The sequence below is a fragment of the Solanum dulcamara genome, chromosome 3 (assembly GCF_947179165.1).
Source record: "Solanum dulcamara chromosome 3, daSolDulc1.2, whole genome shotgun sequence".
Lineage (NCBI taxonomy): Eukaryota > Viridiplantae > Streptophyta > Magnoliopsida > Solanales > Solanaceae > Solanum > Solanum dulcamara.
In genome coordinates, this window is record NC_077239.1 from 39,121,866 (window position 1) to 39,193,954 (window position 72,089).

The following is a 72,089-nucleotide window of genomic DNA, read 5'->3' on the forward strand; positions in this document are numbered from 1 at the left end:
TATCTATTATCCTAGAATGGTTAGTTTAAAGCTTTCATTTGATGAATGATGACTTTTTTGTGAGATTTGAAGAGTTAACAATTGTTGCTTGAAGACTTGCAAGAGTGTTTTCAAGGGCATTACATCCACATGAAGGTATCTTATAGTGCAGATGTTGCTTAATTGCTTGTTTAGGGTATTTAATCTCTATCAAATGTTCTAGATTTTGCGAATCTTAGCAAACTGAAAATGGAGTTCATTTTTCTTATGACCAAGAAATTTGTCTAGAACCAACCTTTTGGGCCAACTGCATCCTTCAAAATTCAGAACAATGGGCTGCGCAAGCTCGAATTTATGACCTAGGACACAATTCCCTCAGCATTTGTATTAAGCTCAATCATAACCTCTCTAACAGAACGGGAAAAAAATTCCAACCATCAATGTATCGATAACCCAGCAATCTTATCAAACACGCTTTGGCCTTAGTTTTCACCATTCAACATAGCCACGGGTGACAAGTGGTATGTAGCTTCAAACCCATATCGCCTCCGATGAGAACTAAACAATGAAATATACACTATTGTTATATTTCACCTTCACACCAACCAACACTCTTCATGTTGCACATCAATCTCTCAATTTCACCTCTTGTTGGAATTTCCGATCTTAGAATTTTGGACCTACCAGCCTTGGATTTGTTCAAGACATTCAATTGTGATTTTGTCGATCTTTAACAATTATTTTATACTCTGCACATTCGACGTTGTGACAAATTTTGTATCATCGATGGGTATTCTTCCATCTTTACTTACTCCCTTACTCAATAACCTTTAAGATCTTATTTCCATTGTTTGACTACTCTGCATGCTGTATCTGGACATTTACATTTATACTAATTCATAAGAGCTAAGCACTTCTATCTAAAATTCTGAACGATATATACCTGAGACATTTTTGGACATAACAGCAAGCTTCTCTTCCAAATCCTGCTTTTGAGAACTTAGTGCAGATACATGCGCTTTCTCCTCCACTAACTGCTGTCTTTCTTGTTGCCTCAACAGGGTCACTTGCTGTAACTTAAAAAATGGTATAGCAAATAAATAAAGCTTAAAGGGATAATCATGACAACATAAACAAACAATGTAACCTCTAATTGAGACTTTAAATTTGCTAGCTCCTTCTCCATAGCATGCATATGATCTGGCGGAAAATTCATTGAAGTTAAACCACTAAGAGGACCAGTCATAGCTTGCTGCTGTAATGAGTTAATTTCTGCTCTTAGAGATGCTGCGTCCTCTTCAGCCTAATTCCAAAATGATTCAAATGTATTAAGGTATACTATTCCACTTCAACTCATTTTAGTGAAATAAAATATTTGCATACCCGATATTGTTCCTCTTCTACTTCCTTCAAACGTTTCTTGATTGTACGAAGCAGAGCTGAAAGATCCTCCTATATTTGAATAACAGGGCTCATATGAGAAAGGAAGATAGAGCATATATAAGGTTTAAAAAACAATAGAATGGTAGTAGACATGATATGTACTCGCGCAACAACTGCTGCATCCTTTTCCATGGCAACATCCTTGAGTGCTTTTCTTAATGAAGGTATTGTGTTTTGCTCCTACAGTTCCAAAGAAAAGAAAGTGAAGCCACCTATCTACTGAAAAGAGGTCCCAACATCTTACTTAAATTCTTTTTTGTTCCTCCTTTCAGCAAAGTGAAGACAAATTCAGAATGGTTTATCATCTAAGGAAAAGGATCCAATTGTGCAGAATAATCTATTCTATAGTGAAATCACAACCAAATATATTGTTGTACAAAGATTTAAAATTTAAAGTAAATTTGCGGCATCATGACCTCATCCACGAATGAACACAATAGTGCTAGGATATGAGCAGATAAAGACCATATCAATAAGGTAATGATATTTGTTTCATATTACAATGCCTAGAAATAATAATCCCTCCAACCCATAAATGTGAAGGTGTTATAATAGGCACTGAGTAGAATGAAGGAACTACTTTTGAAATTTGTGGTCTAAAACAAGTCATAGATAAATGTGTGGCGGTAAATCGTTTCATTAAGGGTAAACGGGAAGTTTAATGTAAAATTGTTACTCTATATAGAAAGGTGTCGTTCTTTTTGGGACTGACTAAAATGGAAAGAGTGTCACATAAATTGGGACAAAGGGAGTAGGAACAAAGTCCACTACCTTATTCATACTTTATCAAAGTCCTTCTATTCCTTTTCTCTTTGAGAATGAACTTTATCAAAGTCTTTATATTCACTCCCAATACTTTTTGATTGTTAAAAGTTACACTCATTAAAGGGACATTATCGAGCTGTTATTGTGGTGCAACTGAGATGTGGAAATGAGTGGTGTTTGAGCTTTATAAGGGGTTGTTTGATTCGGAAATTGAAGGATGACTACCAAATATGCAGAATAACATATTCTATAATGAAAGTACAACCAAATATATTGTTGTACTAAGATCTTAAATTTAAAGTAAATTTGCAGCATCATGACCCCATCCATGAATGAACACAATAGTGCTAGGATATGAGCAGATAAAGACCATATTAACAATGTAATGATATTTGTTTCATATTACAATATCTGTAAATAATACTCCCTCCATAAATGTGAATAAAACTCCCTCCATAAATGTGAAGGTGTTTGACTAGGAACAGAGTAGAATGAAATAAATACTTTTGAAACTTGGGGTCTAAAAGAAGTCATAGATAAATGTGTGCCGGTAAATTGTCCCATTAAGGGTAAATGGGAAGTTTAATGTAAAATTGTTATTATATATAGAAAGGTGCCATTCTTTTTGAGACGGACTACAAAGGAAAGAGTGTCACATAAATTAGGACAAAGAGAGTAGGAACAACATCCACTACCAAAGTCATACGTTATCAAAGTCCTTGTATTCCTTGTTCTTTTTTGAGAATGAATTTAATCAAAGCCCTGATATTCACTCCCAAAAGTTGCTGATTGTTAAAAGTTACAACCATTCACGGGACATTATCGAGCTGTTACTGTGGCGCAACAGAGATGTGAAAATGAGTGGTGTTTGAGCTTTATAAGGGGTTGTTTGATTGGGAAAATGAAGGATGACAATCTTGCTGCAAGAATTAAGTCTGGTACCACTAGATGCTGAAAATGAGGATACTTTGCTATGGACTGGACAGAGCAATGGCGTGTACAATCCTGCTATAAATTTTACTAGCAGCAGAAAGTTTTCCTTCATGGCCTTTAAAGATCATTTGGGGAGCCAAAATTCCAATATAATGTGTGGTATGTTTCAGCTGCATATTGGTCATGATAAATGTTTGACACGGACAAATATACAGAAAACAGGTCTGCAGTCATGCAGCAGATGCTTCCTCTGTGGAAAGGGAATTGAGGATAATAGGCATTCCAGCATTGTGAGGTCGTTGGTTACCTTTTGTATCCCTTTTTCAGTATCTTTGGGCTGGAACATGTTTTTAATGATCGAATTTTCTGGAGCCAAACACAGCCTTAGAAACTCAAGGATGACTAGTCTACCTCTCTACCCTTCTCCACTAAAAAAGTTAGTTTTGCCTTGGCACAGAGCTTGAATCTTTTATTTTTTTGAGATAAGTAACAGTTCTATTATATAAAAACTTAGCCACCCTAGAAAAATGTGCTAAGTTGGAAGCTTACAAGCCCCTGCCCAGAACCCTATACAATTATACATTGTCAATTCAATATACTAACTCTCCTACTTCCCCCAACATATTCTGTTTACACAAAAAAAGAACAAGCTGAGACAATTCATCCTAATTTTCTCGATAGAACCGCTAGTGCCTTCAAAATGTCTACCATTTATTTCTTTCCACACTATCCACCAAACGCAAGAACGAATTATCTTCCAGCAGTCCTCCTCCCCACCTCTATTCTCAATACTCTACCAACTGTTCAACAGCGCCAAAGTAGAACTAGGTATTACCCAAGTTATTCCCAAAATACAAAAGAACATGTGCCACAGATTTATAGTTGTCCTGCAGTGTAGGAATAAGTGTTCATTGTTTTCACCTCCTGTTCACACAAAAGATATCTTGAACAAATCTGAAGACCTCTTCTTTGTAGCTTATCTTGAGTTAGGCAAGCATTCCTAATCACCAACCAGACAAAGAATGACACCTTCATAGCGATATTTACTTTCCAGAGCTTGAATCTTAGTGCTGGAAGTTTATATGAATGAAACATTTACCTTATAAATAAAAAGGGACATTATCGATTTCAATCCCATAAATTCTTTAACTACATTCAGAGAATTGATGACTTTCAAATAACTGATCATATAACTTTTTCCAGAACGAACCCATTCTATGTGGACCATTTACATGACTGGTCTCCATCCAAGAAACTATAATTAAAATAACAACATCCTTTTCCTTGGACAAAAGAGTATAAATATAACATTCGGAAGCTGCATTACCAGATCATTAAGACGATTTTGCAACATGTTGTTCTCAACTTCTTTTGTCTGAAGCTGAATAAGAAAATTTAAGAAAAGACATGAACAGGAGACATTCATTAGTACATTCACAAAGTACTTAAAAAAACATCTAACGTACTCCAGCTCAAAAAAGACAGTTGATAAAGCTGGCAATTTGGGAGCAAAGAAGCAAATACCTTTGAGGCCAGTGCTCTATTTTCTTCATCTAGTTCTGCGTTTTTTCTTTGCACAACTTTCAATTGAGAAACTAAGCCAGTGATATCATTCTGCAGATGGATGTTTAGATATTTAACTCAAAGGCCAGAGTACACAATAAAACTAAATTAAAAAAAATACTATATATAGGCTTCTTAAAGGAAGAATTTTTCGTCGTTATGAAATTAACCTAATCGTATACAGAGGAATGTAAACTTTGATTCCTGTGCAGTTTGTCAATTAAGCATTCACAATAAAGGGAAAAAATATACTGAATAGAAATGCAAATTGAGACCTCTGATAGCCGAGTTGCACTCTCAGATTTTTTAATCCCCAAAACCTCTGGCAAAAAAGATGGTAAAAATATTAAGATGAGAAGAATGGAGAAAAAGATTGCTGATTAAATTTTGTTAGTACAGAGAGGAGACGTACCATTAGTGTTTGAACGTTTAGTAAGATCTAGTCCAGAAGACGTTTTACTTATTCTCTCTGCTGCTCTTTTTTGACGAATTTCTTCCAACTGCATACATACAAACAAGATATGGAAAAGTTTGGAAATGAGAAACGACGATTGCGGAGGAATAAAATTGATACCGTTCGACGACCAAGAGAAGCGTGACGAGACTCCATAGCGGAAATCAAATCCAATGCTCACAGAAAGGACCTGTCTCGGCTGCTCCAATGCTCACAGAAATGACCTAATCTCCGCTGTTTGCCTAACCCAAATTTCACCTACCACTTCCAACTTCCCTCAAGAGTCCGGAACCTAAATAATACAAAAAGTCAAACGGACCAAATAAACGTGTAAAAAGAATTTTGCATTTTCTATAACTAGGAAATAAGTCCGCGCTTCACGCGGTCATAAATGACACCATTGAACTTGTGACTAATCCTTTTCTGAGATTCTTGTGAATATGAGAAATGTTGGGAATTAAAATATTAAAGGCAGATTATAAAAATTTGAAATTAAAAATGTTGAGAATATTCTAATTTAAACTTTAAATAAGTAGCATAATCGCATACTCGGGTACTTCTAATGAATGATATACAAAAAAATATTATTCTTTGATCAATTTTTAATACTTTTGTATGTTCTCTATAGTAAAAAAAATATGACTTGCTATAAAGGTGGTTATTGAAACAACTATATATATATATGCATGAACTTAAAATAACACTTTCTAAGAAATAATGTAAAAATAATAAAAAGATGATCATAAAGATAGGAATATACAATATACAATCTATTTACAGTAAAAGATATATTTTAACCTTGAAAACATACCCTCTCCAATTTTCCTCCTCTAATTTGATCTTTAACAAAATTCTCATGCTTCTGTAAAATCAAGAAATTATGAAAATCAATTTCATTTTTTCTTGATTAGTTCCTCTTATCTTTCAGATTAATAATTAAAAGAATTGAAGAGAAAAAGAAAATATTAGAATGGAAGAGAAAAAGGAAATACATGCACAATGCTCGTTTCTTGGTCAGAGATACTTTTCTATTGTGGGGAAGATGTGTGAATGTATAAGCTACTATAGCATTATTTTTAAAGTAAAGAAACGTTTGTTTGATTAAGGGATAATGGTCTGAAAAATATTCGAATTTTAACGAACATTATTGTAACAATCACAAACTTTGGACGGACCCTATTACTCCCTGCACTATTTAATAGTGCATTTTAAAAGTATATTCGTGGTTGAGATAAGTTTGAAAGTATTGTTGTTTGGATCAAAATAGCTAGTTGAAGCATTTCCTTGGGTTGATGTAAGTTTGAAAGTGTTTATGTTTGCTAGTTTGTATGGTTGAAGTCAATGAACTTGATTTTGTGTTGAATGTAATATCCTTGAAGTTAATGAACTTGATTGTGTGTTGAATGTAATAATTGGGTGCATTAAATTGATTAAACCTAATTAGTGGAAATCTATTGGTGGCTTTAAAGTCATTGTAGATGGGAATAAGCTGACGCTATGTCAATGCAAGTCAGATGACTCTCATAAAATAACCTGTCATTATAAAAAAAATCTATAAACTTTCAAGTCCTATTTCATATTAAAATAAGCATTGAAAGATTTATTAGATCATAAGAAAAACGTTAACAGATTTTTCACATTATAGTTTGATTCTTAAGGATAGGTGTTGCACTTAAGGAATTTCAAAATATTGATTTAAGAATCTTGATTAGATTTTCTGGATATAACAAACAATGAAACGTAGATGAAGATTACAATTTGATAAAAAAAAAAAAGAGGAAAAAAGCATTTGATGCAAAGAATGAAAATATTATTAGTGTCAGCATTTCTCATATTATTTAACAACCCAAAAAAATAAACAATAACAAACCATAGATAGATATCAGTAATACATAACAAATGTAATTTTAACACTTAATTGATAGGGAAGTTACTTCAACTCTTGATGGACAAGTAGACACATTTGATCAAAGTGAAACTCGTGAAGAGACCCCCTCAAGCATATAGCTTCTAAATGTCACAAATATATTTATGTTTCACCATAAAAAAATCTTCAAAAAGTTGTATACTTTTAAATTAGTCTTCAAAGATTAAAAGTAAAGGAACCAGCACAAAGAAGAAGAAAGGAAGTTCGCGTTGCACCTTTGCATTTTTATTGTTGGGAACCAAGAAAATATTAAATTATGTCCACTATCCATAAAATCTGCATAGTTACCGAATGAATTAACTTTTGAGAAGGCAGAATGATGTTAAAAATACATCACCAAGCTCCATATAAAAAGGACAACTCAGCGACTCACTTCTCGAGATAAGCAGCAAGCATACTTATCTATTTTTGCAGTTTTACAACCTCGAATTGATTGAGGGCAAAACTCATTATCCTTGTAGAAATTAAATTTTTTGCTTTCCTTTGTAAAAGCTTTTTCATCTTCATGTAATAAAAAGGGAAGGTTAACAACTTTAAACATTTTTAGTGTTTCTTATAAGATTACCTTTAACTTTCTTATTCTACTCATGATTTCATAATAATGCAACTTTGTATGGAGATCTATATTAAAGAAAGCTATTTTGATACCAAACATCTATTACTTGTATAGTGTAGTTCTTTAGAAAGCAAACTGAATACAGTCTCACCTTCTCTAGCTTACTATATGAGGCCTCCAAAAGAAACTAATAAAGCTAGTGTGCATACAAGGGCGGATCTATGTACAAGCTTGGAGGTGTTGTGGCATCCGATGGTCTCAATTGAAACTCTGTGTATATAGGTGTAAATATATATAAATTGTATAGATATATCACATGCCACCCAGAGAAATAATTGATTTTGTAGCTCCACTGGTAAGTAGTCAAATTACATTTGTTATAGTTGTGAGTTCGAATCTGTTCTTAGGGATGTTTTTATGAAAAATAGTTAACAAGGCTTTCAAGGCATTTTATTGTTTAAAAATAAAGTGTAGTACAATTGGATTAAACCCTAGACCTCTAATTAATGAATCAAGAAAACCAACTAGCCAAAGCTGTTGTTGTTGTCAAAACTTGATCGTAAATCTTTTTTACTTGACTAACGTGAACATTGGAACCATACTACTATTACAAGTGTATGTCATGCGACACCCAAACCCTTAAAATCCTGGATCCGCCTCTGTGTGCATATCTTTGTTGTTGACTCTTCAAAAAGGTCAATGGGTGTGTGTCAGATTCTTCCAAAATAGTATATTTTTGAAAAATTCGACACAGGGCCACATCAAAAATGAAAAGTCCGCACAACTTAGGTGCATATGAAATCGATTAACCTAGATGTAGCGAAGTTACTTCAAATAGCTCAAACAATGGGAGAATAAATTAGTCTCTTAACAATTGTATTTTTTCCTTCAGTCACATCCCAAAACCACAATTGAAGCACCTAAAGGAGAATTTGGTGTCTTTCTAGTCAGTAATGGAAGCAATCGTCCCTACCGTAATTATTTATTAGTAATCCTATGCATAATCAGTTAAGCAAATTATTTCAGATATTGCATAAGCATGTTGTATTATAATTACAAACAATGTTTTCCAAAAGCACTAACATTTCCAATGAGGGAATAGCTTGACCCTCAGTAACTACAACATGGAAAAAATTAAAATAAAAAAAGGACATCCAACCTAGCTCGATACCATATATAATTTTTCATATATATGAAAATCACACCAGAATAACCACTATGTATATATATGATTTATTATATATGATTAACTCTCGAATATAACATTAAAGTTGAACCACTTAATAAAATAGAGATTAGTATTAAAAATCAAAACTAATTTTGTTAAGATCATTTAAAATTATTATCATGTAATCTACAACTCATCAAAAAGGAATAAAGACATGTACATGCAAAGATTAATCGACATCAGGGGAAACATAATCCCAATTTCTTCAATAGAAAAAGTTCATGCTAGAAAATGGTGTGATAGTAGTAATACATCTATGGTTAAAGTGTATAAGTAGTTGTTTTCATCAAATTTCATTGGCTTCCTTCCTCCTAACTTCCACGAAAATATTGTTAATTCTCATAATTATAAGCATACCCACGCAAAGAAGGACTTTAAATTTCTCTCAAAGGAGATGAAGAAGCAATGGTTTCTCACAAAAGAGAAGAAGAGCAATGGTTGGGGTTTGTCCGATTTTTATCGGCCATCACCAAAGGGACGCGTTAGCTAAAAGCTGCGAGTTTAATGATATTTTGGATTTTTTTAATTAAAAAATGAATAGAAAAATAACAGAAAACCCGTAAAAAGGAGGAAAAAAGAAAAGTGAATTCCTGATTTCTAAGGTTACCACGTAACCAGCCTTAGGATTCTCTTTTATATATATAAGTGTCACAATCCAAGCCTAGGACCTACACGTGACATGGCGAATGAGAAACTCTAAAGTACCTCAAACAAGCCTCTTAACATTCTTTAAGCCTTTCATAGGTAATGATAATAAATAAACAAGTGGAAATCATAATAGTAAATCTTCAACTTACATATTTCCAACAATACCTAACTTTTAGAGTTAACGGGGCTAAGATAAGTCCCTAGCTCACCCTTAATCATAAATAGAAAGAAATGCCATAGTAAGTGTCTAAAGATCTCAACATATCATAAGCTAGAAAGATAAAGAAGTATTATTCCCGGAACATAGGAACTCATCAAAAGTAGTCTTCAAACAAAATCTCAACTAGCACGTGGAGGAGAACGAGGAGGAGCACCGGTCCCTACAATGGTGATATCATGTAGGCAAAAGAATATGCGTTAGTACTTTGAATATACTAAGTATGTAAGCATGCATGAACATTGAGGAAATATTAAAATATTTATGTAATATGAAACATAATGCAATGCATGAATAATCAATCATATAGATATCCTTTAAAACATTCATTTTGTGGGAAAATGACCATAACCAACATTTAAGACCATGTGAGCTATTACATGGAATCCAACATAACCCCCTACGTTGGCCGGGGAGACTACTTGCCGGGTAGAACTCCATCAATTTCATTTATTTCTTTAACTTTAACTTGAAGGGCTATTTGTGGATCCATTAGCCTAAGCCTACAAGGGCTCCTATGTTGGCACATAGTTAATGTGACAAAGGGTTGCTACCAAGATTCCCTTACTGAATCTCACCTCAATGACTCATTCAGTGCTAAGTCAATCCTACAGAATAGTTTAATACTTCAAAATAGTCATAGCATATAGCTTGAGAATTCAAAACATCATATTCGATAGAATAGCTCATTAAAACCTTTGGTAATTCAAATATGCAAGAATTGTCCTTATTGCATAAAGAATCCATTATTCATATCATTTCATCATTCTTTCATTTAATAAGACTCCCTTTTGATCATAGATATTGCTTTCATAAACATTTATTTGGAGTCAAAGCTTTCAAGTCAAACTTCATTGAAAATATAGTAAAACTAGGTGGGTTCAAATCACTTCAACTTTTAAACATGAATGTAAATAAAATTATACATAAATACTTTAAAATCCATTAATTAAAAATCATGTTTTAAATAACTCACCATGAATTTCAAGAATCTTTAAAGAGCTAAATAGAGAAAATACTTGCAAACCATCAATTCATACATATGAAATCATTTTGCATCAAAATAGATCAATAATCATTAGTTTAACAATGATTCATACTATTAAGTAGAAATAAGAATTACCCATAAGAAAATCTTACTTGAAATCAAGAGATTTAGTTGAAAGAGTTTTGAACTACATGGGTGGAAGAACTCATGGATAAATACCACATAACTTAGAGTAAAGCATAAAGAAAATAAACATAATTTATCATATAATCAAAATACTTTAGGCATGAGAGTGGAAGAAATACTCTCATTGAAGCCTTACATACGCTAATATAAGATAGATAATTAAACTTCAAATACTTAATAATCTATGCATTTGGAATCATGATATAAAAACAAATAAAGTTTCATACTTGAATTAAATAGAAGACTTTGATAATTCATTTGGGCTTCATTGTGAAATAATTCATTAATGAATACTCATATACCTTAGAGTAAAGCATAAAGAAAATAAACATAATTTATCATATAATAAAAATGTTTTAGGCATGAGAGTGGAAGAAATACTCTCATTAAAGCCTTACATACCTGAAATTCAAAGCGTTACTAAGAATCGAAAGACTTAATAAACACTCTTGAATTCTAGCATTTTCTCCTGTCGAAGTATTTTGTGTACTACACGGAGTATATAATCACCGGAATAGTATTCATGTAAAAGTGTCCAACCATCATAAGTTGGTATAATTTATGTTGTGGTATAAAGCATGACTCGTATTCACTTCTTTAAGCGAGAACTCTTTCAATAATTGTTCTATGGCTTCTCAAGTTTTTCTATACCTTGGGAAGTAGTAAGTAGGTAAAGTTAATCTTCTTTTTTTGGCATGAACTTTATGAGATAAATAGACGAAGTATATGTGATCCCAAGGAATCCCCCATTCTCAAAGCCACTAAGATGGTCATTTTCTTGACTTCCAAATGATATTTTATTACGCCTTGATACGAGTAGATGATTCCAAAAGTGCTACTTTGATGCAAACCATAATGACACTCCAAAGGTACTTGTTATGGCTATTGTCTTAATTTTTGAACGATAGTTCATTTTGATTATTTCAACAAGTCTCCAATGATGGTTTAAATTTCATATGGTTACTCACTACTCTACTTGTGTATACCGTAACCCTTCTATCACCGATTCCAAGGTGGGGTATGAAATTGTGCGTAGTTTACTGCGTTATCCACCGAGTTCCTCATTAAAGGGCCAGGTACGTATATAAAGACATGGTAATGCAATGACATAATCCACTCACCGAGTCCCTCACTAGAGGGCCGGATACGTATGTATATATGCGAGGATGTGATGTGATAAGATGGAAATAGCGCCAGGCCTATGATGGTCCTACAATTATGATTCATCGAGCCCCTAAAAGGGCCGACTACATTATATATGTGAGCATGCATGTTTGCTTATAATTTACAAGTACAAGTACAGTGCCTTCTTAAGTATCACTTTTATTCCCCTGACTCTCTCTATTTCAGATATGTTTTCAGTTATGCTTTATATACTCAGTACATATGTCATACTAACCCTCCTCTCTCGGGAGAGGGAGGGTCTACATTCATGTCCACAGGTACAGACTCACACCTTAAGGATCCGCTAGCATAGGTGTCCCGATCAGCAGTTTGAAAGCGCTCCATCATGCCGGGGCCTAATTTTGGTACTAACCCTCGATGTATGTATTTATTTATTCACGGGTACGGTAGGGGTCCTGTCCACATTATGTTATTATTATACTCTTAGAGGTCTGTAGATATGTGTGTGGGTTGTATATGGGTTATATAGGTATGTACGTATAGTCGTGCGGATATGGTTTATATTTTGGGGGACGTTTTCCCCTATCATGATTGCCGTGCCGACTGAGGTTTTATTTAATATATTTATAAACTGTAACTCAAATAGGGGACAAGTTTTCTTATAGCTAGCAAGGGGTATACGTGAGTATCCAGTTCGGGCAGCTGTCACGGCCTACGAGGTTGGGTCATGACACCTACGGTCCGTAGTTCAACTCGTAGACAGCCCAAAGTCAGTTTTAATAAAGGTTAGTTTGGTCCTTTTCCACCCTTTCCAAATAAAAACCCTGGCATGTTGGGACTAAGTTAGGTCCCTTATCCATACCCTATAACACTTTTTCCCTCATTAACACTTAGAGAAATTAGAGAAAGGATTGGAGAAGAGAAAAAGCTATAGTTCAAGCGTATTCATAGAGTTCTTGGATTTTCCCAAGAACGTCGTTCTTCCAGGTATGTAAGGCTAATCATAGCATTAGACTGAGTTCATCCCCACGTCCTACATATAAATTTCGTTGTCATGAGTTCTAGATTGGGTTGTAATCCTATTGTATTGAGTTTTCGAGTGGGTTATGATATCTATCATTGAGTTCTTTGTATATCTATTTCTATTGATATTATTCCCTTAGTTCAACTTCTTGAATTTGTTGTTCATGCTTAAGTTCACATGAACCCTAGTTAAGCATTTACATTTCTTCTACTATGGATTATTTTGAGTTGAAGAATGATGTATTTTCATGTCTTGATTGAGAAAAGAATTTGAGTACATTATTTTACCGTGAGTTATGGAGCTTTTCATTATTGATTTTATGCATGTTTTTTCCCAGTATAAATGATTTAGAGTATTATGAATTATTTTGAGAATGGGTTTTGAGAGAACATGAGTAGTCTCAAAATGCATACTTGTTTTAAAAGATTATTTAATGAGTTTGAGCTTATCAAAGTAAAGTCCAATGAGACTAAATAAGATATATTTTGAGTAGTTTCACTCACTTGAGTATATGAGCAATATTTCATATTTTTGGGTGTAGTATCGAGCATCAATTTATGTAAGAGTTTAGATAACTCAAATTCATAAACTACGTAGCCAGGGTTGGATAGGATCGTGTTGTTGGTTAGGGTGACTCCTCACTTCTGTCCCTGCTATAGACTTTTAAATAGATCCATGAGTTCAGTTTGCGTCCCTTATCCTGGTAAGGTAATTGATAGGTCTGGCAACGTGAACAGTACGCTGTATCATCACAAGGTTTATAGTGATGATTGTCGGTTAGAGAAACTCCCTAATAAGAGAAAATACTATATTATTTTGAGTTGCATTTATTACTATATTTAATTGTAAAGTTATGAAGTATTATTACATTTACATGCATTACTTTTAGTAAGATATTTTCAATATCCATTCCAGTTTAGTATTCAGTGAGTATGATATCTTTCACCTATTTTACATAACGTACATTCCATGTGCTGATGTTTTTAATGCTGCATCATTTTAATGATGTAGATACATGTGTTAGAGATCCTCAACAGGCACATCGTTGAAGCTCACTTTTCCTCCAGCTTTTGGTAAGACCTCCTTTCTTTTGGTAGTTTAATTATTTCAACATTATTAGTCCCTTTGAAATAGTTGTGGGCCTGTCTCGGTACCTATATTTGGTACTTAGAGACTTCATAGATAGAGTATAAAGTTATTTAACTTTTTTCAGATATTATGTTTTAAAAGTTCCTTTATATATATTTCAAAGTATTTAGACTTATATTTTGAGAATCAATATCCTATTCTTTTTCATGCCCATCTTGTTAAACTGTTGTATTTGAGTCGATTCTTTAACTTAGTAGTAAGCCAGACCAAGGGTTCGCTTGGAACAATAATAGTTTCTGAGTGCCTGCTATCCCTAGTGTGTAGACTCTAAGTGTGAAAAAAGCTAATGTTGTTGCTGATTCTCTTAGAAGATTATCCATAAGGAGTACTACTATTGTGAAGGAGGACAAAAAGGAGTTGGATAAGGAAGGGCATAGACTTGCACGATTGGGAGTTTGTCTTATGGACTCAAATAAAGGTGGTTTCATTGTTCAGAATGAGGCCGAGTCTTCACTAATGATGGAAGTAAAGGAAAATCAAGACCAAGACCCCATCTTACTTCAGTTAAAGGAAGATATTCACAAACAAAAAGTAATGGCTTTTGCACAAGGGGGAGATGGTGTGTTGAGATACCAAAGTAAACTGCGTATCCCGAAGTGGATAGTCTTAGAGACATAATAATGTCATAGGCCCATAGTTCCTGATATTCGATTCATCCGAGTTCTACTAAGATTTATCATGACTTAAGAGAATTCTACTAGTGGAATGGTATGAAGAGAGATATTGCAGACTTTATTTCCAAGTGCTCAAATTGTCAACAAGTCAAAGTTGAGCATCAAAAGCCTTGTGGTGTGACTCAAAATATAAAGCTTCCAAAGTGGAAATGAGAGATGATTAGTTGATTTTGTTACAGGCTTACTGTGATGTTGTTGACAATATGATTCGATTTGGATGATTGTAGACAAGATGATCAAATCAGCCCACTTCTTACTGATTAAGCCTATAGATTAGACCGAGGACTATACCAGATTGTACATCATGAGATAGTTAGACTTCATGGAGTTACTTTGTCTATCATCTCAGATAGAGGTGTTCAATTCACTACCCAATTTTGGAAGTCATTTCAGAAAGGTTTAGGCTTGAAGGTAAACCTTAGTACCACTCTCCATCCTTAGGTAGATAGTCAGACATAGTATATGATTCAGTAAATTAAGAACGTGTTGAGAGATTGCTTCATTATTTTTATAGGTAACTGGGATGATCACTTACCTCGTATAGAGTTTAAATATAAGAACATTTATCACTCAAGTATTCAAATGTCTCCTTATGAGGGATTTTATGGGAGGAGATTTAGATCACCATTTAGTTGGTTTGAGTTAGTGAAGCTTAGTTGATTGGGCTAGACTTTATTCATCAGACTATGAAAAGGATGAAGATCATTCAAGAGAGATTGAAAACCATGCAAAGTCGTCAAAAATCCTACACTGATGTTAGGAGGAGAGACTTGGAGTTTATGGTGAATGATTGGGTATATTTGAAGGTTTCACTTATGAAGGGTGTTATGGGATTCAGGAAGTAATGGAAGCTTATCAGATTACTAAGAGAGTTGGTAATGTAACTTAAGAGTTAGAGCTACCATCATAATGATCATCTGTTCATCCAATGATTCACATTTCTATGCTTAGGAAGTGTTTGGGAGACCCTTCAATCATTGTCCCTACAGAAAACATCGATGTGAAAGATAGATTATCTTATAAGGAGATTCAAAGTCAAATTCTTTATCATCAAGTTTGCAAGTTGAGGACCAAAGAGATCACTTCAGTCAAAGTTTTATGGAGGAACCCATTTGTTGAAAAGGCTACATTAGAAGTCGAAGAGGTTACGAAAGCTAAATACCCTCATCTATTTGGTTTTCCACCTAGTGTTGATGATGAAGGTAACACTACTTTACTTACCTTAGAGTTAGTACCTTTTTAAGTTTTTGAGTATTTCAATTCTTGCATTGCATTTATGCTTTGTATAAATTCTTAGCTTGGTCATCATTCGAGGACGAATGATCTCAAGGGGGAGATATTGTAACATCTCTAAAATATTCTAACTTAGATAAGTCCAAAGAACCTTGATAATAAGATGAGATTTTGCATCAGAAGACTATTACAAGTGCTATTTGCAGTCCGTAGAAGCTTTTACGGACTGTAGGAGGGACTCGTAGGTCACTTCCATACTTAGTGAAAATTTGAGTTTATTGAGACCCTTATATGGATAGCTTCTATGGCCTATCGAAGATTCTATGGACTGTAGAAAGTGTCCGTAGAGGAGATTTGACCTAGTATTAAACCCATCCCTTGAGTTATTCCTATGACTGGTAGAAGGGTCTATAACCCATAGAAGGGACTCATAGACCTAAGCCACAATTCTAGTAGCCATTGTTAAGTGTGCAAAGTCTTATGATTAGGGTGTATGACCTATAGCAAGGTCTACGACCCATAGACACCAAACCTCAGATCCCTTAGCATGAGTTTACAACTAGTCTTTACGGCCCGTAGAATGGTCTACGACCCGTTGAAGGGGTCTATAGACCCAACCTTGCAATTTCTAAAGAGCCCAATTTCATGCACCAGTTTCCATGAGAGGTCTTTTACAACTCCTAGGAAGTCCTATGGTCCATAGGTCAACCTGTAGATGGCCTAGAATCAATTTTAATGAGGGTTAGTTTTGTATTTTCCCACCCTTTTCAAATAAAAACCCTATATTTTGGGACTAAGTTAGGTCCCTTATCCGTACCCTACAACACTGTTTTCCTCATTAATGCTTAGAGGAATTAGTAAAAGGATTGGAGAAGAGAAAAAACTAGGGTTCAAGCATATTCATAGAGTTCTTTGATTTTCGCCAAGAACATCGTTCTTCTAGGTATGTAAGGCTAATCATAGTATTGGACTGAGTTCGTCCTCGCATCCTACATTTAAATTCCGTTATCATGGGTTCTAGTTTGGGTTGTAACCTTTTGTATTGAGTTTTCGAGTGAGTTATGATGTATATCCTTGAGTTCTTTGTATATCTATTTCTATTGATATTCCCATAGTTTGACTTCTTGAATTCGTTGTTCATGCTTACTTTCACATGACCCCTTGTTGAGTTTTTACATTTCTTCTACTATGCATTATTTTGAGTTGAAGAATGATGTACTTTCATATATTGATTGAGAAAAGAGTTTGAGTACATTATATTACGTGAGATATGGAGCTTTTCATTACTGATTTTATGCATAATTTTTCATAGTATAAATGAGTTAGAGTATTCTGCATTGTTTTGAGAATGAGTTTTGAGAGAACATGAGTAGTCCCAAAATGCATACTTGTTTTAATAGAGTATTTAATGAGTTTGAGAAACTATTTTGAGCTTATTAAAGTAAAGTCTAATGAAATTAAATGAGATATATTTTGAGTATTTTCACTCATCTGAGTATATGAGCAATATTGCATATTTTTGGGAGTAGTATTGAACACCGATTTTGGTAAGAGTTTAGATAATTGAAACCCCATAAACAACACAGACAACATAGGATACGATTGTGCCATTGGTTCGAGCGACTCATCACTTCAGTAACTTTTATATAGATTTATAAGTTGAGTTTGTGTACCTTATCCTGGAATGGTAATGGAAAACTCTAGAAATATGAGGTTTATATGGATGATTGTCGGTTAGAGAAACTCCGCAATAAGAGAAAATACTATATTATTTAGAGTTGCATTTATTGATTTATTTTATTGTAAATTTATGATGTTTTATTACATTTACATGCATTAATTTTAGTTAGATATTTTCATATCCATTCTAGTTTAGTATTCATTGAGTATGTTTCCTTTCAATTATTTGGCATACCGTACAGTCCATGTACTGATTCGATGCTGCATCATTTTTATGATAAAAATATAGGTGTTAGAGATCCTCAATAGGCGCATTGTTGAAGATCACTTTCCTCTAGCTTTTAATGAGACCTTCCTTCTTTTGGACGAACACCTTTTAGTTTTATTATTTCAACATTATTAGTCCCTTTGAAATAACCGTGGGTCTGTCTCGCTACCTATTTTTAGTACTTCTTGGCTTCATAGATAGAGCATAGAGTTATTCAGTTTTTTCCAGAGATTATGTTTTAAACATTTGTTTATATACATTTCAAAGTATTTAGATTATATTTTGAGAAGCAATATCCTTATTCTTTTGCATGCCCATCTTTTTAAACTGTTGTATTTGAGTTGAGTCTTCCGCTGAGTAGTTAGCTAGGACAAAGGGTTTTCTTGGGACCAACAATAATTTTTGTGTGCAGGGTATAGACTCGGCGCATGACACATAGCATGCAAAATAATAAGTTTGGTACGTTTAAATGTTGTTCAATCTTATCTAGATGAGTATCACTCTAAATACCTTCCAGTCATTAAGTGTATGAATTCAGACCCTTAGCTATATTGGATTAACTTTACCTTTCACAAGTTAAGTTATTAGACGAGGGTTGGTAGCCTCGAATATCCGTTGTTAATTTCTTTTCATATTTTATAGCTCTTTTCTTAATCAAGTTAAGAATTAAAATAAGTTATAATGTTTGCAACCATTACAAAGCAATCATGACAAAGAGAATAATAATGCACATGTATGCACACCGTTCAAGAATTACTTTTTACATTAACTCACTTCTATTTATTATGATTCTCACAACCCTAATTATGGGATATAAATCTTCATATTCGTAAGAACACAATAAGAATTTTTGATCAAACACATAATTATAAACTTATAAAAAGAATAATCGAAATCTAGACACTTGAATTATCAAATCAAAAACAATAATGGAGAATCAATGCATTGAATTGCTTGAAAATTCAACTAAAGTCTGCTACAAGCAATTGCAAAAATCGAGTTCTCCAATAACAGTGTGTAACATAATAAAAAAACCTTGAAAAAGTATTTATAGACAATACAAATCCTGTCCTAAATGAGTTAGGAAATTAGACCTGCAACATAACATGACTCGTAGTAAGTCAGTACGGTTCATGGTCAACTCAAGACAACTCGTGGTCTTCAGTCGTCAAAGTTCTACTTCAGTACCTACAAATTGCTTTAAAACTCATGACTTGGAAATACGACTCCAAGTATGAGTCATGGTAAGTTTTGCCTTTACTAAGTCTCCTTCCTACGCCTTGCGAGTATGACTCATACTAAGAGAGTACGACTCATACTCTATTCCTGACCTTGGGTGCCCATATTGCATAACCTCAGAATTTTTCCATGATTCACTTAGTACAGCTCGTATAATGTCCCATAACACCTGAGTTGAAAATCATCAAGCTGTAAAAGTTTTCCACGGCTTACTTCTTATGGCTCGTACTGTGAAAGAACGGCTCATACACTGTTTCGTACCATCTGAGCAATAACTTGACACTCTATGATCTTTTTCACTACCTTGTACGACTCGTGTAATGGAACCATTACTCATACAATAGCCTTCCTATGGGGTACTTGGCTCATTTGTTTTTTTACTGTTTTTGCTCATTTACTTCTGAACTTGTTTTCCTATACAAACACACCAAAACACATCCTATGTACATAAACATACTTAAGAACACATAAAGTTTCTATGATTTAAGCGTCTTAAGTGTCAAAAAACCCTGACACATCAACACCCTCAACTTAAAATGCTTGATTTTCCACAAGCAAACAAAATGATATCTGGATAGATGCTTAAGTAGAAAAAACCCAAAATAGTTACGATAGTAAATTCCATGAAAATTCAAATTTACCCTCATTTTCAACACAAGACAAGTAATTGTACTTAAAACATTCTCAACCTGACCCTAAAGGATCTATGAATGGCATTATGTAATTAATGGGCAAACATGCTGTTACACCCCGTACTTTTGTACCTTAGAACACGTTCTTAAGTCGCTTGAAAGGCTCTTGAGTTTCATGCAAGGATTGTAAGCCTCTTAAGTTTCTTAAAGCTTCTTAAGATTTCTTAAGAACTCTTAAGCTCTTAAGAGTTACCATGTGAGCCGGATTATCTATAACGCTATCAAACAACTTTAAGGAAAGGAGAATGCGATACGCCATAGTAGAGAAGATTGGAAATAGAGTTATAAGAATCTGGGAGAAGTTGGAGACCAAATAATGAGTCATAGGACTCGACTTATTAGTGTAAGCTACCAATTTGGAAATCTTACATACTTAACCTACTTGAGCACATACCAAGGTTACGTAGTAGGGATTACATAGGTTCGTAAAGCAAGACGAGATTACAAACCCACAAGGAGGAAAAGAAAGCGACACGTGGCAGCCCATGAGAGAGTGCCACATGGCAGTATGAGGGAGTGACACATGGAAGCATCTGTAGCAAGGGAGTGGGCCCCACATGCCCGTGGCATCCCCTAAGTGGAGGAGGGGGTGCGTTGGCCCTATGAGGGCTTGACATGTGTCACCACTTGGAGCTTGACATGTGTCATCCCCTAAGGTGGTACATATATATATATTTTATGACTTTTCAACTCATTCTTATCCCTTAAGTTCATCTTTATCAAAAACAAAACTACAAGAAAATTCTTGAGAAAAGTAAGGAGAGAAACTTGAAGCTAAAGAAAGAGAGCTCAAATTTGGGAGAAAAAAAAGGGTGAGTCTCCAATTTCATTCTATAAATTAATTATCTCTGGTATACCATGAAGGTATGAAGGTTTTATTAATGTAAATTTATGTTTGGAGCAGCCCCAAAACGTTAGCAAACAACCACGAATTTCAGTCGCGCTAGAAGAACTTTCGAGGCAAGTTTCGATGAGTTTGATGAGTTCCGAGCAAGGTAAGGGTTTTTCTTTCAAATTGGAAATTATTATGTGGTTTTGAGGTATATTAAATATCTTAAATAAGGTTGGAAGTGGAAAATTGCATAAGGATGCTAGACGCTAGAAACAAATTAGATTAAAGTCATAGTAATTAAACCGAAGTCACGTAGTGTGTCGTGCTTGTGGTGCTGCAGTTGCAGCTGGTTGGATTGTATTTTTTAGGGATGGAAAGTATTCTAAAAGGGGTGTGGGTGCTTCTGGTTTCAAACACATGACCCTCCATTTGGTATGGTTAAAAATTTTGTGAGATAAAGATTAAAAACTCTGTTTTGGTATTGTAGTGTGGAACAAGTTGTTTGGAGCTTGTATTGGGTAATGTTGAAGTGATTTACTTGTAAATATGCTGATGTTTTTTTTTTTAATATAGTTGTTGATATTTTGGCCGAGTCAAAATCTCAGGAATGTTGAAGTTACAGGGGAAATGCTGCCCAATTTTCGATAGCATCGGAACTAGTAACAAACTAGTTGAGGGTAATGGATAAGGAAATAACTCCTATTAGTTATTGGTTGTAGAGTGGGATATTGTAAAGTGAAAGGCTATTAATCTTAGTATTACTTTCATGTCAAATAGGTTAAGGCGGTATCAAGGCAAGCCGAATTTCAATTAATCCCGAGAAAGGTATGTGAAACCCATCTTTCTCTTGGCATATTTTGGCCTAAGTATGTAAAGCTACCCTTCTTCCCTCTTAATATGTCTTTGGAATAAGTACGATGTTATAATGCTATGATTACTCATCGAGTTCCATCATGGGCCGGGTACGTTATATGATGGTAAGGTGAAGCAATGAGAAAGTTATGATACTGAGCTCATGATGGGACGGGTATGGTATATGTATATAATGATTCTATGAGGGAAAGTAGAGGGTATGTAAAACATATCTTCTTTCTTCTTTTGGCATGGCCCATAGAAAGCCAATGGATGAAGAATGCACAAAATCTACAAAAAGCTCTTATTCGTAAGTACACTAGGATGGCTAACATTTTAATTTCCTAGAACTTATGTCCTTTTGCCTCGATTCATGTGAAAGTGTCCAACCATCCTAAGTTGGTATAATTTATGTTGTGGTATAAAGCATGACTCTTATTCACTCCTTTAAGCTAGAACTCTTCCAATAATAGAACTATGGCTTCTCAAGTTTTTCTATACCTTGGGAAGTAGTAAGTTTTTTTTTATGAGAAATTAAAAAAAAGACCCTACACGAGGCTCCCACCTCTCGTGCACAGTCAGGGGTTGAGCATCACCCCCAAGCCTTAATATAAAAATAAAACAGAAAAATACAAGGAGGGGGACATAAACCTTACCTCCGATCTTATGTTGGTTCATAAGTCGGCTAACCTATTAAGGTCAGGTAACTCATCCCCATAGCAAAAGGAGCTATCTATAACTAGAAAACAGTAAACCTATGAGAGGACTCCTCCCGATACAAGTCGACTAAGAAAGCATAAATGAGGGAGACTCTCTCCTTCCATGAGAAGACAAGAAAGTAACCTACACTAGTCCTATTCAACTATGCTACGTACCATACATAGCTAAATTGAAGAAGAACAAGTATATGAACCTTGTATCTCGCATGGGGTGAAGAAGCTCTTTTTATCTTTGCCCTTTCTCATCTTGTCGTACCAAGTGAGTCCAGATGGAAGGATGCATCAACTTCAAGATCATGATTATAGCAGCTATGGAGGATGAAAAATGGAAAGAAGTGTAACAGTCTGCAGCTTTGAAGCTGTATCAGTCAGTATCTTTGGAGTTGTTGTTGAGGATGATATGGTCCTGAGTTGCTGTATGTAGCGGATGTAAGTGGTGCAGCTGTGGCTGAACTGCATCTTGGAGATCCAACTGCAATCAAAAACTAATGAGGCACAAATGCTGAAGCAGTGCATCCACAATGTTGGAGATGCAGCTGGGATGTCCAAGTGCTTGGCTGCATTTTGTGTCCCTAGATTGCATCTTAGTAAGTAAGTAGCATCTTACAGTAGCAGTGTGCATGATCTTGAGGGCTTCTAGGTTGTTGTACTCCAGTGTTGCTGTGATTGTAATAGCCAGCAGAAGACAGTTTGTAATGGAGCTCTAGTTGGTTTCTTTATTACTTGCATGCATTGTAGGAGGTATCCTGCAATAGAGAGCCCCATTAAGAGTTGTAATTCTGCTGATTCCTATAAGTCTGCAATCTCCTTGGGTGCTACATGTTGTTGGAGGTGTTGTGTATTGTGTCTTGTATCCACAAATGTTACTTGATTTAATGTATCTCCAGCTACCTGCAAATGCATAAAACCAAGCCAACCAAACAAAAAACCAATAGGCACAAACAGAAATGGAAATCCCCAAGTTGCTGTGGTTAAGGTATAGTTGCTGTGGATGGACCAATTGTTGAGACTGTAGCTCCTCATGTTCTTACTGGTGTTGAAGCAGTTGTACCTGCACAAAGAGACACACAACAGGGAATAAAAATGTAGTACTGCTGTTGCTTCTGCTGTAGCCCATTTGTTGCAGGTATGTGTTGATGTTGCTTTATGTTCTAGTGAGTTGTTGTATGCTGGAGACCTTGTTATTGGAGATTTCAAGTGTGTATTGTACCTGCACAAGTAAAAGAACCAGAGGAAAAGTACCTCCAAGACTTCTGCACAGCAAAAACTGTGCTATAGTTCTGAATGTCCATTGTGGGCATGTAGTTTCTCCTTGTATGCTGCATGTTGTTGGAGTTGTTGTGTGTTGTGGCTTGTGAACATGTCTCCAAGTGTTACATGCTTTAGTGTACCTCCAGCTATCTGCAAATGCATAGAACCAAGCCAGCAAGACCAAAAACAAACATGCACAAACCTTAAATCGGCTAACTTTTTCAAGGTCGCTCGACTAACGTCTTCGATTGTTCGTTGGAGTTGAAACTTCTTGGGCTTTGCAATTACTGTATTTTCTGTTGTCCTGCAACTTTTGGAGGACTTTTCCACAAGTTGGAATTTCCAAATTAAGACTTGCTCCATCATGAGACTTAAGTCGGCCAACTTTTTCAAGGTCGCTCGACTAACGTCTCTACTTATCCATTTGAGTTGAAACTTCTTGGTCTCTACAGGAAGTGTATTTGCTGTAATCTTGCCCAATTTGGAGTTCTTTTGGTGTTGCATGATGTATTTGTTGAGTGTTGGTGGTTGCCTCTGGCTTCTGCTGTTGCTGTTAGGTTGCTGCTGATGATGATTAGTGGCATTCACTTCTGCTGATGTAATGGAGATTTTGCAATTGATGTTGTTGAGTTGATGCAGGTCTATGGTGGGTTGTTGGTCCTTAAACATTGTTCCTGCAAAATTAAAACCAACAAGAAGGGAACTCCTAGAGTTGAATGAGCCTCTACCTGCTGTTGATGTACTGTAGTTGCTCCATGTGCTGTTGTGGAGTTGTTGTATGTATGTAGATGGTAGGTGTTGCATGAATTCCAGGCTCAGCTTCTGCAACACCACCACATGGCTCAAAGTTGCATGATACCTGAACAATGAGACACCCAACAGTAAACAGAATTGGAACTTAAGCTTCCTTTTTGATGGCTGTTGAGTGTGGATCCATGTGTGTGATGTTGTGTTACTGGTCTAGGTTGTTGTTGCTGTATGCTCTTGAGTGTTGTGATAGGTGGAAGTTCTTGTTCTTGGAGGGTGCAGATGTGTAGAGTACCTGCACAAGGCTTCCACACAAAAAGGGCACTCCTACTCTATCTTTTACTTCTAGCATTGTGTTATTATTTCTACTGAAGTAATAAACAAGGGAGACTCTCCCCTTACAATAGGTGATAACTAGGTGGAATAAAGAGTAAAACAAATTACAAATAGATAGTCTATTACACATTTGAGAAATAGTTCAGTCAAGAAGATAGTTTGATCTTTTTTAGAGTTTTCCTTCTGAAACTTGCCATTCCTAGCTTGTCCATCTTGATGTAGCCCTTTGTTTCCTGTGGTAGCTGCTGGAGGTTGTAGAAGTGTTGTGTATCATTGAAACTGTGGCTGTATTTTGATAAGGTATCTGCAGGATGGTTTGCTTCTCTGAAGATATGTTTACACTGAAAGAGTTCTAATTGTTGGACCAACGATTGTAGCTTTGTAACATATCTGTGAATGCTCTAGGGTGGTTTGAGGTCTTGTTTCAGCCACTTAGTCAATAGTTCCGAGTCAACTTCCAATATCACTCTATTATATCCATGTTGGAGACACCAATTGAGGCCAATAGCTGCTGCCTGCACCTCTGCCTGGTTATTAGTACCCATTCCCAATGGAGTAGCAAAGGCATATATTAAGTTACCATTATGATCTCTTAATATTCCCCCTGCTCCAATTTTCCCAGGGTTGTCTAATGCACTCCCATCAGTATTCAGTTTCACAATGGAAGATGGAGGTCTGATCCACATAACTTTGGTCACTCTCATGTCTTGTTGGCACTGTTCTATCATAGGAACCAGTTCCTTCCAGCTCTGAGGCCACTTAATGTAAGGGTAAGCAGTGTTTATCAGCATGTATAGGTCCTTGACTATGGAGAATTTAACTCTAGTAGTACTAGATTTCTTTCCTCCATATTTACTTGCACATCTATTCTTCCATATATGCCAACAAACAAAGATAGGAGTGGCCTGCAACATGATCTTATGAACCTCATTATTGGACTTGGCAGTCCACCACTTCATCAGGATGCTTCTCAAGGGGCAGGTCCCTTGCATTATCCCCCATGAGCTAGAGAAGTGTTGCCAAATATGCTTGGCAAAATTTCCTGAAGCAAATATGTGATCTACATTGTCCAATCCTGGTCTGTAACAACAAGAACATGCTGCTGGTACTACTCCAAATTGGATAAGTTTATCATTAGTAGGGAGTTTCTGTCTCAGAGCTCTCCATAGTAGAAAAGACACTTTGAAGGGAATGTTAGTGTGCCAAGTGCACCCATCAGTCAGGGTCTTGGCTCTTTTCTTCCTAACTAGTTCCCAAGCTGATTTAGAAGTGAAGTTGCCATGTGAAGTCAACTTCCAGCAGGCTTGATCAGTTGTGTTAGGGTGATAGTCTATCTCAGTGTCTAGTATCTGCTGCACCAGCTGAGGAGGGGCATATTTTCTGATTTTCTGCACATTCCACTCCCCATTCTCAATATATTCAGATACTCTAGTATTATTGAGTCTAGGTAGATGGTTGTTATGATAAGCTAAGGGGCCACTACCCAGCCAATCATCCCACCAGAAACTGCTTGTACCTGAGTTGATGTGCCAGTGTATATGTGGCTCAATATCAATTTTATTAGCTATCATGTGCTTCCACATAATAGACTGACCTGTGTGCCATTTTTTTATCACAAGATGAGCCCTCTGGCAGTACTTAGCCTTCAAAAATTCTCCCCATAAAGTCTTTTTAGACCTGAAGGTCTACCATTATTTGTATTGCAAAGCTAAGCACACATCTTCTATTTTCTTCATACCAATACCCCCTTCCTCCACAGGATAGCTGAGGGTCTCCCATGATGCCCAGTGATATTTCTTCTTCTCCTTGTCCCACCCCCAGAAAAAGTTAGCTATGAGGCCTCTGATCTGATTCATAGTGGTAGCAGTAGGTCTGATTGCAAACAACAAGTGGATTGGTAGTGATTGCAGCACTGATTTCACCAATGTTGCTCTGCCTCCATAGCTCAACACTTTAGTCTGCCATATTCTGATTTTGCTTAGAACTTTGGACACCATACTTGTATAGTAAATGATTCTCTGCCTTCCAATGTAGAGTGGACAACCCAGGTAAGTAATGGGATCATGTGTACACTTGAAGCCTGTGATCCTGCTTATCCTATTAATAACATCTGGATTGGTATTAAGAGGAAGCATGAACTGGCTCTTGTCCTTGTTGATTAGCTGGCCTGAAGTTGTTTCATAAACCTTCAAAGTCTTGGTAATAAGAGTCATGGACAAGTTGTTGGTAGCAGTGAAGATGATCACATCATCTGCAAAGCTCAAGTGGTTCACTTGGGGGCCCTTTCTTTCCATGTGGAATCCAGTATATAGGTAGTGTTGGTTAAGATTATTCAGCATCCTGGATAGTACTTCTGCTCCTATAATGAATAAGGCAGGTGACAAGGGGTCTCCTTGCGTGAGACCTCTTGTGGAATGAAAAAATCCATGTCTTGCCCCATTGATGATGACTGAATACCAGTTGTTAGACATGATCCTCCACACCATATCAATAATGACTTCTCCAAATCCCATCCTTCTCATGACCATACAAGTGAAGGACTAAGAGACCCTGTCATATGCCTTAGCCATATCCAACTTGATCACTACATTATCCCCTATATTGGGTCTCTTAATGTTGTGAATAATTTCCTGTGCCAGCATTATATTTTCTGATATGCTCCTACCTTTAACAAATCCTGACTGATTGTCTGAAATGAGCTGAGGTAGAATAGGAGCAAGTCTGAGACAGAGTAGTTTGGATATGATCTTGGTAGTGAAATTGCTGAGGGAGATGGGCCTGTACTTTGATAGTTTGTTGGGGTGTTCAGTTTTAGGAAGTAGAACCAAACATGCATGAGATATGTACCTGGGAATACAGTGACCATTGAAGAAGTGTTGCACTAGCTTCAACAGATTATCACTAATGATATCCCAGCATGATTGAAAGAACTTGCCACTCATGCCATCTGGCCCTGCAGCTGAAGTAGGACTCATAGAAAATACTACCTCCTTTAGCTCCTCCTTTGTAGGTATGGAATGTAGTAGTTCATTCTGCTGATCAGTAACTATCTTTGGGATGCATTTAATCATATCTTCATTGATTTGTTTCTCCTCAGCAGTAAAGATTCTCTCAAAGTGTGCACAAGCTGCACTTGCAATATTGTCATCACCCTGGATAGAGTTTCTTTGTTCATCACTGATCTGATGGATGAACAGCCTTCTTCTTCTCCCTCTGATGATGGCATGGAAGTAATTGGTATTGGCATCTCCATCTTTAAACCATTGCAATTGAGTTTTCTGTTTCAAGATGGACTGCTCTATCTTCAAATACCTGATGTACTGGGCATTTATCTGATTTAGCTTGGCTCTATTATCTTCAGAATTGTCATTGATGATATTTTCTTCAGCTTGCATGACCTGTTCCTCAAACTGTTTGATTGAAGCAAATATATCACCATATTGATTTCTAGACCAGTGGCTAAGGGTATTAAAGACTCTTTTCAGTTTTTGATGGAAGATCCTCATTGGATTTCCATCCACAGGTCTTTCCCAGTAAGATCTTATAGTATCAAGGAAGTTTTCATTATCAACCCAACAGTGTAAGAACTTGAAATATTTGATAGCATGACTTTATCTTTCAGTACATTCCAGCAGGAGAGGACAGTGATCAAAACCTGTAGAGGCCAGGTGATTAAGAGTGCTCACTGGCATGACCTCCAACCAAGCATCATTGACCATGGCCCTGTCAAGTCTCTTCCATATTCTGGCATTTGCATCTCTCTTGTTGCACCATGTGAATTGTTGTCCATGAAAACCAAGATCAGTGAGTCCACAAGCTTCTATGACACTAATGAACTCAAGACTCTTGTTCATGTTATAAGGTTGGCCCCCCATCTTCTCTTCAACATGAGTAATTACATTAAAGTCTCCAATAGTGCACCAAGGTTCTTCCCTATCAGAGAATTGAAGCATCTTATCCCATAGTTCTTTTCTCATGTAGTCTTTGCATTTGGCATATACAAAGGTAATGAGATATTGTTTAGGCCAAGCTACATGGCTGATCTTACAGGTAAGCTGCTGTTCATCCTGATCCACAAGATTGCACACACAGTCTTTGTTCTAAAATAGCCATATTTTGTTGTTGGAGTTGGACATGGCATTATCCATTCCCAACTGAATTCTGTAGAAGTGGAGTTCTGATTTGTTGGAGAAAGGTTCCAGCACTGCAATCATAGAGAGCTTGTGGTAGTCTTTCAACCTTTGAAGTCTGTCTAAGGCACCTTGAGTATCAATACTTCTTGCATTCCAACAAAGTGTACTAATCATAATAACTTGTGGGATTTAGACCTTGTGTTGATGTTGCTTTTGACAGCAACATTATCTGAACTGCTGATGGAACTTTGTTTACTCTTCTTCCTTTCTTGCTTACTTTTGGATGGTGGCACATTCTTCTCCTTTTCTTGCTGATTTTCCTTATGCAATGAGGCTGTCATAGTGGATCTGAATGCTTCCAATTGGTTTTTTTGTTGTTCATCCTCCCCCTGGTCAGGGTCTTCCTCATCTTCAGAGTGAGTGACCCTATATTCATCAGATAAGTCTTCTGAACTGCCTTCTTTTTGCTCAGCATCTGCCTTTCATTGGATACATCATGAATTTGCAGAGGTATGGCATGATCAGTAACTGAGTACTCTTCTTCAGAATCATCTGATATGGTTTTCTGATTAAGTTCACAATGCTCTATAGAAGGCACCTGAATCCCTGCTTGGTTTTCAACCAGGACATAATTTACTCTTGGCTGAGTCTCAAGCTGTGGTTGTATAGTCTTTCTCTTTTTCAGTGCCTCCCTTTTCTTTTTACTCAGTGATAGAGTAGATTTGTTATTCAATTACTGAGGTGTTGCACACTGATTTTGTTCAGTATCCCCTTTATCTGGCACCTTGACTTGCAAACTTTGCTCTGTAGTATGTTGCACATCTGTTTGTTGACTGAGCAATGGAGTAGCTTGAAGAGTGGTTGCAGGGGTTTCATAGTCTTGCCTATGGTCAATCAAATTAGACTCCCTCCCCTTGGTACCCCCTTCCTGCAGGTTAGTAGGGATCTCCTGACTTCCCCCTTCCTTACCTCCTTCAACTACTTCAGCAGCATCAGCAGATAAAACATTCAATAAAGTAGTGGGGGAGCCATGGGGGTGTGGGAGCATTAAGTCAATACCTGGGTTTGTAGCATTGATTTCATTGGCTTCCACATTGATAATTGAATTAGTAGCATGCCTGGTGATCTCATTACCATGAGTTCCTTGATTCTTTGGATGTTGGGAGGTGGTAGCATCATTTCTATGGGGTTGTCTCTGAACTTCAGAGATAACATTACCTTTTTGAGTACTTTGTGGTCCTGCATTTGAGTTAGTGGGCTGATCTTGTAGAACAAGATCAGTATAAGTATTGGAGATAATGGAAATAGCTTTAGAGTTAGAAAACTTACCTGAGCTTGTGTTGTTCTATTGCACTGGCACATATTTACCTTTGGCTTGTGCTGCTGTGGTTTTGATGCCCTGGTTCTGTTGAACAGTATTGAGTCCTTTATTTTGCTTTCTTTTTTGAATTTGCCAACCATTTTCCTCCCTATTAGCATTGGTATTTTGTGGTTGAGGTGGTATATTAGCTGCTGAATGGTTGTTCTGGACTTGAATCCTGTCAGCTTGTAGATGTTCATGGTCTTTAGACTTAGCTGCTGCAGTTCCTGCTTGAGAATTCTTTTATCTATTTTCCTCTTCTCTTCTCTTCACAGTACAGGCAGTATGGTTGTGACCCTGGTGCTTGCAGTGCTGGCAATACTCAGGCACTCCTTCATATTGAATAGGTTGCCATCTTTCCTTGCCATTCACATCTTTTTCATAACCCATCCAGACATGTTGGGGTCTTTGCTTGGTAAGGTCAACTTGAACCTTTACTTTAGCCACACTACCTCTGGTTTTCTTGTATGTTGCCAAGTCTAAGAACAACACTTTCCCAACTGGAGATAACAGATGTGTGACCACTTCCATACAGTAGCAGTGCCAAGGCAGTTCAGGTATGATTGCCCATACTGGAACCAAAGGAGTTTCCTCTTCTGGTTTAAATGTTGGAGTCCACAGTTGCAATCTCATAAGTTGGCCTTGGATATACATTTTACCTTTTGACCAAACTGTGGAGTGATCAAACTCATTTTCCAAATCAAAGTATAAATGTCTAGAGTTGAAATGAGTCAGTTTCACTCCTCCTTTAAGCTCTATTTGGAGGATAAACTCCTTTCTCATTACTTCCATTCTAGGCATGGTATGTGTAAATTTTCCAACTAGAGTGTATTTACATCTACCTGCTAGGTTAACCATGAAGTCTTCCTCTGTAAACAACACTACAGGGTATCCTTGTTTGGTTGTGATTTCAGGAGGTGAGATATGTATTGGAGCATTCTGAACATGTTCTTGGGCTCTAAGCCTAGTTGCTAGAGTATGTATGACCACATGATTTGGTGGAATGGGATTATTAGGATTGGGATTTCTTATTTGGGTGGTGGTTTTGGTGGCAGGATTATTTCCAATAGCCCAGGCCTGAGGCACCACATGATTAATATGATTAGGGACAGCAAGGCTAGTTCTATTCACATGGGGTCTACTAGGTTCAGTTCTACCAGACTTATTTTTTACAGGTTCAAAGTTGTTAGAAATTATCAAAGGTTGGTTATTGGGAATGTAAGGAGTATGTTTGGTTTGTTTATGGGTCTGCTGCTGAATAGTAGCATGGTCTTCTTGGACTTGGCCCTTACTCTTTTGTTTATTTATCTCTGCAGCAACTGTCTGAGTACTAGGGGGTTGATTATTTATAACATATTGAACTGGTTGTAGATTCACATTGGGTCCCTCACTCAACTGTGCAGGTTGTTTTTGCACATATCCAGTGGAAGTATTCCCCTGTGCATTGTGTTTATTCACAAGACCAACATATTGAACTGGATCCTGTATTTCCTCAGAGTTCTTGGACACAAAGAGTTGCATATCAAAAGTTCTAACAGTAGAGACCTTAGCTATAGTATCATTTTGCAAAGTATTATCAAGTAAGTTAGTTTCATTTGGTTTAGTAGTGTCAATATACTTCTGAGCCACATTTTGATTAGTATGGTTAGAAGACTTACCTGGGGGAGCCACTGTAGGACTACTATTGCATTGCTGATCAGCACCTCCTTTTGGGACATGATCATGATCCTCAATGCATTCCAATGTGTGCACTTTACCCCTTTTCTGCTGGTATTGGTCATGAACCAACACACCATCCACAGTTTCAGCTTGAACATACATGTTACAGTGTTCTTCAGCTTGAGGAGTGTCTCGACGACATTTTGAATTTGAGCTTTTTGGCAATGATTCGAGGCACCCTTGATAGCTTGGAAGCTGTATAACACGTTGATGAACCTTTTGGCATTGGTCGCCAGTCAATTGGATCGCTGGAGCTCCGGCACCACCACAGTCGTCTTGACGACTTTTTGAATTTGAATAATTTGGGGAAGATTCGAAGTTCCCTACCTGTATAGGATGATGCGCACCCCCATTGTGCTTCTTTTGGGGTTGATGTTGTGCTGGAAAGTTCATCGAAGCTTCGGCGAGAAATGTACTGTCAGTGTTCCTGGAGATATTCGAAGCTTTTGGTGAGGAACTGAGATGGCGCTCATGGGTGGGAAGATGCGCAGCATCTTGTAGAACATATTGGTATTCATCTTGTTCGATTTGGGTAACCGGAGCTCCGGCGCTGCCATCACTATGTTCGCCGGTAATGGTTCCTCCGGCAAAACTTATACCCAAAGATTCATCTTGGCATGGAGAGCAAACCCCTGCTACTGCGCCATCACGAACATGGCCGGAATCTGCTCGAATTTGGAGGCGCAATTCGTGCGTGTGTGCTGCGATGCTTGAAGAAATCGTCTGCTGAGTGCTGTCAATAGGGGCAATGAAATTCTAAGATTTTTGGACCACATCTAGTCCTTGTGTTGCTAAATTCGATTTTGCATTCCTTTGTACTCGAATCAATCCTGAATTGTGCAATAAAATGATTTTTTGTGCACGCTGCAGTTCTTCCTCAGTAATATGAACATCCATCGCTTTAGGATTTTGAAAATTGGATGAGCTGCAGTTGGGATTTTGGAATGTAGTAACTTGCATTAGATTCGTATCGACAAGATCTTCAATCCTGTCTTTCGAACGAAATTTTTCGATGTCATGAGGTGGGTCCCACTCTATTTCGAGATTATGACTACAATGCCCTTTTATGAGAGCTTTTTGGTAGATAGATGTTTTAGAGAGAGAAGTAAATCATAAAAATGAAAAACGATTTAGGGAAGTAGTAAGTAGGTAAAGTTAATCTTCTTTTTTTTTTTTGGCATGAACTTTATAAAATGAATAGACGAAGTATATGTGATCCCAAGGAAGTCCCCATTCTGAGAGATACTAAGATGGCCATTTTCTTGACTTCCAAAAGATACTTTATTATGCCTTGATACGAGTGGACGATTTCAAAAGTGCTACTTTGATGCAAACCATAATGACACTCCAAAGGTACTTGATATGACTCTTGTCTTGGTTTTTCAATAATAGCACATTTGAGTATTCCATGGAGTCTCAGATATGATCTAAAATTCCTATGATGTCTAAGATTCTTTTGATATGATCAATAGTGATATTTGAGAGACGATTGATATGACTATCGTCCTGATTTTCAAATGAAAATTCATCTTTACTACTTCATTGAGTCTTGATAATGATTTAAATTGCATATGGTTACTCACTACTCTACTCGTGTATACGGTAACCCTTTTATAATCGAGTCCCGAACCGGGTATGTAATCATACGCATTTTACTACATTATCTACCGAGTCTCTAATTAAAGGGCCGGGTACGCTATATGAGGAAATAATAATGCGATGACTTGAACAACTCACCGCGTCCCTTACTAGAGGGTCGGGACATATGTATATATATATGAGATAATGATGTGATGTGATAAGGTGGTGATGGCACCGGGCCCTATGATAGTCTTACAGTTATGATCCATCGAGCCCTTAAAGGGGCGGCTATATTGTATAATATAAGCATGCATGTTTTTATGATTCACGAGGTACAGGTACAGTATTTTCTTACGTAACGAATTTATCCCCCTGGCTCATTTTACTTCAGATATGTTTCTAGTTATGCTTTGTATACTCAGTACATATGTCGTACTGACCTCCCTCTCTTCGAGGGGGCTGTGTTTTATGCCCACAAGTACAAATACATACTTTGGGGATCCACCAGCGTAGGAGTCCCACTCAGCAGTTTAGAAGCGCTTTATTGTGCCAGAGCCTAGATTTTGGGTACTAACCCTCGATGTATATATTTATCCGTTTATAGGTACAGCGGGGGCCCTGTCCCACCTTATGTTACTATTCTTACTCTAAGAGGTCAGTGGACATATATGTGGGTAGTATATGTATGTGTGTACAGTTATTCCTATATGTTACGATAGCCTCGTCGGCTTATATGTTATCGTGCCTATTGATGCATTATAACTTAAACAGGGGGTAGGTTTACTTATAGTTGACAGAGGTATATGCTAGTGTCCAGTTTGGGCACCCTGCACGGCCTAGGGGTTGGGTCATGACAAAAGTGGTATCAGAGTGGTTTGGTCCTCAGAATGTCTATAGACAGTGTCTAGTAGAGTCTTGTTTATCGGTGTGTTGTGGACCACATCTTTAAATAGGAGGCTATAGGATATTTAGGATGTTATCTTCCTTTCTTGTCTTAGATCATGCGATAGAGACTAGCCATAGGACATGGAATTCCTTTTTCTAACCTCTGGTTTTAGCTGAAGAACGACATCGACAGAAGAAAATGATGAATGATATTAGAAGCTACCCAATATACAGGTAAGTAATGGTGTGAAGGAGGCATGCTGGATAAGGTAAGAAGATTGAAATATGATTGAAATATGAAGTCGAAGATTGAAGGAAAAAATAGACAGAAAAGTGTAACGGGTGCAGTTCGAGTTGGACATACGAGGTAAGTCCATTATTTTATACTATTGTTGATATTGGGCGCCCTGTGTGGTGGTGATATGAATATATATATATTGGACCTGTGAGGCATTGTGGCTATGATATGATATAATTTGAATGTATATATACGTCGGCCTTGCATGGCATTGTTGGTATTTTCTGAGTGCAAGTTTAGGATAGTAAGGAATATAAAGGAAACTCTGTCGAATTTTTTTTTGGAATAAAAAGGGAATGAGATACAGGTTGATCATATGGTTTGGAAGTTGATACCGAGTACCCCTTTTATGATGAGATAAAGATGTAAGGGTACCCTCCGTGTTGTTGGTAAGGGGGCCCCAGGTTTACTTAGGAAGTTTTATGTTGGAGGAAAACTCCTGTTAGAGGGCAAGGTGTCCAACAATTGGGTTCCACTTTTTTGGGAAAGTACAGACCCTCAACCATTAGTGGTGAATGAGATAAGTTGTTCACGACTCAAGAATGAACCTAGAGGGAAACCATATGAGTTAGGCACTAAACAGTATTGTAGTGCTTATTGGAATCTTAATTTCCTTCTGGTAGTGGTTAGAGGATGCTTTATGTTAACCTTTTATTGGTTATTAAGCGACCAAAATAACTGATGGATGGAAGACATGAACTTAGGGGCTGTCCAGAATCATGTGCTTCATATATTGGATAACATACTAGAAGGATTCAGAAGTGTCGGTGATACCAAGGAATGATTTTCCCAAGGGATATAGGGGTAACATGAAACTCCTCGGGCACAACAATGGCCATGGACTAAAAGAATAGAAGGACTACTGCAGGAAGCACTCAAGATAGACGTGATCAATTAAGTACGAGCATCGGATGAAAAAGAGAATAGATATCTACGAACTGAAGGTGTAGTATGAAAAGGCGAGAAGGTAAGACTAGTATTAAAGTAAAATTAACATGAGATTGAGGAGAATTAGAAGTTAACCTCAGGTACCCGGCAAGGATAAAAGCTTATGAGGTATAAATAAGTACTGGGGGTATGTGACTTCGTCGTGGAAAATATAAAAACCCCTCAAGGAGGAGAGAGGTAGCTCTGCAAAACCATTAATGTGTTGCGAGTCCATTAAGAGGAACAAGTGGGATTCACTGGGATGGAGATACTGTTATAGCAGAGCTAGAAACACGGGTCACTAGTGTAACACCCAAATTTTCTTTTAAGAAAAAAATGTTTTTTAGCTATGTTTTAGAGTGATATGACTTTGGGAGGCCATAAACCTAGTAGAATTTGAAAATTTGGGAAAACTTATAAAACAAAGTTGTAGATAATTAAAATACCTTTCCAACTATAGGTTGTGGGCTTATATGAGACATCGAGATAAAACGTTATGGAATTTTTAAGGAAGAAAGGTCAAGCAGGGTGGTGATTTTGGGCCCAACCCGATTCCAAGTCGGGTCAGGCCCATTTTCTCTAACCTTTAAAGGATAAGTTCAGCTTATTTCTTGAATTTTAAACTATAACTTTCCAGAACATCATAGAGAAAGAGATAAAGAGAGAGCTTCTAGGCTAAGAAGCCATTTTCGACCCAAATCCGAGTCTCGGATTCCGAAGCTCGTGAAGAGAAAGGCATTGCACGTTGCATTGTCGTCACTTTGAGCTAAAATTCAGTGAAGAAGGAGTGTATTGAGGTTGTTTCTTTACACTTAAGGTAAGAGTGAGGTTCCTTTTTCCTTGTTAACAAGCTTGTTTAGAGATTTAACGGATTAAAACGGAGGAAGAAGAGTTATAAACTTGTTTGTTGCTTTGTTGAAACTTATGGATTAGAGGCTATTTTGGTTGGATTAAATTGGTGGAATTAGTTAAGTTATAATGTATAATGATTGTTGATATTGTTGTTGATAAGTTTTTGTTGTCGAAATTGGGGGAGTAAACTTTGGTTGCAAACCCATTTTTTGATGGGACTTTTGTTAGTAATTTTAGTATAACTCCTTGTGTAAAGGTTCATTTTGAGTGAATTAAGATGTTTTGGAAATATATTTCATAGGTATATAACTTTCATTTAGGATCCAGAACTAGTTTTGCTTGTATATTCTCGAAAAAGGGTGATGAAGTATAGGGAAGGTGCTGCCCAGATTTTGTTTTGAAAATCCTACATGGACTGCTGTTGGTATTTTAGGCATATCTTTTTGTATAAAATTTCTGTAGGGGTAATTCAAAATTATATGAGACCCTCATACATATTTCTATAACTTTCATTGAGGTGAAAAATCCTACCTCCCCCATTTACCCCTTCAAAATGGAGAAACAATACAAGACAGTAGGCTGTCCAGAACTCTTATTTTGATAGTTTGGGCTGATTTTCATTGATTTCATGTTTAGTTTTGATATGATGAGACTGTTAAACTTAAGTAGATATTTAATTGTGTATTTAAGGTGTATATGCGCTTATACCAGCTAAGAGGAACTTTTTGACAAAGTGGATTTTGGTTGGTCTATGGCGTAGAGAAATTGAGCTCCTCGAGTTGTGGTAGAACTTGTTATGTGCTAAAACGCCAAGGTTCATGTATAAAGTTGAACTTGGAATATTTTATTTTCTGAAATTTGAAGTATTTTGATGGGTTATTTCTTTAATCCTTGTCTTGTATTATGATATGACTATTATCTCAAGTATTGCAAAACTTTCATTAAACCGTCCACTTATACAAATTGCTTGATCATTTTGCATTCTTGTTGGGACTTTGTCCTTCTTGTTATGGTGACTTGTCATCGATATTGACATGCTTCTTGATTCGAATCTTGACCATCTTGACTTTAGATTTATATTTCATCATGACGATGGTGTTTCATCCATTCTCGAGTACGAGTGGAAACCCACTTTCAACATGGTTCTTGATTCTCTTAATATTGGGTGACGACCCTTTTTGATTTCGGGGCTTCAGTCCATCTTGATATTGATTGTGCTTAGGTGAAGGCATGACGTACCTATTGGGCGAAATTGATTATTTGACAACTCTTTTGAATTGAATTGTAAGCTTTCTTGATACTTGAATCTTCGAATATTAATATTGATAATTTGAAACTCTTTAAGGTTTGTATTCGGTACTTTGATATGCTTGTTCACTGGGCTTACTTTTACCTTATTGAGCCACCAGCGATGAAAAAGGGAATTGAAGAGTTTAATGGCTCCAAGCCCAAAGTTTATACACTACTAAGGTTTATGCTTAGCGGTAGTTATTTTCTATTGTAGGTAATGTGCGGGACGAGATGTGAAGATGGCCATTTGGAGTAGACTTTTGGAGCCCTTGTGAAGATCACATCTGCATATGCATCTAGTTTTGTAAATATTTTGGGGACTTATACCGAATACATGTGGCACTTATGTATGATATTTTGAAGGCTTGTGGAAACAAAACCATATGCTTGTAACTTGAACTGGGTGACTAGTTTTGGTATTTTTGAATTGTGCTTTTAATCAATTCATGCCATGTACTGAGTTTATACTTTGACTTGTCATTATGCACAAAGGAAGATAATAGTTTTATGATAATTACTAGTTAGAGTTTTGTGTATTTTATGGAACCACAATGGTGTTGAATTGGAAATAGAATTTCAAAATAAGTGTTCTAAATGTGTTGACTATTTGAGATAATAAAAAAAAACCTTGTCTTTTGCTTTGTAAGTGGCATCCTCCCAAAGGCGATGCTACAACTAGAGTACAAGAACTTCCGAATGGAGAAGTAGAATTGATTAGGCTGTCTAGAACTCTTGTTTTGATAGTTTAGGCTTAGTGGACTTAGCTCAAAAATGACTTATGATCCTTTCCTGACTTGACTATCTAAAGACATCAATAAGACTAACTGGGCAAGTTTTAGATTATACAGACAAAGTAAGAACTAGGTATTACAACTCATACACACAATGAATAAAGGTTACAATGTTTAGTACTAACTATTTGGATCATGGTCATACTTAAGCAATACTTATCACATCTATTTTCACAATGCCATATAAAAATCCAAAAAGGTAACATATCAATAATGCATTACACAACTCAAAATTTCAGAGGGGTCTCTATTTCAAACAAAAATAGCAACAACCTACCGTCCGCCTTAACTTAATCCTAGTTTTCTTTTACTTACACAGTAACAATCCTAAATTTTATAAACATGTTAGTTCAAAAGGAAATACACCCTTGGGTGAATAACAATAACCAAACCACCCCACCTTTAGTAAAAAATACATACCTTGTCCTCAAGGCATTAAAACTGAAAATAAAGGGATGAGACATACTTGTGGAGCCCTAGGTGCATAGGTATGGTGTCATGACTGGATCTGTAGACACATCCCTAGTGATCCCCATGTTACACCCCGTACTTTTGTACTTTGGAACGCGTTCTTAAGTCTCTTGAAAGACTCTTAAGTTCTTGGAAGGATCGTAAGCCTCCTAAGTTTCTTAAGGTTTTCTAAAGTTTCTTAAAGCTTCTTAAGCCTTCTTAAGAACTCTTAAACTTCTTAAGAGTTACCATATGAGCCGGGTAATCTATAACGCTATCAAACAACTCTAAGGAAAGGAGAATGCGATACCCCATAGTAGAGAAGATTGGAAATAGAGTTATAAGAATCTAGAAGAAATTGGAAACCAAATAATGAGTCATAGGACTTGAGTTATTTACGTAAGATACCAACTTGGAAATCTTACATACTTAAGCTACTTGAGTGCATACCAAGCTTACGTAGCAAGGATTACATAGGTTCGTAAAGTAAGATAAGATTACGAACCCACGAGGGGGAAAAGAGCGTGCCATATAGCAGCATAAGAAAATGACACATAGCAGCAGTTGAGCAAGGGTGGTGGACCCCACCTGCTATGTGGCAGCCCGTGGTTGAAAGGCATGATGTGTTGGGCCAATAAGGGCTTGACACATGTCACTACTTAAGGGTTAACACGTGTCACTCCCCAATAAGGTGGCATATATGTATATATATTATAATTCATCCTTCTCTCCAAAAAAAAGTCATTCTTCCACAAAAATATCTAGGCAAAGGAAAAGAGAAGAAACGTCTAGAAAGAAAAAGAGAGAAGAGGAACCTTAAACTTGAGAAAGAGAGCCACAGATTTAGAGCCAAAAAGGTAAGTTCTCCGATTTCATTTCATGAATTAATTATCTAGAGTATACCACAATGTTTTGAATATGTTAGTAATGAAAATTTATGTTTTAGATAAGCACCAAAATGTTAGAAAAAAGCCCCAAAGTTCTAGCCGCGCTAGGAGAGCTTCCAAGGCGAGTTTTGGCGAGTTTCGAGTAAAGTAAGGTTTTCCCTTTCAAATTGGAGTTTATGATGTTGTTATGTGGTATATTAAATATCTTAAATAAGGTTGGAAGTGAAAAAATTGCATAATAATGGTTGACGTTAGGAACAAACTAAATTGAGGCCGTCGTAGTTAAATCAAAGTCGAGTAGTGTGTTGCGATTGTGGTGCTGCAGTTGCAGATGGTTGGATGGTGTGTTGAAGGGATTGAAAATGTTATAAAGGGGGTGTGGGTACTTCTGGTTGCAGCCACATGACCCTCTATTTCATATTGTTAAAGGTTTTACGAAATAAAGATTTAAAACTATATTTTAATATCGTAGCTTCAGGCGAGTTGTTTGGAGTTTGTATTGTGTAATGTTGAAGTAATTTACTTTTGTATATGCTGCTGGTTGTTTTTGTTGATATGGTTGTTGAAACGGTGGATGAGTTGAACTATAGGGGATGTTAAAGTTATAAGGGAAATGCTGCCCAATTTTTGGTAACATCGGAACTAATAAACTAGTCGAGGGTATTGGATAAAGAAACGACTCCTATGGGTACTTGGTTGTAGAGTTGGAAATTGGAAACTGAAAGGTTATTAACCTTAGTATTACTCTCATGTTAATTGGTCAAGGAGATAACGAGGTGAGCTGGGTTACAGTTAATCCACAAAAGGTATGTGAAGCTTACCCTTTCTTTCTTTTGGCATGTCTTAGCCTTAAGTTATATCTATACAAAACTTGGGAGTCATTCCATTCATAAAGCTCTAAGTATGAGTCAAGACCCTTGTTTACTTTTGGATGTTAGAACTCCTACACTAAGTGGACTCATCGCCTTTCAAGTCTTCTGTAGGATGAAGAGTAGTACATATAAGACCTATCTCCTTCTTTCGTTGAAATCGCTTAAGGTAAGTGAAATAATGTCTAATATGAGTTTAGAGGTAATTCCATTTATAGGTTCCGGATATAATTCATAAATCATATTCACTTCTGAATACTACGGGTCCTAAAGTAGTTAAATGACTACTCTCGAGCCATCTATATGTTGAATAGTAATTGGAGATATAAGCTCCTATTCTGAAAGGCTCTGAGAGGATAAATGTCTCTGATTGTATAAGTTGTATCTCTGATTGCATAAGCTATGTGTCTGATTGCATAATATGTGTCTTTGATTGCATAAACTATGTGACATTATCTTAGTACACGCCTATGGTTCCTGAGGCCCTAATTGATGTAATCCCTAATAACATCTAAAGGGTACCTCGGAGAATTACTTTCCTGGTCTTCACGTGATGGTTCACTTGACTGTTTCATTGAGTCTGAGGTGATGACCTAGTTGCATATGGTTTCTCACTACTCTACTCGTGCATATGGTAACCCTTCTTTCACCGAGTCCCATGATGGGCTGGGAACATTATCATGCACAACTTTATTACTCCTTCATCGAGTCCCATGCCGGCTATATATATGTATGTATGAAGTATACGATGATGAAATACTGTATATAATAAAGTTGAAGCATATGATGACGCCGTATGTGATGAAGTTATTCATCAAGTCCCGAGATGGATATATATATATGATATGATGAAAATGTGGATCGAGCCGTACGTTTCTCAACATTGTTTTAAATTATGGATCAGGCCGAACGTTCTTTGATGTATTTTACTATGTGATAATGGCACCAAGTCCCATAAAGGGGACGGGTGCAGTACGTTATGTACACTACTCTCTCATCGAGTCCCTCACTAAAGGGACGAATACTTATGTAGGCATGCATATAAAAATATAGGGATACACTTGTGACCTCGAGTCCCAAGTGGACCGGATGTACTATGATGACATATACGATAAGATTATGCCATATACGATGACACAATGAAGTGATATATATGATGAAAAGAGATGATGATATGATATTATGATGAAAATGATTTTACTGCATAAGATGCAGGCACAGTAATGGGTTAATTGTTATACTTGTCCCCTACATCCCTGTTCCAACTGTAATCTCATTATAGTGTTTTATGCTTACATACTCAGTACATATTTCATACTGACCCTTTCTCTCTTTAGGGGGCTGTATTTCATGCTTGCAGGTACAGACACGCGACTTGAGGATCCACAAGCTTAAGATTCCACCCAGCGGGTTTAAGAAGAGATCCATCATGTCGGAGCCTAGCTTTTGGTACCGACTATTGATGTATATATTTGTGTGTTTAAGGGTACGACGGGGCCCCTGTCCTGCCTTATGTTTCTGTTTCTTTTTACTCTTAGAGGTCTGTAGACATGTATGTGGGTTGTATATGTATGTGTGAATAGTTGTGCCTATATGTTACGATAGCCTTGTCGGCTTATATATATTGTCTTGCTATGACACAAATAGGAGATAGGTTTCCTTATAGTTAGCAAGGGTACACGTGAGTGTCCAGTTTGGGCACCCATCACGGCCTATGGGGTTGGGTTGTGACAAAAGTGGTATCAGATTTATTCGTCCTTGGAATATCTACAGACCATGTCTAGTGGAGTCTTGTTTATCGGTGTGTGGTGCACCACATCTATAAATAGGAGGTTACAAGACATTTAGGGTGTTACCTTTCTCTCTTGTCTTACATCATGTGATAGATCTATGTTATTAGGATGATCCCTCACTGACATACAATTGTAATTACAACAATGCCTCCAAAGAAAGCAACAACTGCCCAGAAGTGCAAGTCAGTAGCGGATGGAACAAGTCAGACCCCAGGAGTTATTAGGGCTCGTGCCCAATTTATGCTGGGATTTGTGCTCCAATCGGCAAGCTCCACTACACCACCACCTCTGGAGGAGCTTAGAGCAATAGTAGCTGCGGGCCCTGAGACCCTAGTGCATAAGCCTCCAGTCCCATAACTAGGGCAAGAAGATAAGGCAATGAGGTATACAGTTCAACTATTGACCAGGTTAATGGCAGAACAGGTTCAAAGGCATGGGCTGGAGATTAGGAGGCGGTACAGTGAGCGACAACCCGATAAAGATTATGGCAGAGACCAGCATAAAAAGGCTAGAATGGCTGGTGATTCGAGGGATTTTCAAGGCAGATAGCCTTACCAGTATAGTATATACCCTTCCCAACCAGCCTAAAGGGTACCCCTCAGTTCCCAAGTGGAATATTCGATAACACGGGATGTCTAGGAGTCTGTCCGAGCTCTAGGATTTCAGGTGCACTAATGAGCAAAGGGTCGCGTTAGTTAAAGCCACTTTTACCTCAATGTCCTAGCTGTGGTAAGGCGCATTTTGGGAAATGTCATCTTGCTACAGGTGCTTGTTTCACCTGTGGCCATCAAGGCCATTTTATGAGAGAGTGTCCATTTAAGAGTAGATGAAAGGGTACAGCTCAACCTACTAGATCAGTTGTTGGGGTTTCTTATTCGTTGGCTACGTGCCCTATGAAGCAGGGTATGCATACCTCAGCAGGCCATAGTGGAAACTATGGCGGACTTTCTCTGGATCAGGAGGCATCATCAAACATGGTTACAGGTATACTATTAATCTTCTCCCAGGATGTGTATGCATTAATAGATCCAAGCCCCACTCTATTATGTATATATCTCCTTTTGTTGCCGATATTTGGTGCCCTGTGTAGATGTGATAGACTATGATATACATATATGTGTTGGCCCTATGAGGCATTGTTGGTATTTCTAGAGTGCAGGTTTGGGATAGTAAGGAATATAGAGGAAACTCTGCCAATTTTTTTCTTTGGAGATAGAAAAAGAATGACATATATGGTTGTAACATATCTTGAGAGATCGTATCCACGGTAACGATAAGGATGAAAGTTCATGAAGTAGAGAAGGGTATTGTGTATATGTACCTCCACTTTGGGGTGTCACGACCCAACCCCATAAGCCGTGACTGGGGTCCGACCTAAACCTCCGTATACACATTTATTAGCTATGGTTAAGTCGAACTATAAACAACATAGTAGCATGCATCAGAACCCTATTGGGTGATAATATTTCTATAAACTTGTAGCCTCTTTCATTTGTATCACATCATGAAAGGGCACGCAAGCCGATAAGGCTGCCACAACATAATAACACATACAATACATCATATAGACCCAACTGAACCAAACTGACATCCACAACCCACATATACATGTTTGCAGACCTCTAAAAATATTAACGACAATATACTGTGGGACAGGGCCCCCCGTATCCCTGGATAAACAAAAACAATTATATACATCAGCAGTCAGTGCAAAAATCAGGCTCCGATGTAATGGAGCGTATTCCAGCTGAGCTGAATGGAAGCCTAAGCTGATAGACTCGCAAATTCTATATTTGTACCTGCGGGCATGAAATGCAGCCCCCTGAAGAAAGGGGGTTAGTACGATATATGTACTGAGTATGTAAAACATAACATAATACAACTGGAAGCATATCTGAAATAGAGAAGCAGGGGATAAAATATCAAATCAGAAACTTGTACCTGTACCCTGTGAATCATAAAAACATGCATGCTCAAATTATACAATATAGCCAGCCGTCCCTATTAGGGATCCAATGAAGCATATCTGTAGGACCATCAAAGGCTCGGTGCCATCACCACCTTATTACAACACATCATCACATATATACATACGTACCCGGCCCTCTAGTGAGGGACTCAGTGAGTTTTTTATGTCATTGCATTATCATGTCCTCGCATAGTATACCCGGCCTTTTAGTGAGGGACTCGGTGGATAATGTAGTAAACTGCACACGTCTACATACCCCGGCCTGGGACTCGGTGATACAAGGGTTACAGTATGCATGAGTATAGTAGTCAGTAACCATATGCAATTTAAAACATTATCAGAGACTTGACCGTATAAGAAGATTAAACTTTTGTCTTAGGACCCAAGTAGTAGTGTAGTCATCTCGAGTGCCCTTCTAAATGCCATTATGGCTATATCAATTGTAATCTCGGGGAACCTAGGTATGTATTAATATAAGGCCAAATCGCTTATGGAACCAGAAACACTTGTTTTCATATAGTCTTTAAGACTTGGAGCCTATACATCTGGTACCTCTTTAACATATAGAGGTTTCCAGGGAAATAGTTCAACTACTATAGGAGTTCAATATTCAGAAGTAAATCAGAGATTCTTCAGAATGGGATTACCCCCACATTTCATATATAAACCACTTAAGACTAAGACATGCTAAAAGGAAAGAAAGATAGCTTTACATACTTATGCCAAAAACATGCTAAGAGGAAGCTTCACATACCTCTTACGAGTTACTATTTATTTCGTTCACCTCGTCGTCCTTTGAACCTATTCAACAAGGAAGCAATAAGAATATCAACCCCCCTTGACTTTTCAGCATCTTAAGTTGCACCCAAGTATTCATAGAACTCATTTTCTCTCTCGTCTTCCCGGCTAGTTCTTTAGTTAGTTAAGGCGTTACCAGAAATCGGGCAGCACTTCCCCTATAACATGCCCTATTCGAATTTCCAATTACATCCCTAAGTACTACAACCAACCAAAAACAATAACCTGCAGCTCATATACACACAAAACATGGAACATTACACCTCACAAGCTCCAAACACTTGCTGAAAATTACCAAAATAGGGTTCCTAGTTTCCATTTTGCAAAACTTTTAACCATACGAAATGGAGAGTCGGGTGGATGCAACCAGCAGAACCCACACCTATTTTAGGCCATTTTCCATCCCTGCAACACACCCCCACACACCTGCAGCAGCACCCCACATGCATAATGCCTCATTTCGACTATAATTTAACTATAACGACTCCAATTTAGTTTGCTTCTAACGTCGAGCATTACTACGACATTCTTACACTTCCAGCTGCATACAAGGTGTACAATACACCCTATAACAACACCATAAACTTCAAATTGGAAGGAAAGACCTTACCTTACCCGAAATTAGCCAAAACTCGCCAAAACTCGCCTCGAAAACTTTTCTAACGCGGTTAAATCATCGTGGATGCTTGATATCCGTTTGGTGTTGCTCCAAACCATGATTTTATACTATTAATACCTCCATATCATCATGGTATACCCTAGATAATTAATTTACAGAATGAAATTGGGACTTACCTCTTTTTCTTCCCTAGGCCATCACCTTTTCTTTTCTTAGTTTAGGGTTTTTGTTCCTTGTCTTTGCTGAAGTTTTTGGATAAGGAATGAGACTAAGAGTCATTTAAAATGTAGATATATGTTTCCTTAGGGGGTGACATGTGTCATCCCCTAAGGGCGACACGTGTCCATCCCCCATTGGGCCAACACATACATGTTGCCAATTAAGGGATGCCACATGGCAGTGGGGTCCCCCCCAAGAAGGTGGGTCACCTACTTGAACCCAAGCAGGTGGATCACCTGCTACCACATGTCACCTCCCTATGCTGTTACGTGTCATTCTCTCCTCCTCCTCATGGGTTTGTAATCTCGTCTTATTTTAAGAATCTATGTAATCCGTGCTACGTAAGCTTGGTATGTACTCAAGTGGCTTAAGTATGTAAGACTTTTAAATTAATAGCTTACGTAGGTAAGTTGAGTCTTACGACTCATTATTTGGCCTCCAACTCCTTCCAACTTCTCATGACCCTATTTCCAACCTTTCCTACTATGGGGTATCATATTCTTCTTTCCTTAGAGTTGTTTGATGTATGTGGACAGTAGGGGTCACATGGCCATTTTCAAGAAGGTTAGGAACACGTTTTAAGGTGCAAAGGTGAGGGGTATAATAGTGGGATCCCTCGAAGATAGGGAATAGAAATTGCAAAACAACTGAGGCATTGTGTGAAATTATCAAAGGAACAAGTGGTATCCATTGGAAAAAAATGTGATAAACAAAATTTGAGACACGTGTCATCAGAGTATAAGTGCCCCGAATTGAGAATTAGACACGATTATAATACTAGTGACGTACTGATTGGGATGAATGAAATGTGGCTTCAGCTAAACTACTACATTAGTTATATGACTCGAGTACCAGTACTTGGACTAGAATGGGTACTAGTTATTGAGAATTCTGAGCACCCCATGATTATATTAAGGTTTCTTACAAGGGAAACCTAAAGTATAGATAGGTTAACAGAAGGTGTAGACGTGGTGTAGTATGTCAAATGTATTGGAACAGAATTATATGCGTATGAACAGTTGAAAATAAACAGAGGATGACATGGTTACACCCTAAAGGAGGGAAGTAGACAAAAGAAACACAAGCATGAGAGGAAATCAACTGACACTGTCACATGTTGATAGGACCTCTTAAATTTCAAGCGAGATCCCATACTGGCACGAGTTAGCAAGAGCTCAAGGCCAACAATAAATAGATAGAAGTCGCGGTATCTGAGACCATGCGAAGAATCATGGGTTCCTACAAAAAGAGGTGAATACGATAAGAGAGTAGGACTAAGCAAACTAAGGGCCGCGAAAAGGGTAGTAGGGCTGTGTTTGAATAAAGATTAAGATATGGCAACAACGTCATTGGTCGTTGATATTGGGACGTACAAGTAGCAAGAAAAATAGATAATCTCCTATGGTAGGAAATGATGAGACCAAGGAGTATGTAAAGGAAGAAAAAAAATAAGTAGGACAAAATAACATTAGCACGAGCAAGTCCTAGTGTGAAGTTGATATGTAAAGCAAGACGGGCCGAGAGATGAAAAGACTATGTTTACCTCATACCAGTGGTATAAGAGTAGTTGTGTAACCTATGAATAGTTATATACAACATAAGACCAAGTGGAGGAGTACATGATGAAAAAGATTTATGATATTTTGGAGACATTACAGAGGAATACGAAGAGAAGTTAAATCAAATATCCAAAAAGGACACAGTTATGGTTGAATTAAAGATTTACCCCGACACCGGTTGTAACAGAGAAGAAGAGAGGGCAAGGCGAAACATGAAGAATAGCGAGAATACGCTAAGGTAAATCTTGGGCTAAGATGAGTGCCTTCAAACATTATTGCAAGGATGGCAATGGAATGTAATACAAGGACTTCCGGGGGGGTCACCCATCCTAGTACTACTCTTGCCCAAGTACATTTAACTTCGGAATTCTGGTGGAATCCGATGTGTTAGTGCTACTATGATAGCATGAGATGGAGAATCTGAACTAGCGGTGAAGCAACGATACGAGATTATGTACCTAGAGTGTTATAATTTACGATAAGGGAATTGTAAAAGACCTTAAGCAAAACAAGCAGGATTAGCCGATTACTAACAAATGGCGCACTTGTATGCCACAGTTCTTCAACATAATACTAGTTAATGATAAGGCAAAGCACGGAACAGCTGTACAGGTCATTGTGTGAGGGGACTTCAGCACAACTTGGTAGCCAACTCTGATGGGCAAAAAGCAAAACCCAAAAGGCGAGGGTACCAGTTGATGTCATCTAAAGAAGGCAAGAAGTAATATATGAGGTCAAAGATTCCACAATACGACCTTGGCTACAAGACTTACTTTGCACTCCCTAGACAAATAATTCTATATGGAATGTTATCCGTAGATTAACAATATCAACCCATTTTCTTTCAATCAAGGACTACCTGTCTAGTCGAGATTGTGTAAAATTATAGGTCAAGAGGGTGGTGAGACTTTACGGAGTTCCCATAGCTATTGTCTCAGATAAAGGAGCCTGAGTTACAATTAACTACTAAAGATTAGTCCAAGAAGAGATTAGGAAGACAAATAGGTCTTCGTACACCATTGTACCCTCAGACCGAAGGACAGACTAAGCTTACTCAACTTAACACTAGAAGAGGTATTGGGAGCCTATACGGTTGACTCCAAAGGTAGCTTGGATAATTGCCTACTACCTATCAAGAGTATTTACTATATCAACTATTATTCTAGTCTCTAGATAGCCCCAAAAGAGACTTGGTATGGCAAAAAAAGTAGGTCATCAATTGGTAGGTTGATGTTGGTAAAACGTGACTAATGGGCCTAGGCGTGGTTTAATAAGCCATTGAGAAGGTGAAGCTTATTCAGGAGAGAGTGTTAGCAGCTCAGAGTCGACAGAAGTCATACATAGGTAATTAACGTCGACTTCTAAAGTTTTAAGTTAATGATTGGGCATTTCCAAAGGTACCCCCCACAGAGAAAGTAATGAGATCCAGTAGGAAAGGGGACCTTAGTCCCAGATAAATTGACCTTATCAGATCCTTCGCCGATTAGGCAAGGTTGCCTATGAGCTGGACTTACCAGGGAATCTGGAAGCAGTACATCCAGTCTTCCATGTATTAATGCTTTAACAGTATATTGGTAATCTAACCTGGGTATATCTGCAGAGGGTATCCAGGTTACAGAGGAGTTATCCTACGAGAAGCAACCTATCGCCATCCTGGGTTGGCGAAGTAGAAGATTGTGAAATAAGGACGTAGCTTCTGTCAAGGTACTATGGAGAAATAAAAATCATGAAGAGATGACCTGGGAAGCGGAGTAGGAAATGAAACACAAGTATCCGTACCTACTCCTTACGCTATAGGTAATCCCAACCTTTGGTACTCTGATAGTGATAGTTTGATGAAAGTATGTGTTATTGCAATAGACAAGAATTTCCATATAATCTTTATAAGATCTTAAGAAAGGTTTCGGTTCACATTCGAGGACGAATTTCCTAAAGGGGAGAAGGATGTTACACCCCGTACTTTTGCACTTTGGAACACGTTCTTAAGTCTCTTGAAAGGCTCTTATGTTTTGGAAGGATCGTAAGCCTCCTAGGTTTCTTAAGGTTTTCTAAAGTTTTTTAAAGCTTCTTAAGCCTTCTTAAGAACTCTTAAGCTTCTTAAGAGTTACCATGTGAGCCATGTAATCTATAACGCTATCAAACAACTCTAAGGAAAGGAGAATGCGATACCCCATAGTAGAGAAGATTGGAAATAGAGTTATAAGAATCTAGAAGAAATTAGAGACCGAATAATGAGTCGTATGACTTGAATTATTTACGTAAACTACCAACTTGGAAATATTACATACTTAAGCTACTTGAGTGCATACCAAGCTTACGTAGTAAGGATTACATAGGTTCGTAAAGTAAGATGAGATTACGAACCCACGAGGGAGAAAAGAGAATTCCATATAGCAGCATGAGAGAGTGACACATATCAACAGATGGATCAAGGGTGGTGGACCCCACCTACCATGTGGCAGCCCATAGTTGGAAGGCATGATGCATTGGGCCAATAAGGGCGTGACACGTGTCACCACTTAGGGGTTGACATGTGACACTCCCTCATAAGGTGGCATTTATGTATATATATTATAAGTCATCCTTATCTCCAAAACAAAGTCATTCTTCCACAAAAATATCTAGGCAAAGGAAAAGAAAAGAAAAGTCTAGAAAGAAAAAGAGAGAAGAAGAACCTTAAACTTGAGAACCAGAGCCACGGATTTGGAGACAAAAAGGTAAGTTCTCCGATTTTGTTCCGTAAATTAATTATATAGGGTATACCAAGATGTTATGAAGGTTTTATTAATGAAAATTTATGATTTGTAGCAGCACCAAAACGTTAGCAAACAGCCCCAATGTTCTAGTAGTGCTAGGAGAGCTTCTGAGGCGAGTTTTGGAAGTTTTGGCGAGTTTTGGGTAAGGTAAGGTTTTCCCTTTAAAATTGGAGTTTATGATATTTTATGTGGTATATTACATGTCTTAAACAAGGTTGGAAGTGGAAAAATTGCATAAGGATGGTTGACATTTGGAACAAACTAAATTGAGTCCGTCGTAGTTAAATCAAAGTCGAGTAGTGTGTTGCGATTGTGGTGCTGCGGTTGCAGTTGGTTGGATGGCGTGTTTAAGGTCTGGAAAGTTTTCTAAAAGGGGTGTGGTTACTTCTGGTTACATCCACATGACCCTCTATTTTGTATTGTTAAAGGTTTTATGAAATAAAGATTAAAAACTCTATTTTGATATCGTAGCTTTGGGCGAGTTGTTTGGAGTTTGTATTGTATAATTTTGAAGAAATTTACTTGTGTATATGATACTGGTTGTTTGTTTTGGTATGGTTATTGACACGGTAGCCGAGTTGAAATCTTAGGGATGTTAAAGTTATATGGAAAATGCTGCCCGATTTTTGGTAACTTCGGAACTAGTAACAAATTAGTCGAGGGTATTGGATAAGGAAACGATTCCTATGGGTACTTGGTTGTAGAGTTGGAAATTGGAAAGTAAAAGGTTATTAGCCTTAGTATTACTCTCATGTTAATATGTCAAGGAGATAACGAGGTGAGATGGGTTACAGTTAATCCACAAATGGTATGTGAAGCTTACCCTTTCTTTCTTTTGGCATGTCTTAGCCTTAAGTTATATCTATACGAATCTTGGGAGTCATTCCATTCATAAAGCTCTGAGTATGAGTCAAAACCCTTGTTCACTTCTAGATGTTAGAACTCCTGCACTAAGTGGACTCATCGCCATTCAAGTCTTCTATAGGATGAAGAGTAGTACATATAAGGCCTATCTCCTTCTTTCGTTGAAATCGCTTAAGGTAAGTGAAATAATCTCTGATATGAGTTTAGAGGTAATTCTATTTATAGGTTACAGATATAATTCGTGACTCGTAGTCACTTCTGAATACTAAGGGTCCTAAAGTAGTTAAATACTACTCTTGAGCCATCTATATGTTGAATAGTAAGTGGAGATATAAGCTCCTATTCTGAAAGGCTCTGAGAGGATAAATGTCTCTGATTACATAAGCTGTATCTCTGATTGCATAAGCTATGTGTCTGATTGCATAAGTTGTGTCTTTGATTGCATAAACTGTGTGGCATTATCTTGGTACACGCTTATGGTTTCTGAGGCCCTAATTGATATAATCCGTAATAACATCTAAAGGGTACCTCAGAGAATTACTTCCCTGGTCTTCAAGTGATGGTTCACTTGACTGTTTCATTGGGTCTCAGGAGATGACCTAGTTGCATATGGTTTCTCACTACTCTACTCATGCATACGGTAACCTTTCTTTCACTGAGTCCCACGATGGGCCGAGAACGTTATCGTGCATAGCCTTATTACTCCTTCATCCAGTCCCGGGCCAGCTATATATATATATATGTATGAAGTATACAATGATGAAATACCGTATACGATGAAGTTGAAGCATACGATAGCACCGTATGTGATGAAGTTATTCACCGAGTCCTAGGCTGGATATATATATATATATATATATATATATATATATATATATATATATATATATATATATATATATTTATATATACGATGATCTGATAAAAATATGGATCAAGCCGTATGTTCCTCGACATTATTTTAAATTATTAATCAGGCCGAACGTTCCTTGGTATATTTTACTATATGATAATGGCACTAAGTCCCATAAAGGGGCCGGGTGCGGTATGTCATGTACACTACTCTTTTACTGAGTCCCTTACTAATGGGTCGGATACTTACGTAGGCATGCATATGGAAATATAGGGATACACTTGTGACCCCGAGCCCCATAGTGGACCGGATGTACTATGATGACATATACAATAAGATTATTCCATATACGATGACATGATGAAGTGGTATATATGATGAAAAGAGATGATGATATGATATTATGATGAAAATGATTTTACTGCATAAGATGTAGGGACAGTAATGGGTTAATTATTATACGTGTCTCGTATATCCCTGTTCCAACTATAATCTCGTTATGGTGTTTTATGCTTACATACTCAGTATATATTTTGTACTGACCCTCCCTCTCTTCGGGGGGCTGTGTTTCATGGTCGCAGGTACAGACACGCGACTTGAGGATCCACAAGCTTAAGATTCCACCCAGCGGGTTTAAGAAGAGATCCATCATGTCGGAGCCTAGCTTTTGGTACCGACTATTGATGTATATATTTGTGTGTTCAAGGGTATGGCGGGGCCCCTATCCTTCCTTATGTTTCTATTTCTTTTTACTCTTAGAGGTCTGTAGACATGTATATGGGTTGTATATATATGTGTGAATAGTTGTGCCTATATGTTACGATAGCCTCGTCGGCTTATATATATTGTCTTGCCTGTTGGCACGCTATGACTCAAATATGAGATAGGTTTCCTTATAGTTAGCAAGGGTACTTGCGAGTGTCCAGTTTGGGCACCCATCACGGCCTACGATGTTGAGTCGTGACATCTCACTACAATAATAATGGTGTCAATAGTGACTGATATACTAACGCCGTATATGATGAAGTTATTCATCGAGTCCCGGGCCGAATTTATATATATATATATATATATATATATACGGTAATTTGATAAAAATGTGGATCGAGCCATATGTTCCTCAGCATTGTTTTAAATTATAAATCGGGCCAAACGTTCCTCGGTATATTTTACTATGTGATAATGGCACCAAGTCCCATAAAGGGGCCGGGTGTGGTACATCATGTACACTACTCTTTCACCGAGTCCCTCACTAAAGGGTTTGATACTTACGTAGGCATGCATATAAAAATATAGGGATACACTTGTGACCCCGAGCCCCATAGTGGACCGGATGTACTATGATGACATATACAATAAGATTATGCCATATACGATGACACGATGAAGTGATATATATGATGAAAAGAGATGATGATATGATATTATGATGAAAATGATTTTACTGCATAAGATTCAGGCACGGCAATGGGTTAATTATTATACTTGTTCCCTACATCCCTGTTCCAACTATAATCTCGTTATGGTGTTTTATGCTTACATACTCAGTACATATTTCATACTGACCCTTCCTCTCTTCGGGGGGCTGCATTTCATACCCACAGGTTCAGACATGCGACTTGAGGATCTACCAGCTTAGGATTCCACCCAGCGGGTTTAAAAAGAGCTCCATCGTGTCAGAGCCCAGCTTTTGGTACCAACTATTAATGTAAATATTTATGTGTTCAAGGGTACGGTGGGGGCCCTATCCTTCCTTACGTTTCTGTTTCTTTTTACTCTTAAAGGTTTGTAGATATGTATGTGAGTTGTATATGTATGTGTGAATAGTTATGCCTATATGTTATGATAGCCTCGTCGGCTTATATATATTATCTTGCCTGTTGGCATGCTATGACTCAAATATGAGATAGGTTTCCTTATAGTTAGCAAGGGTACATGCGAGTGTCCAGTTCGGGCACCCGTCATGACTTATGAGGTTGGGTCGTGACACATCACTAAAATAATAATAGTGTCGATAGTGACCGACATACTAAACAAAGAAGGCTCAACCATAGTGGAATCACCTGCAGAACTTATGGCTTCTTTAGCAGTTACACTCATAGATTCTCCGCATATATGCTCTCGATCAGACTTCTCTCTCAAATGGAAATCATCTAGGGAATTCATGTGCGCCTTACGAAGCTGTCTAAACTCTCTTTTTATACCTTCTACAGGTCACTCTCATCATTATCCTTATCTAGTCTCTTCATTTTCCCTATCAGCCAATAGCTCCTCGTTCACAAATAAGTCAAAAAATATAGCTGACTTCTCCGAATCTACCTATATAGGGTTAGGATTAATTTGAACTAGGCGCATGGACAATATCATAATCTTTTTGTGGAGTTGAGTAAGCTCACCATAGATTTGCTAATCTCGAGCACCTGTAACTCTCTCAGTTGTGTGTTAATCTACTCCTCTAGGCAGTCTATCTAACCAAGCAAGTCCTTTATAGAATGATCAAATAAACCTCTTAGAGAGTCTTCAGACGCCTTAATTACATACTTAACCCATACTTTAACTAATTCAATAACTGATCCAACTGCTGCTCTGTGTATGCCATTTGCTTGGCTATAATAATAATATAATCTTTTGTCACTGTGACCATATTTGGATGGGCTTGTGTACATGGAGTGGATGTGGTCTCAGGAGCATGTGGGATGTCAGACCTGGTTGCTAAAGTATCAAGCTCACTTTCTACCAGTTGTCAGACCAACCTCTAACTCTAACCAAAGAAGGATGATGTACCCTTCTTATGCATATTTTTCAAAGGCATTGTACCTGCTGGGGACACCATTAAATCCAAACAAATTATTAAAAAAATTCATTTTTTTTCATTATTTAACTATTGTGTTTGGGCTGTCATAAGTCAAACTACGAGTCGTAGTCTCATTACTCCTAGAATGACTTGTGATACATTCCAAATAACTTTAGGTTTTGTTTCCAATTAGTATGAGGCATAGTATGACTCATGGTTTCAGACCATTGGTAGTAGGTTGACTTGTACTCAAAAGTTGTAAGAGTTGATTTTTTAACATCACTCAGTACGAATCATACAAATCATACTACGACTAGTGATTTGTGACCACAACTTGTAGGCTAATTTGTACTTAAGAATACTAAGATAATTCATGCTCCAACAATTATTAGTATGAGTCATACTTATAGAGTACGATACGTAATGAAAAGTCATACAAAATTTTAGAGACTATGAACTTTTGAGAGCAAGGATTACGACTGATCTTATGAGTCGTGACCACGGACTACTAGTCTTGGAATCAATTGTATCCCCTATTCTAAGGATAACATTCAACATATATCCAAGTTCAATTTTGGTTTGGTTTTACACCATTAGGATAAAAGTTTAACTTCTTAGTTATCACTATCATCAAGACTAGGTAGATATTTAATCACTAAGAATGAAAAATAGCCCTAGTTCAAGTAAGAAGCATAGAGTTATACTATAATACAATCGTGAAATAATTTTTTTATATTGTGAATATTTTAGTAAAGTTGTGACTTTGATTTGACACGGAAAATGCTTTGGCTTGGTGAGGCAGTCACGTTCTTGGTGATAATTAAGAGAACTGATCAGGTTATGTGAAGGAAAGAATAGGGGTTATCCGTGAATGAGGGAGTGAGTAGTGGGAGTAAGTAAATCTTAGTGGATTAGGGTTATTTAGTAAAAGGGGAAAGAAGATGAGTCACCAGGTCATCTAGCCTTTTAAGAATTAATATTTGTACCATTACAGATTTTAGGATTAGGGTTATTTAGTAAAAGGGGAAAGAAGATGAATCACCAGGTCATGTAGCCTTTTAAGAATTAATATTTGTACCACTACAAATTTTATGAGGACTCATGGTTTGCTTCCATGAATCGTAAATTATTCTTATAAGTTAGGGGATTATGAAGACTTACCTGAGACCTAGAGGTTCATATTATGATTCATAACATTTATCATAGTCCGTACTATGGCTCGTTAGTCATAATCATGACTTAATCTCCTTCAGTTACCATGAGTGATGGTACGTGCCATACTATTATTGTATGAACCACACTGAAACTCATGGAAACCTTTAGAGACTTTTTATTTTAGGGTAAAAAGTGTGGTTAAGGTTTGTCACACCTCGAGTCTACACCCTAGGTGTGACCAACACTTAGAAATGTTGGCTCCCAAGCAAACCTTTGGCCTGGCTAACTACTCAATGGAAGACTCAACTCCATAGAAATAGTATTATAATGGTGAGCATTTTTAATACTTTGAAAGTAAATTCATGCATCTTAAAATAAATATCTAAATATATATCAAAATACAATTTAAAACATAACTCTGAAAGATAAACTCAATGAAGTCTAAACTCTGTCTGTGTCTAGTCTATGAAGCCTCTAAATTGACTCTGAATAGGTATCGGGACAGGCCCACAACTACCTCAAAAGACTAATAGTAAAGACTAAATGAAATAACTAAGAGCTCCTCTGAATGCAAAGAGGTATCACCAAAAGTTGGATGAAAAATGATCTTCAATGATACGCATGTAAAGGATCTCTATCTCTTGTCTCTGTATCATAAAATGATGCAGTACCAAATGATTTCAGTACATGATATGTACGGTATGTAAAATAGTTGAAAGGAAACATACTAAAGAATACTCAACTCAACTCAATAGCATGGATATTCAATTAACTAAATTCAATAAAGCATACAATATATAAATAAGACAAAGCTTTACAAAATATGTATAATGAATGCAACTCAGTATAAAATAATATATTTTCTTGGAGATTTTCTTTACTCGAAAACTATCCCTATGAGCATTATGATGATAAACGAACTACTATCGTCTACATCCATCCAATACCTTGCCATGGTAAGGTACGCAACTCATCTCAAGGATCCAATAAAAGTCCGATCAGGGACTAACGTGAGGAGTCACTTGAACCAACGACATGATCCTATCCTACGCTGGCTATGTAGGTTATGGGGTTTTAGTTATCTAAATTCTTATCCAAATAGGTGCTAAATACTACTCTCAAAATATATTTATTATGCTTATGAACTCAAGCGAGTATAAGTACTCAAATATAATCTCATTTAGTCTCATTGGACTTTTCTCAATTTAACTCAACTCTTCTAAACTCATCTCTTCTGTTCGACAATATTTATATCTCAACTCAATGAATGGATAAAAATATAACTTTAATTTCTCAACTCAGTCTCAAGATAAATGTTTAAATGCATTATTTCTCAAACTCATTTAGTCTCAATAATAATCAGGCTCAAATTAGTGAATGAAAGACTCCTCAAACTCGAACTCATGCTAAACCTCTTTCTTAATTAAAAGATGAAATATACCATTATTTAACTCAAAACAATGTATAGAATTAAATAATGCAACTTTCTTAACTAGGGTTCATGTGAATATAGACATGAACGATAATTCAAAAGCTCAAATCATGGGAATCGTCAATGGAGATGATATTGATGAAAATACCTCATCAAACCTCTTATAATAACCAACCAAACCCAAAAAACCTCTTATATCAGTTGGATATGTAGGTTTGGACCAATTTTTTACTGCCTCAATTTTTTGGAAATCTACTCGAATACCATCATCGGAGATAATGTGGCCTAGGAATGCCATAGATGCAAGCCAAAACTCACACTTAGAAAACTTAGCATACAACTCTTGGTTCTTAAGAGTTTGGAGGATAATTCTGAGATGGTTAGGATGCTCCTCCTCATTTCTAGAATAGATCAGAATGTCATTAATAAACAACATAACAAACATATCTAGATATTTCTTGAACACTCTATTCACGAGGCCTATGAATGTTGCATGAGTGTTAGTCAAACAAAAAGACATGACAAAAAACTCATAATGACTATATCTAGTTTTGAAAGTTGTATTCAGAATGTCACTTTCAATTGATAATAGCCTGATCTAAGGTCTATCTAAGAGAAACAAGTGGCACCATGAAGTTGGTCAAACAAATCATTGATTTTAGGAAGAAGATGCTTGTTCTTTATCCTGACCTTGTTCAACTAATTGTAGTCAATACACATTCTAAGGAAACCATCTTTATTTCACACGAATAGGGTAGGAGTGCCCCAAGGTGATACACTTGACTTAATGAATACCTTATCAAGAAGATCTTTCAACTGCTGCTTCAACCCTTTCAACTCGGCTGGAGCTATTAGATATGAAAGAATAAAGATAGGTTGAGTATCAGGAAGAACATCTAATTCGAAGTCCATCCGAGGGAATCCAAGTAAATCCTCAAGAAAGACTACAAGTTACTTATTTACAACTAAAACTAACTAAGAGGATGGTTTCTTCAAACTATCATCTCTAACTCGAATAATTTGGTAGATACATGTAACACCCCCTAAAAACGTTGCATATGGAGTTCCAATTCTTTACGAAAATAATATTAGTTCTGTATTTTAGGCATAAATTTTTGTATAAAAGTCCAAATTAGGTGATTCAAATTTCTGAATAAATCTAACATCATTACCCACAACTTTCGTGAAGACCATAGCTTACAATTCAAGGTCTAAGTAGGTCAAATAAATAAATCTTTGCAAGACCTGATGTTGTGATGAAATAACGTAATTATAGAAGAAAATCATATCTCACTGTAGGATGCCCCAAATTAGTTAATTCTTGAGCTACATGATAGAATACCTCTAGATCTACAATTCCTATGAGATATCAAATTCTAATTAGGAAGTTATGTTGTTCAAACATAGCTCCGAAAAATGATATTTCAAAAAAAGAAGATTCATCTCACCAACCATAGAAGATCTAGATCCATTTGAATTCATCCATGACATCAATAGTCCTCCATTGTACATCACCTATTGCATCACAATCCTCTACTAAATTTTTAGATTTTTCTTTATAATTATTTTAATTATTGTTAGATCCCTCCTTCACACCTATAAATACCACCTTATTTCATCATTTTATTTATCAAGGTTTATCAAGCAACTCTTCTCTCTATACACTTCTTTACTCATTCTCAAAATATAGTTTTAGTTCTTAGTAGAGAAGAAATACTATTCTGGTGATTCATTTTCTCTGAGTAGTACACAAAATTCTCCGGCGAGGAGAAAAGGCTAGGATTCAAGAGTATTCATTAAGTCCTTCGATTCTGAATAAAGCTTCGAATTTCAGATATGTAAGGCTCCAATAAGAGTATTCTTTCCACTCTCATGCATAAAGTATTTTAATTATATGATAAATTATGTTTATTTTCTTTAAGCTTTACTCTAAGGTATGTGGGTATTTATCCATGGATTCTTCTATCTACGAGTTCAAAACTCTTTCAATTAACTGTCTTGATTTTAAGTAAGATTTTCTTATGGGTAATTCTTATTTCTACTTAATAGCATGTTTCATGATTAAACAAATGATTATTAGTCTATTTTAATGCAAAATGATTTCATATGTATGGATTGATGGTTTGCAAGCATTTTCTCTATTTATATCTTTAAAGGTTCTTGAAATTCATGGTGGGTTGTTTAAAGAATGATTTTTAATTAATGTATTTTAAAGTATTTATGCATAATTTTATTTAAATACATGTTTGAAAGTTAAAATAATTTAAACCCAGCTAGTTTTACTATATTTTTTAATGAAGTTTGACGTGAAAGCTTTGACTCCAAATAAATGTTTATGAAAGCAATATCTATGATCAAAAGGGAGTCTTATGAAATGAAAGAATGATGAAATGATATGAATAATGGATTCTTTATGCTATAAGGACAATTCTTGCATATTTGAATCACTAAAAGTTTTAATGAGCTATTACACTGAATGTGATATTTTGAATTCTCAAGCTACATGATATGACTATTTTGAAGTATTAAACTATTCCGTGGGATTTACTTAGCACCGAATGGGGAATTAAGGTGGGATTCAGTAAGAAAATCCTAGTAGCAACCCCTTGTGTCATTAACTATGTGCCAACATAGGAGCCCTTATCGGCTTAGGCTAATGGATATTAATTGACAGAGTTCTAACCTAGGTAAGTAGACTCTCCGGCCAACGTAGGGGGTTATGTTGGATTTTTTGTAATAGCTCATGTGATCTTAATGTTGATTATAGTCAACTTTCCATAAACAAACTTTTCAAATGCTATTTACATGATTACTCGTGTATGTATATATCCACATATATATGATTTAAATAATATCTACTTGATTACTCATACATACACTAATTTGTGTACTTTACCTTATAAATGTCCAAAATGTTTTACTTTGTAATGCATGCCTACATGCTTAGTACATTCAAAGTACTAATGCATATTCTTTTGCTTACATGATATCACCATGTAGGGACCGGTGCTCCTCCTCGTTCTTCTCCATATGGCTAGTTGAGATTTTGTTTGAAGGTTACTTTTGGTGAGTTCCCATGTTCTAGGAACAATACTCCTTTATATTTCTAGCTTATGATATGTTAATATCTTTAGAAACTTACTATGACATTTCTTTCTATTATGATTGAGGGTGAGCTAGGGACTTGTCTTAGCCCCATTAAATCTAAAAGTTAGAGGTATTATTGGATATATGTAAGTTGAAGATTTACTATTGTGATTTGTGATTTCCGCTTATTTATTAATTATCATTACATATGAAAGACTAAAAGAATTCTAAGAGGCTTGTTTGAGGTATTGTTCATGGTTGTGAAGTGCGCCACAATTATGAATAGGATACTATGAGGCGTTTAGGAAAGTTTCCATTCTTTCATGATCCATGTCGTGCATTAAAGCATACTCTAGGTCTTTTCCCCGTAACAGTTGTTCTTTGAGATTTTCAGAAGATGCCTTCAAGAAAAGTTCCAATCCAAAAGGGTGATTGATATTAATGAGGGTGGTATTCTTGTTCAAAATAGTTCACAATCATCATTGGTAGCGGATGTAAAAGTAAGACAAGACATGAGACCAACCTTAGTTAAATTAAAGAAATTGGTGGTTGATAAGAAGATTGAAGTTCTCTCACAAGGGGGAGATGGAGTACCTAGTTATGAAGGTTGGCTGTGTGTTCTACTGTCAGTGATATTAGATGAGTCATGATAGATAGAAAGAGAGTGGGTGTTCCATATAGTGATGATGGTGGCATGCTTATTATAGACATGGAAAATGAGCTAGATGGATCTTGTTGTGTGCATTAGATAGGTAAGAGTATATTGGTGTGACTTTGGTATGAGTTAATGCAAATTTTGATATAGAAATTCTAAGGTAGGCATGAAAATTCTTAAGTGATGTTGACTTTAAGGGAACCATAAAGTGGTTAAAATGATAGAATTGAATGTGTGGTTGTAGATACGTGAGTGATTGTAGTAGGCTATTAATGACTTTTTGTTAAGACTTTCAAATGAGTGTATTTGAATGGTTATAGAACTAGGCTTGAATGTGGTATTGTGGCATATGGGTGATGGTATGATGTGTTGGGTGTTTCTTTATTAGGTCTTGTGGTTTACTGAATATGGTAGTAAGGGGTAGTACTCTTGGAATAGAATTTCGTATAAAGGTATAAAGCCCTATGGCTTTTTTTGTAAGGTGGCCTACGAATGTGATTTGTCATTGGAGTTAGCCTCGGTTTATCTTGTATACCATGTGTCTATGTTGAGAAAGTGTGTAGGTGATCCAAGTTTCATTGTGCCTTTGGAAGTAGTGAATATGGAAGAAAACCTGACCTATGAGAAGGTCCTAATTGAGATTTTGGACCGGTAAGTCAAGAGGTTGAGGAACAAGGAAGTTACATCCATCAAAACCCTTGGGAGGGATAGACAAGTCGAAAGTAATACATGGAAAGCAGATATGATGAAGTGATACCCTCATTTTTTCCCTATACACAATCCTAAGGTATTAAGTTGTCCTTGCTCAATTACTTGAAATCCTTGCATTCCAACTTTTCTTGTCATGTGCATGCAAAATTATGAAATATGTTTCGAATGGTGTTTTAAATTACACTATCGCATTAATGATGGGTTGTTGGTTTACACAATACTCTACTCAAGCTAAGTTTTATCTCATTCAAGGTTGAATGTTACCAAGAGGGAGATAATGTAACACCCCATAAAAATATTGTATATGGTGTTCCAATTCTCGATGAAAATAATGTTGCTTCTATATTTTAGGATTAGGTTTTTGTATAATGGTCCACATTAGGTGATTTAAATTTTTTAATAACTCCAACATCATTACCTACAACTTTCATGCAGACCATAACTTAAGATTCAGAGGCTAAGTAGGTCAAATAAATTAATCTTTGCAAGACCTAGTGCTATGACGAAATGGAGTAATTATAGAAGAAGAATTATCTCTCTGTAGGATGCTAAAAATCAGTTGATTCTTGAATGGCCTGAAATAAGACTTCTATAGCTATAATTCATATGAAGATATCAAATCCTAATTAAGAAGTTATCTTGTTCAAACATAATTCGGAAAAAGGGTATTTCGTAAAAAGAAAATTCATTTCACCAACCATAGAATATCTAGATCTATTTGACATCACAATCCTTTATCAAATTTTCAGATTTTTCTTTATAATTATTTTAATTATTGTTAGGTCCCTCCTTCACACCTATAAATACCCACTTTATTTTATTATTTTATTCATTAAGCTTTCACAAGCAACTCTTCTCTCTATACTCTTCTTTATTCATTCTCAAAATATAGTTTTAGTTCTTAGTAGTGTAGAAATACTATTTCGGTGATTCATATACTTCGAGTAGTACACAAAACACTCCAGCGAGGAGAAACGGATAGGATTCAAGAGTATTCATTAAGTCCTTTGATTTTGAGTAAAGCTTTGGATTTCATATATGTAAGGCTTAAATGAGAGTATTCCTTCCACTCTCATGCCTAAAGTATTTTTATTATATGATAAATTATATTTATTTACCCAATTCTCTTTGTTCTTTACTCTAAGGTATGTAGGTGTTTACCCATGGATTCTTCCACCCATGTAGTTCAAAACTCTTTCAACTAAATCTCTTGATTTCAAGAAAGATTTTTCTTATGGATAATTCTTATTTCTACTTAATAGCATGAATCACGATTAAACTAATGATTATTAAACTATTTTAATGCAAAATAATTTCATATGTATGGATCGATGGTTTGCAAGTATTTTATCTATTTATATATTTAAAGGTTCTTGAAATTAATGGTGGATTGTTTAAAACATGATTTTTAATTAATGGATTTTAAAGTATTTATGCATAATTTCATTTAAATACATGTCTGAAAGTTGAAGTGATTTAAACCCACATAGTTTTACTATATTTGTCATGACTCGACCTAGGGCCTAGTCATAACACGATGATCGAAACCCCGAAGGCTCCAACCAAGCCTCTTGTACATTTCATAAGCATACATAAGGTAAAATATAAAAGCGGAAACATCATAAGAGAGTCTAAACCATGAATAGAAATCTGAAAATATTTTATGAAAACATAGACTCAAATGTATGTCCAACGAGATACCTCTAAAAATGAGTATGTACGGGGGCTTAGACATGTCCCTAACTCACCCTCAAATTTTACCATGTAAACAAAAGTCCTTAAAAACGAAAACAATAATCAACTTGAAACTAGTCCCCGGTCAATGAGGACTCACCACAACACCTTGGGATAGGAATGCCTACTAGTTACGTGGACGATAAGGATATTCAACCTCAACCCCTATATTATGAGACAATGTAGAAAAAAGTATGTATTAGTACGTTGGAATGTACTAAGTATGAAGGCGTGACATACAACGTAAATCATGAAATGCAAAGGTCAAGTAAAACACATGATAAGATGGAATACGTAAAGTCATGAGAAAATCATATTGACTAATGCATTTAAAAATATAAGTTCAAGTCATAACATACTTAAGAAATCATACATATGTGAGATAGGAACCATAACCGACAATAAGACCATGTGAGCTATAACATGGACTCCGATGATCTTCATATCGAGAAGGGGGAGGCTACTTTTCAAGGTAGACTCCTAATCATGAACATGTTCTATTTGTGGATCCACTTGCTAGGCCGTAAAGGCAATCCTACGGTGGCATGTAGTTATGAGACAAGAGACTTTATATAAGGACCCCTTGCTTCGAGCCCCCACCTCAAGTCTACATTCGGTGCTAAGTCAAATCCCACGGAATACATACATAACATAAGATCACAATTTCATATATCATATTCCTAATCATAGGCTTGAAATCATAGAATAGCTCATTTCCATAACATACTTGTAATGTGAGAATTGTTCTTTCATCATTACAATCATATTTGCATAATTCATATCGTTAGTCCTTAGGTCGCCTTACTTCATAACTTGCATGCAAAACCATAATTTAAAACATACTTATAATTCATGATCATAATGGAAATACATAGTCATAATTTATACTTTGAAAATTCATGACCATAGCTTGAACTTGGAATTTGGGTATGACATGAATGCGTGATCAATTGACTTAAAAATCATCAAATTAACTTGAAAATATGCATGATCATGAAATTTATATCAGCCCATACATAATTCATATAGATAATATCATTTAGAAGTATAATTGAAAATACTCATATAATATACCATGAACCCTAGAAATCAAAGTAGGAGAATTCATGGAAAAACTCTTTAATTTAATTCAATAACCATCAAATTATATCAAAATAGACTCATGATCATGCTTTAAATCAAAATTCATGCAATTGGAATATAGATCACAAAACCCATAAAATATCATACTTTAATTTGATAGAAAATTTGAAAAATTGATTGGACTTCATGGAAGAAAGGATCCATGAATCAATACCTACATACCTTGAGTGAGAACACCAATTAATTTGGAAGAAATTGAAATTTTTGATGGAGAAATTGAGTGAATTTGCTTGAAGTCTTTAATGGAAACCCTTGAGAGCCTTTTTGTAGAGAGAGAAATATTTGATAGATGAATTGTAGAAGAATGAATTGAATTAGAGGTTTAGGTTAATTTATAGAGTTGAATTAGGTTCTAAAAATGTCTAAGTTCATTAACTAATAATTTCGAAAAAGTCTAAAACACCCTTTAAAAACTTAATTTTGGCCAGGAAACCTTCTAGGTCTGTGACACAGACCCTTCGTGACCAACTCGACAAAAAGACTCTCCCCAGGTCCGCAATGAGGTCTTGTCACGACTACTCTATCTTGTGCAACTTTCTAGGTCCGCAACGCGGCCTATCGCAGACCACACTATTTTTTGGTTTCTTCAAAAATCTTTCTTCCATTCTACGGATCGTAAAAATCCACCGAGACTATTTTCCCGCAGATTTTGACTCCCTGATCGATATTCTGAACTCAGATTTTCCAAAACGATTAAGAATAATGCATTACATGAGCGGCCTATTTTCAAGGCATTCTTAGGGTATATATATAAATTGTTTTTTCAAATTTTGAGGGATGTTACAATATCTCCTCCTTGGAAACATTCGTCCTCGAATGAGATACTAATATAGGAAAGACATGGAAAAAGGATTTAGAAACCCAACATGGACATGAGGATACTTTGAAATATGCATATGACGTGTAAACTTCATACTTAAAATAAAACATAGTCCTTGAGTTAAATCATTTTCATTAATCATGCATCCATATGAATGACATATGTACTTGAAGCGTAGAAGTTTAATTGATTTGATCATGAGCAACTTAGTACCTTTAGGCTTGAGTGAAAGAAAAGAGATAAGGATATTGCTTCATCATGTCCGATTCCGCTTCCCATGTAGCACTCTCTACCTCTTGATTTCTCCACAACACTTTGACAGATGCAACGTCTTTATTTCTCATCCTGTTCATTTGGTGGTCTAAAATCTCAATTGGGACCTCCTCATAAGTTAAATTCTCTTCAATAATCATGTTTTCCCTTGGTACAATTGAATTTTGATCACCCACAAACTTCCTCAACATCGACACATGAAATACCGGGTGAACCAAAGTCAACTCAAGTGACAAGTCTAACTCATATGCTACCTTGCCAATGCACTTCAATATCCTATACGTTTCTATATATCTAGGGCTCAACTTCCCTTTCTTACCAAACCGCATTACCCCTCTCATAGGTGAAATCTTTAAATACATCATATCGTCCACATCAAATTCAAGCTCTCTCCTTCTAGTGTCCGAATAGGACTTTTGACGACTTTGGACCATTTTCAATCTTTCTCTTATGAGCCTTACTTTCTCCATTGCATTAATTACCAAATCTGGACCAATCAACTCTATCTCACCAAATTTAAACTACCCCATTGGAGACCTACATCTTCTCCCGTACAAGGCTTCAAAAGAAGCCATGTGGGTGCGAGAGCGATAACTATTATTGTAAGCGAACTCAATCAATGGTAAATGATTATCCCAACTTCCTCTAAGGTCAATCAAACATGCCCTTAACATATACTACAAGGTTTGAATTATTCTCTCGGTTGCCCATCGGTTTGAGAATGAAAAATGGTACTTAACTTGACTTTAATGCCAAGAACTTTTTAAAATGACTTCGAAAAATGTGAACTAAATTAATTACCTCTATCCAATATAATCGACAAAGGAACACCATAAAGTTTCACAAGTTCACGAATGTACAACTTAGCATAGTCTTCGGCACCATAAGAAGTTTTGATCGGTAGAAAATATGCTGATTTGGTCATTCGGTCCACAATGACCCAAATAGAATCATGTTGTCTTCTAGTATGAGGCAAACCCATGATAAAGTACATATTCACATATTCCCACTTCCATGTAGGAATTTCGATTTCTTGAGCTAAACCTCCCGACCTTTGATGTTCAACTTTCACTTGTTGGCAATTAGGACACTTAGCCATGAACTCTGCTATGTCCTTCTTCACGCCATTCCACCAATACACTTCCCTCAAGTCATGCTACATCTTGGTGGATCCCGGATGAATTGAATACTGAGAACTATGGGCCTCATTCACTATCAAATCTCTTATTCCATCAATATTTGGAACACACAACTGACTTTGGTAACGTAATACCCCATCTTCTCTTAGGGAGAAAGACTCAATGGACTTTTCGACAACCAACTTCTTCAATTCGACCAAAATTAGATCATTGTCTTATTTGGCCTTGACGTTTGCCGCAAGAGATGATTCCGAACCATTATGTATAAGAACGCCTACATTATTAGAATCAACCAGACGCACACCTAAATGTGCCAATCTATGGACTTCTTTGACCAATTCCCTTTACCTTGTTCAACATGTGCAACACTACCCATAGACATTCGACTAAGAGTATCGGCTACAATATTTACCTTAATTAGATGGTAAAATACGCTCATGTCATAGACTTTTAGGAGTTCAAGCCACATCATTTGCTTAAGGTTTAAGTCCTTTTGACTAAACACATATTGCAAGCTTCTGTGGTCAGTAAACACATCAAAGATAGTGGCGCCAAATTTTTAATGCAAACACAACCACCACAAGTTCAAGATTATGGGTTGAGTAGTTTCTTTCATGTACTTTAAGTTTCCTAGAGGCATAAGGCTATAAACTTACCATGTTGCATAAATACACAACCCAAACCAACATGTGAAGCATCAAAATAAACAACAAACCCATCTGAACCTTCAGACAATGTCAAAATAAAAGTTGAAGTAAGACGATCTTACAATATTTGGAAGCTTTTCTCACATTCTTCCGACCATTAAAATTTTGCCTTCTTTTGTGTCAACTTAGTTAAAGGCGAAGCAATAGATGAGAACCCTTCAACAAACCTTCTGTAGTATCCAGCTAAGCCCAAAAAGCTCCTAATATCTGAAGGAGATAATGGTATAGGCCAATTTTTAACTGCCTTTGTTTTCTTTTGATCTACTTTATGTTATACCCCATACTTTTGTACCTTGGAAGGTTCTTAAGCTTCTTAAGCTTCTTAAGTTTCTTGAAAGGCTCTTAAGCTCTTAAAGCTTCTTAAGCTTCTTAGAAGTTACCATGTGAGCTGTATAATCTATAACTCCATCAAATAACTCTAAGGAAGGGAGAATGAGATACTCCATAATAGAGAAGATTGGAAATATGGTTGTAAGAATTCGGAAGAAGTTGGAGACCAAATAATAAGTCGTAGGACTCGACTTACTTATGTAAGCTACCAACTTGGAAACCTTACATACTTAAGCTACTTGAGTACATACCAAGCTTACATAGCAAGGATTACATAGGTTCGTAAAGTAAGATGAGATTATGAACCCACGAGGGGGAAAAAGAAGGTGACACATGGCAGAATGAGAGAGTACCATATGGCAACAGATGGAAATGCCATGTGGCAGCAGCTGGAGTAAGGGGGTGGACCCCCACATGCCATGTGACATCTCATGGTTGGAGGAGGTGGTGCGTTGGCCCAATGGGGGCTTGACATGTGTCATCACTTAGGAGTTGACACCTTTCACCTTCTAAGGTGCCCTATATATATATGTTTTATGACTCATTCTTATCAAAAAAGTCATTCTTACCTCCAAAACTCAAGAAAATTCTAGAGAAAAAAGAAGAGAAGGAACCCTAGAGCTAGAGAGAAAATAGTGGCGGCCAAGAGGGGAAAAGAGGTAAGTTTTCCAATTTTGTTCTATGAATTAATTATATAGGTTATACCATGATGGTATGAATGTGTTATTAATTAAATTAATGGTTTGGAGCAGCACCAAAAGGTTAACAAACAGCTACGAAGTTTTAGCCGTGCTAAAAGAACTTCCGAGGTGAGTTTTGGCGAGTTTCAGGCAAGGTAAGGTTTTCCCTTTCAAACTAGAGTTTATGATGTGGTTATGAGGTATATTAAATGTCTTAAATAAGGTTGGAGGTGGAAAAATTACATAAGGATGCGTGATGTTAGAAATAAACTAAATTAAAGTCGTTATAGTTAAATCAAAGTCAAGTAGTGTGTTGTGATTGTGGTGCTGCAGTTGCAGCTGGTTTGGTTGTGTGTTTCAAGGATGGAAAGTGTTATAAAAAGGTTGTGGGTGCTTTTGGTTTCAGCCACACGACCCTCCGTTTCGTATTGTTAAAGGTTTTACAAAATAAAGGTTAAAAACTCTATTTTGGTATTGTAGTTTTGAGCTAGTTGTTTGGGGTTGTATTGAGAAATGTTGAAGCGATTTTATTGTATATATAGATTCTGGTTGTTATTGGTAATATGTTTGCTAAGATTAGCAGTTGGATAGGATAAGTTATAGGGGAGATGCTGCCCGATTTCCGGCAACTTCGGAACTAGTAATAAACTAGTCGAGGGAAGTGGATAAGGAAACGATTCCTATGGATACTTGGTTGTGGAGTTGGAAAATGGAAAGAGAAAGGTTATTGAACTTAGTGTTACTTTCATGTTAAATAGGTACAAGAGAAGGCGGAGCGAACGTGGTTAAGAGTAATCCATAAGAGGTATGCGAAGCTACCTCCTTTCTTTTGGCATATTTTTGGCATAAGTATGTAAAGATACCCTTCTTTTCTTTTGACATGTCTCGACATAAGTATATGATGATATATGTATCAGATGACTCCATGAGGGAAAGTAGAGAGTATATAAATCCTATCATTTCTCTTATTTTGGCATGTCCTAGATGTACGTAAAAGATGCTACAATCTCGGAGGTGACTCCATTCCTAAGTGTTTCTTACTCATCCTCTAATGTTGGAACTCTTACAATAATTGAGCTATTGCTTCTCAAGTTTTACTATACATTGGGAAGTAGTAAGTATGTAAAGCTAATCTTCCGTTCTTTTTGGTATGATCTTTATGAAACAAATAGATGAAGTGTGTATGATTCCAAGGAAGTTCCTCTTTTTAAAGCCACTAGGATAGCCAAGTTCTTGATTCCCAAAAGATATTTGATGATGACTTGATACGGGAATATGATTCCAAAAGTTCCATTTTGACCTAATCCATAGTGGCAATCAAAAGGTACTTGATATGACTCTTGTCTTGGTTTTTGAATGATAGCACATTTTGAGTATTCCATCGAGTCTCAAATACGATCTAAAATACATATGGTTACTCACTACTCTACTCGTGTATATGGTAACCCTTCTATCACTGAATCCCTCACTAGAGGGCCGACTACGCTATATGAGAACATGATAATGCAATGACATGAATAGCTCATCGAGTCCCTCACTAGAGGGCCGGGTACGTATGTATATATAATATATGGATCGATCCGAATATTCCTCAGCATTACTATATAATATATGGATCTAGCCGAACGTTCCTCAATATTACTATATAATATAATATATGGATCAGGCCGAATGTTCCTCGGCATTACTATATAATATATGGATCGGGCCAAACGTTCCTCGGCATTACTATATAATATATGGATCGGGCCGATCATTCCTTGGCATTATTATATGATATCTGGATCGGGCCTTAAATTCCTTGGCATTATTATATGAGATAGCACTAATAGTATATAGATGCTTATGATAACAGAGTGATGTAGTTGTTACACCTAGTCCCCGAACGGGCTGGGTATAATACGTGATGATAATATGTAAGACTTTATGTTATATGCTATAGGTACAGTAAATGATTAGATGTCATACTTGCCCCTGCATCCCTATGTCAACTATAATTTCCTTATGATGTCTATGCTTATATACTCAGTACCTATGTCGTACTGACCCTCCTTTGTTGAGGGGCTGCATTCGTGCCTGCAGGTACAGATACACACTTTGGTGATCCTCCAGCATAGGAGTTCCACTCAGCAGTTCAGAAGCGCTATATTGTGCCAAAGCCTAGTTTTGGTACTAACCTTCGATGTATATATTTATTTGTTCACGGGTACGGTGGGGGCCCTATCCCGCCTTATATTAGTTTTCTTACTCTTAGAGGTATTTGGACATGTATGTGGGTTGTATATGTGCGTGTGTACAGTGGTGCCTATAAGACTTATGTTTTGGGACGTTCCCTTTAGTCATGGCAGCCTCGTCGGCTTATATGTTATCGTGTCTGTTATTTCCTTATGACACAAATAGGAGACATGGTTACTTATAGTTAGCAGGGGTATATGCGAGTATCCAGTCCAGGCACCCTTCACGGCCTACGGGGTTGGGTCGTGACATTTTAATCCCATTACTGGATACCACATGGCCAAGAAATGCAACCTCTCTTAGCCAAAATTCGCATTTACTAAATTTTGTGAATAGTTCCTTTTCCCTCAACGTTTGCAACACAATACTCAAGTGACCCATATGATCTTCCTCATTTCGATAGTAAATCAAGATATCATCAATAACCACCACTACAAACATATCAAAATATGGCTTGAAAATGCGAATCATCAAATCCATGAATATAGCGGGAGCATTTGTCAACTTAAACGACATTACTACAAATTCAAAATGACCATACCTTATTTGAAAGGTCATCTTGGGAATATCACACTCCCTTACCCTCAATTGATGATAACTAGAATGGAGATCAATATTGGAAAAATAGCTTGCTCCTTGAAATTGATCAAACAAGTCATCTATCCTTGGGATTCAATATTTGTTCTTTATGGTGACCTTATTCAATTGCCGGTAATCTATACAAATTCGGAGCGACCCATCTTTCTTCCTAACAAATAACACATGAGCACCCCATGGTGAAATACTTGGTCTTATAAAACCCTTATCCAACAAATCCTTCAATTGTTCTTTCAACTCCTTAAGTTCTGTCGGAGCCATATAGTAAGAAGGAATAGAGATAGATTGGGTATCGGGAAGGAGATCTATGCCAAAGTCAATCTCCCTTTCGGGAGAAACACCGGACAAATCATCGGGTAATACGTCGAAGAACTCATTAACTATAGGGACCGACTCAAAAGTAGGAGTTTTGGAGTC

At 36.7% G+C, this 72,089-nt stretch overlaps 1 protein-coding gene and 1 pseudogene across 3 annotated transcripts in view; both read right to left on the reverse strand.

Annotated features, from left to right (window-relative positions):
- Positions 1 to 5,454, reverse strand: part of LOC129882540 (uncharacterized) — a 21,649-nt gene extending 16,195 nt beyond the window's left edge. Inside the window, exons 1-9 of one of the 3 annotated variants that reach the window (XM_055956888.1) lie at positions 5,258 to 5,454; positions 5,096 to 5,183; positions 4,959 to 5,005; positions 4,645 to 4,734; positions 4,448 to 4,501; positions 1,525 to 1,602; positions 1,363 to 1,431; positions 1,127 to 1,282; positions 923 to 1,055 (exon numbers count right to left, since the gene is read on the reverse strand). In XM_055956888.1, the coding sequence (XP_055812863.1) occupies positions 923 to 1,055; positions 1,127 to 1,282; positions 1,363 to 1,431; positions 1,525 to 1,602; positions 4,448 to 4,501; positions 4,645 to 4,734; positions 4,959 to 5,005; positions 5,096 to 5,183; positions 5,258 to 5,293 (751 nt within the window). In that variant the 5' untranslated portion in view covers positions 5,294 to 5,454. The remainder of the gene's footprint in view (positions 1 to 922; positions 1,056 to 1,126; positions 1,283 to 1,362; positions 1,432 to 1,524; positions 1,603 to 4,447; positions 4,502 to 4,644; positions 4,735 to 4,958; positions 5,006 to 5,095; positions 5,184 to 5,257) is intronic. The other 2 variants (XM_055956886.1, XM_055956887.1) reach the window with 2 other exon arrangements.
- Positions 5,455 to 47,998: 42,544 nt separating this feature from the next.
- On the reverse strand, positions 47,999 to 48,117 carry LOC129883765 (5S ribosomal RNA; annotated as a pseudogene).
- Positions 48,118 to 72,089: the final 23,972 nt, after the last annotated feature.